This window comes from Fringilla coelebs (genome assembly GCF_963513975.1).
Source record: "Fringilla coelebs genome assembly, chromosome: 11".
Lineage (NCBI taxonomy): Eukaryota > Metazoa > Chordata > Aves > Passeriformes > Fringillidae > Fringilla > Fringilla coelebs.
Window position 1 is genome coordinate 17,533,585 of NC_140037.1, and position 71,251 is coordinate 17,604,835.

The 71,251-nt window shown below is 42.5% G+C and overlaps 2 protein-coding genes across 3 annotated transcripts; both read left to right on the plus strand.

Annotated features, from left to right (window-relative positions):
- The first annotated feature begins 1,041 nt into the window (after positions 1–1,041).
- Positions 1,042–27,006, plus strand: PHF6 (PHD finger protein 6). Of its 2 annotated transcripts, none has more exons than XM_084213058.1 (11): positions 1,042–1,393; positions 6,186–6,365; positions 6,545–6,646; positions 9,673–9,806; positions 10,112–10,155; positions 19,146–19,312; positions 19,490–19,633; positions 20,856–20,960; positions 21,814–21,947; positions 22,579–22,708; positions 22,995–27,006. In XM_084213058.1, exons 2-10 carry the CDS (start codon positions 6,228–6,230, stop codon positions 22,706–22,708), a joined length of 1,098 nt encoding a protein of 365 aa, XP_084069184.1. In that variant the 5' UTR covers positions 1,042–1,393; positions 6,186–6,227; the 3' UTR covers positions 22,995–27,006. The 2 variants fall into 2 exon arrangements, with proteins under 2 accessions (XP_084069184.1, XP_084069185.1); XM_084213059.1 differs by having other exon boundaries at positions 19,149–19,312.
- Positions 27,007–38,214: 11,208 nt separating this feature from the next.
- HPRT1 (hypoxanthine phosphoribosyltransferase 1) lies at positions 38,215–55,219 on the plus strand. Its single transcript, XM_084212772.1, has 9 exons — positions 38,215–38,375; positions 40,327–40,433; positions 41,663–41,846; positions 45,744–45,809; positions 46,450–46,467; positions 48,661–48,743; positions 51,183–51,229; positions 53,041–53,117; positions 53,733–55,219. The coding sequence occupies exons 1-9, from the start codon at positions 38,349–38,351 to the stop codon at positions 53,778–53,780; spliced, it is 657 nt and encodes a 218-aa protein (XP_084068898.1). The 5' UTR covers positions 38,215–38,348; the 3' UTR covers positions 53,781–55,219.
- The last annotated feature ends 16,032 nt before the right edge of the window (positions 55,220–71,251 follow it).

Genomic DNA, 71,251 nt, shown 5'->3' on the forward strand with positions numbered 1-71,251 from the left:
AAGGGCAGCAGGGCTCCTGCAAGGACTGGGGAACCTCCTGCAAGGACTGGGGAACTGGGAGAGACCAAAACTGGGGAACTGGGAAAGACTGGGAGTCTGATGAGCAGCGACTGAGGGAGCCGGGGGGCTCCAGGAGGCTCAGGGGGGTTCTGATCACCCCTGACGGGAGCGTGCAGTGAGCTGGGGCCGGGCTCGTCTGCCGGGTCTGTAAGGAGAGGAAACGGCCTTAAATGGCGACAGCAGATTCAGATTTGGTATTAGAAAAGAAAAATTCAGTATTAGGGTGGTCAGGTATTGAAATAGGCTGCACCAGGAGGCGGTGGAGTCACCATCCCTGGAGGTGTTTCAGGGGTGTCTGGATCTGGCACTGAGTGATGTGGTTTAGGATCACAGAACCGTCAAGGCTGGAAGAGACCTTCAAGATCATGAAATCCAGCCATGCACTCAGCGCTGGCACCGCAACCCCAGAACTACTAAACCACATCACCCAGCGCTGCCACTGCACCTCCTGAACCAAAGGTGTGTTTGAGAGGCGCCTAGATCTGGTGCTGAGTGATGCGGTTTAGGGGTTGTGGCGGCAGTGGTGGATGGGCGGCCTAACTTGATCTCGAAGGTCTTCTGCCAACCTTGCTCATTCCGTTCCATTCCGTTCCGTTCCGTTCCACCGGGCCCAGCGCGCCGTGAGAACGGTCGGAGCTAAGGTGGCGGAATGGGGAAAATGGACGGGGGGGGGGGGGGGGGGGGGGCACCGTGAGGGAGGGCGCGCGGCGCCGCTCCCCGCTCCCCACGGGGCGCGCGCGCAGTGCCGCAGCGCCGCCCGCCCCTAGCCGCCAGCTCTGCGCACGCGCGCGGCACTGCGGCTGCGCGGCCGCAGCAGCGCGAGTCCCGTGCGCACCCCCCACAACGGCTGCGGGTGAGCGCTGCGCATGCGCACCGCTCCCTGTGTGTCCGTGCCTTCCGCCAGCCCCGCTCGCTCGCGCCGGGACCTCGCGGGGAAGTGGCGGCGGCGGGTGCGCATGCGCAGAGCCGCCGTTCCCCACACAGCCCTATCTTCCGTTTCCCGGCGTCGCGGAGAAGCGCCGCGGGGACAGCAGGAACCGGGAGCGGGAAAGGCGCGCGCGTCGTCGCGCGTGCGCAAAGGAGACCGCGAGCGGCTCCCGCCGGGCTCCCGCCAATCGGGCACCGCCCCGCAGCGCCGCCGCGGCCCAGGCGCGCCGTGCGTGCGTGCGTGCGTACGTCCGCTCGTGCGTGCGTGCGCTCGGCGGCGGCGGCGGCGCGTCCCGAGCCCCGAATGAACGCGCCGGTCCCGGCGGGCGAGCGGCCCTGAGCGACCCGCGAGCGGGGACGGGCCGTGCCGAGCGGCTCCTCCGCCCGCACCCCGCCCGCCGCACGGGTGAGTGACCGACCACCGACCCGCCGAGCGCCCGCTGCCCGCCCCGCCGCCGCTGCGCCGCGCTCCAGGGGCAGGCGCGGCGCCCCCGGCCCGCCCGCAGCCCCCGGCCCGGGGCCCGCCCGCCCGCAGCCGCCGCTGGTCCCGGGGCTTCAGCCGGCCCCCGCAGCCCCGCGAGGGTCGCGGCTCCCCGCAGTATCCCCTCAGGGGTGCCCCGGGTGCCGGTACCGCCCCCCTGCCCCCTCCCCGGGCCGGCGGTGCCGCTCGCTCCGCCCGCCCCGGCCCGCGCCCTCCTTGCAGCGAGGATCCGCCCCCCCCTTGTCTCCCGGTCCCGTTTCCCCCAAAATTCCATGGAATCGGGAGGGGGTCGCCCTTCCCGCGTCCCCCCGCGCTCCCCCCGGAGCCCCTCGGCCGGGGAGGGGTCGGGCCCGGCGGTGCCGGCCGGGCCCCGCGGGGAGGTCGGGCCGTTCCTGCCCGGCAGATGCCGTCCGGCCCCGTCGATCTCCCGGCGAGGCGGCGGCAGAGGTGCCGCTATCGGCCCATCTCCCGCTCCCCGTGGGAGGATGTAAACTTTCCTGGAGATCCCTCAGCGCCGTCTGCCAGATCTCCCTGACCGCGGGCTCTCTCTGTGTCATTTGTAGTCACCTGCTCTGCTCTCATTGTTTAGGCGTTCGAGGGTTTGCCCTTCTCCCCTAGCATCTGCCCCCTCTTCGGTCACTTTTTGGATTTTTTTAAGGAAATTTCCATCCTACTATTTAGAGTGGGTGTAGGATGTTGTGTGAATGTAACTCTTGGATAAAAATTTCTATGGGACCTGTGAATTGGGTTCTCAGCCACAGAACCCTACAGGATCCTTTCCCTCTCTCGTTCTTCACTCCCCCCTTCTCCAAAATAAACCTCCCAACAATGGGTGTCCGACCCGGCAAACTGCAAAGCACTTGTAAGCTTGTGACTCTGGTCTCCAGTGAGCATCTTGGAAAAACCAGCACAAATGTTTTCTGTAGCTTTTCCTGAGAGACCAAACCACTTCAGCATCTGCAGTGGCATTTTCTGAAGCTTGTTTACTTCTCACAGGTTCTCCCTAGGTGTCTGAAATTTTCTTTACAAATATAAATTCTAATTTTTTGAAATTCACTTTGGGAATCATACAGGTCACACAGCAGAACAAACTTTACACGTGCAGCTTGTAGATGACTGTGCTTTGTAGGAAATACAGGTGAGGTTTTAACTCCTCTAATCAGGCTCCTGGAATATGTCTGGGCAATAAATAGAAATTAGAGTCCAGGTTACTTTCCAGTCTTTAGTGCTTAACAATGTCTCATGCACTGAGGGCATCCCGTGCCTGAGAGTTATTGAACTTGCACTTTTATATTAGGAAATCTGTTGCCTAGAGCTCAGTAAAGCAGTTCAGAAGCTACAGGAGGGTGTAAAGCCTGCTGCTTTAAAGATAAAATAAAGATGCTGGAAGGGAAAGCACCACATTTAATACTTTGGTGCACATAAGAAATGCAAATGCAAATGAACCCAAATTTTTGGTGGAGAATGGTTGAGTGAATTTCTGCTTGTGTGATTCTGGGGTACATATAACTTCTCATTTCTTAGATCAAGTCCATGGAAAATTGATCTGTATGGAATAATCTTTGTGTCTGTAGTATGTGTTCCATGTTGGTGGAGACAGTGAAAATCTCTCAGCCAGTGATTCCACAGTACATCACTCCTTGTGATCCGGTCTGTGAGACTTTGACAAAGCTGACAAACAAGATTCTATCAACAGGAGATGTAATGACTGTTTTTTTGTAATTCTTACTCATTTGTTAGCCTTTTAAAACCAAAATGCTGAGCTGTTTTTAAGTTGCATTTTTTCTCATTCCAGTGAAATGTAGCTTGAGACTTGGCAAACTAGATTAGTTGTTCTGGGTGATTTAACTTGTGAGAAGAAAACAGAATTTTGAATGCTTGGATCCAGAGTTGTGGGGCTGTAGCTGCATTACTTGGTTCATCTTTTTCAGAAAATGTGGTTTGTTACTTTTTTTAATGGACGGGATAAGTCATTTTGACACAAAGAGAAGTGATCTGAGAGCAGTGTCTTCTCACATTTATGAGAAAGCAGATATAATTTATGGAGAGGTCTATAGATGTTTCTTGTGCTAAAGTTTTTTTCAACACTCCTTAAAAATGTATAAATAGGGTAAATACCCAGTGAAACAAACAAGAAAAAAATACCCCACAACAAATATGGGGTTGGAAAGAAAACTTTTAGATACCCTTGTAAAATGCTTTCAGAGTAATTTAATCTGATGGTGAAAAACGTGAATTTCCTTTTTGGCCTGTTTGAGTTCTGAATAATTTTTCAAGTGTTAAATTATTTGTAATTGTGAAGTATTTCAAAACATATATTTGTTTGTTTTTTTTAAACATTAGCATCTGTGTATCAAGTAGAGATTGACAATATATTTAACTTCACTGGGAGCCTTAAAAAACCTACTTATGCAGAAGTACTTGAGGAAGTCAGGCTGTGTCAGGTTCTGGTGCTGCTGCAGTGACATGCCTGTAGTGCACTGGGAGGTGGAAAGCAGCGAGCTGTGAGAAGGTTCTTTATAATCTTGTGTCATGGAAAGTGGTTTTTCCTAGAAATTAAATATGATGAGAGCCACTTAAAAATTTTTATATGTGCTGTATGTTACTTTTGTTGTCTAAAATACAAACTTGCTGCTTAAATTGAAGGGTAGCTCTGTTTTATTAGTAATTCTTGTTGATGAGAGTCAGTAGGACCTGTGCACATGTACAAGGAAATTCCTGATCTTCCTCTTAGTAACTGATATTGTTGGTGTCAATATTTTAATAATATAATCTGAATATAAAATGAAACAGGTGGTCCCAAGTGATTGTATGTGTGTAGACCACACTGTTTATACAAAACCAGAACTTTAGCATTTTACATTACTTTGTTAGTATATTTCTAAACATCCCTGTGTGAATTAATCTATTGATTGTGAGATGTAAACAAGTAATCTTTGTGATATTACTTCCTACTTGTCTTTTGTTGGTATTTTTCTGCTCCCAAATAATTATTTAAGTTTAAAAATTACCCAGATTTTTATTTTTAATATGCATACATATCTGTCTGTCTCTTCAGGAACCATTCTTTCTGCTCAGAAGGGATTACAGAATAGTCTTGTTTTATTTTTTCTTTAGAAGAATACAGTATAATAATTCTTTTGTGTTTTAACACTTTAGGACTCCCTATTGCCACTGCAAAAGGGTGTGACTAGTTTATCCAGATTGGCACATTTTTTGTGCAAATCAGCAAGATCCAAAATCTTTGCATTCTTGTTCTGAGTGTGCGTCAGCGGCGTTGCTCGCAGTTAGAACAGAAAGCAAATGGAGCTGTTGGGAGGGCACAGGCCAGGGGGACAGGACAGGCACCTTTAGAGCTGGAGTTTTGCAGTAAACGGTGCAGGGCCAGCAGTTACAAGGTCTGTGAAAATCTGTTGAAGCAGGAGGGTCTGACAGGAGGAGCCGATGGAAACCTGAGGACGCTCCTTTGCTTTTGGTTAGAGAAGGAGTGAGTGATACCAGCATTATGAGCTTCTGACAGCACCGGGTCTGCCTATGCAAATTCCAGAGACCAGCCATGTATTTTCATGCAGATCTGTGCCATTGTAGCCCAGTCCAGATGTTTTGCAACTCTGCTCTCTTATTTATGGCTGGATTTTACACTTTTTTCCAACATGAATATCAAACCCTACGGTGGCTTTTCGGTGGCTTTTCTTACTTAGCTGAGTCAAATGAAGAGAAAGGCTGAGGAGGGTTTTATTGCAGTTGTGGCAAATTCTGATAGTAAGGCTCAAATCTCCAAAGTAAAAAGCTCTAAGAAAGTCTGTTTGAAGAAGATGAGTTTTTTATTTCTTGGTAGATGTAGAAGCAAATCAACACAAATTTCTTAATACTGGGCCAAGATATTCATACACTCATTGAGTATTCTCACTTTTGCAGGAGCTGTGTCAGCTTGAGTTGAGCACTGTGACCTCAGTGTTACATTTTAAAAAGTGTTGCTGGTAGCACTTGATAAGTTTGTGATTCATACTGAGTTTAATTTTAAGTTACTTTTCTGAGCTGAGAACAGCAGTTCTCGTGCACTTACTGAAGCCTGGTGTGGTACTGCCAAACTAACTGTTGGTCACAGAGATGTTTCCACTGCAACGCCTCAGAGAGGTGTCTAAAATTTTGTTCCTAAAGCTGTTTGAGTAGCCACAAGATTCCTCTGATACCAAAAGTGGCAGCATTTTATCATCTTACCTCTACTCTTTACTCATCTGCCTTGAGACTTTGTGAGCCTTTACCGCCAAAACCCGTGCAGGAGGTTGTGCTGGGCTCTGTTTTTCTTTGCTTCTGTTTTTGAAGAAGTTCAGTAGCATGAATTTCATTGCATGTACATATATATATATTTTCTACAAATTTCTTTCCTGTAATAAATTACTATAAAAATGAGTTGCGGTAACTTTTTTTCCCCAATGATTCTCTTGTTCTATTTCCTACTTATTTCTTTTCCGTTTTCTGCTTTTGTATTAGCATCCAAAGTTTTATTTTCATTCTCAAACTTATTTTCATAAAGAAACTGCTTTTTCTTGCTGAAAAAAAATCATTAAAATTTGGCCAAATACTTGGCTATATTGAAGTAGCATAAAGAAAAGGGACAAATCACTTCCAAGCATCCAATACTGTAGTTATGAAGCTATGTTAACTTGCCTTTTCTTGATGTTAACATGCTGATTGCAGTTCTTTTTCCCTGTAGCATTGAGAGGATTGGAGTGGCATTCTAAGGTCATTTAAAATCATGACAAGCTCAGTCGGACAGAAGAAGGTCTCCTCCAGACAAAGGAAGTGTGGGTTCTGTCGGTCGAATAAAGATAACGAATGTGGGCAGTTGCTGATGTCGGAGAACCAGAAGGTGGCGGCACATCACAAGTGTATGGTGAGTGACCGGGAGCGGGATGGAGCCGGGAAAACGCTGCAAACACGTGGAAAAGCCACCCAGACTGGAATTGGCACACGTGATTAACCACTGCAATTTGGTGGGTTTCATATCTATACATTTCTCTATCACTTATACCCTTAAAAATTAAAATACAGATTTTGTCTCTGCAATTTTAGCTGTTCTCATCTGCACTGGTTTCTTCACACACTGATAATGAGAGTCTTGGTGGATTCTCTATTGAAGATATTCAGAAAGAAATAAAGAGAGGCACAAAACTGGTAAGTCCCTATTTTGGTTCTTGAAAATGGAAGACGGTATTTTCATACCCTCCATAAAGTTTGCAAGGAAGTTGTTCAGTGTATTTAATCTATTTAATATTTTCTGTTAGACTTCTGAAAGAAAGCCACATTCTAGGCTCCTGGGAAGGGTGTTATTGTGCCTTTACCAGTACATGGGTTTACTGCCAAAATCTAGTTTTAACTACCAAATACACTATTTGCTCCTTTTATACTGATTTAAAAAATAATGCTGTGAATGTAGAGGGCTTATGAGGTATATGGGTACAGTAGTCTTTGCAGCTCCACCAAATTAATGAGATTGAGCAGTAATGACTTTTTTTTTAATTCCTGGAATTAAAAAATTCATCAGGATTTTTTTACTATTATTTATTTAGAACTAGTTGTTTTCCAATTTGGGGAAATGAGTGAGGATCTTCTTAAAATAATTTTACCAGATGATCAGTTCACTCCTCACATTAAGACCTTTCAGTTTGGTTATTCAAAGCACTCTATGTATTTACCAGTTCTTGGACACTAAAGGAAGTCCAAAGTATTATTGTAGAACTGTTGTTTTATAATACTAGTCCACTATTTCATCCACTGTTCATTTGAATCTTTTCCCATCTAAGGAACTTCATTTGCTCTAATTAGCTGAAAGAAATAACTATTCACGAGTCAGTCATGTTGTGATCAGGACTTTCCAAAGACCATGATAGTAAATTAAACTAATGATCATAAAGACATTTCTTGATTCTTGTGTGTCTTAAAGGTTTTAAAAGTTTTTTCTTTTTGTTGGTGGTTTCTCTTTCTGCTTCTGAATCTCTTTATGTTCCTTCTGTTGCAATGGCTCCATTCTTGGAGCTCACCAGCTGTGTGTACCAGGCAGTTTGTTCAGGTTTTTGTAGAAAACCCGTACCTGGTCAATCTAATGGATTCATAGCCCTGAGTTGGTTCCTCTTTGGAGAAAGCATACAAGATAATTTTAGATCTTAACTTAGGTGCCTGTCTCTGTAGCTGGCAGAGAGCTGCAGCTCTGAATCACTCTCTGGAGAACTTGTCTTTCTCCACTGGCGTGTGGGAAGTTTAAAGGTAACGGTTTATCATTAGCCCAATCCCTTCTCTCAGGTCTGCTTGCCTGGTCCATTCTGGGGGAGCACATTCAGCAAAAAACCCCAGAGCACTGGGTTAGGTGAATATCTTGATGGCTTGGGCTCAGTTTGTCCTCTCTCAGGAGGTGCTGCTGGCCAGGTGGGCTCTGACAGTGGGGACCTCATTGCCAGAGGGACAGTGACAGAATGTAGAGACTTTCTGATGGTAACAGATCTGTCTGAGAAAAGGTGGTAGGTTCAAACATTGGTAGGCCAGACACAAAAGGTTACAAAGTCTAAATAATTGGAAGTACAAGTCACTGATATGTTAATTATTCTAATTATCTGTATTATTTCTAGTATCTGAATGGACAGGTTTTGGTTTTTTTGAAGAACATACCTAATATGCAACTTATCATATATATATATGTAACTTGGGTGAGTGACCATTTGGACAGCAGACATGGAATAAGACCAATGGAATAAGTATTTTATTACTTACTAGAAACATGGATGAAATGTGTGTGCTCTGTTTTACAGACTCATCATGGTGTTCATAAAAACAAAGTTTTCTTTCAGTCATTTCTGGCTTTCAAAAAAACTGAGGTTCTGGCTAAACTTGATTGGCTGGATATATAAGCCTAGACTCTTATAAAGGACTTTGATCAGCAATTATTATATATAAAACCATAATGTATAACAGATTTATAAGGTAAAATACCCATAGAAATTAGATAACAACTAGGCAACAGTGTATAACTGTACCATTTCAGAGCTTGCAGAGGAGTAAATGGAGATGATCCAAGGCTTTGACATTTTTACTGTTCAGTTGACTCTGTTAAAATTGAAAAACAGGCTGGTGGTATATTTGGTAACTTTGGTGGTATATTTTTTTGGCATATTTGAGAGTAGCAAGGAGAACTTGACTTAATGAGTGCAGGGGAGAAAAAAATGTATCCACAGAGCCAGAGAGATATATAGATATATATATGTTGGGAATATCCTACATTGCATACTTGGATTTGGAATTGATTGCAACCTTTTGGGAGTGCTGGCAATATGCAGGATACGAAGAAAAAGCTCCAGTTGTCTTGGGAGGTCAGTTTAGTGGTAAATCCTGAGATTTTGGGGAATATTAAGTCAGTAGAGAACAATAAAGAAAAAAAATTTTGTGATACTGTCAATTACTTCCCTTCCTTCCACAGTATAAGAAGGACCATGAGCAATTTAGAAGGCTAGTTTAGATCGCTGCTGTTATCTATGTGTGTGATACAAGAAGAATTAATTAATGGGAAAGAAAAGTAAAGCAACAGCCTCCTTTTAATCTTTCTTGCAATATAAGTACAAAGAGCAAAATTTAGTTTAGTTGAAATAAATTAATTATGCTTACCAGCCATCTCACTAAATTCAGTGTTTTGGGAAGGACTTTAGGACATAACTGTAGAAAAAAATTAAAGTTAGCTCCTGATGCTGAGGTAAATTTTCAGGTTTTCAGTATTTCTGGCTGCAAGATTCATTCTCAAATGGGTGTAATTTTTTCCCCTCTTGCCTTTATAATATAATTCAGAATTAAACAGGTACAATTATGATTTTAACTTTTCCTAAATGGTCAGTATAAACAGATGTCCTTGTGAGGGGATATACAGGTGAATAGCTGTGTCACTTTCATCAGATACATTCCACAGAAATAAATTGCTTATTTTCTTCATTGAGTTGATAGTGGTGGTTGAGTTGATAATGCATCTGATGGTTTTCACACAATTGTAACAAATTTCTTAATTTTAAAATAAATTATGCAAAATACCTGAAATAAGGAAGAGTAATACCAAGTGCATAAATCCTTTTTTTTTTTTCACCAGGAGAGGTAAATATATTATTTTTGAACTCAGAAATACTAAACAAAAAGCAACATGAATTGTGCTTTCTTTTCCTTTCCAGATGTGCTCTTTGTGCCACTGTCCCGGAGCGACCATTGGCTGTGATGTGAAAACATGTCACAAGACATATCACTACTACTGTGCTTTGCATGATAAAGCTCAGATAAGAGAGAAACCCTCACAAGGCATTTACATGTAACTATTATTTATTTGTTATGTTTATTTTTAATTTGTATTTTACATTATTTGTTTAAAAACAAACAACAAAGCAAAACAAAACCCCACTTTGGAATCTAAACAAAACTGTTGCAAAAAATTCTGATTATGATTGTGGCATTCAAAATAGTGATGTGCTAAAAAAGCATATTTTCACTGCAAGATTTGTGTATCAGTGAGTCTTATAAGTGGGAGAAAAATGTACTGGCATTTAAATTTAAAAGATGAGTAAATAATCTGTGATTCGTGACTGACTTGACAGTTTTCAACTACTTTGTTTATAGGATTTTATGTCGAAAACACAAGAAAACTACGCATAACTCTGAAGGTAAAATTATTCAATATAAATTTTTCCCATTGTAGAAAGATACTTGGTTAAATTTAATTTTTCTGGAGAATATAAATGTTTTCAGTAAAAATTAGAACTACATATTTTTGAGAAACAATGAGTTTGGAAGTCCATCTGATTTCTGTATTTTCTCTAAAAATTATTGATTGAGGTGGGAAGAAACCCCAACCATAAATTTTAGGATGTTCAAAAAATATGATGCTTCATAAAACCAAAGTTTGGGTAGAAGTTATACATTCCCTTCTTGGAAGAAGCTGGCTTATATTTGTAGTTAAATATTCACAGTATTAACATCTGAAATATTTTGTCAGGTAACAGCTGATTTTTGCTAATGTTCCTAAATATTCATTATTTTTTTGTACCAGTAAATAGAGTTTAACTCTTGAAAAAAGAAACACCCAATAGTAAATGAAAAAGGTTGTGATGAGTTCATTCACAGATAAGTTTCTGAATCATATTGATTTAAAAAAAAAAAACAACTTATATAGATCCATTCATTAAACCTGTGTAGCTTTGCAGAAGAGAATAGTGAAATGCCACAAATGTAGATATATTGTGTGGTCTGTTAAAATTCCAAACTACTTGTACCGTTGTGGTTTTTTAAGTATTTTTCTTTTTTTCTACTGTATCTGAATTTGGGTAAGCAAACAGTTGGTAGTTTACTTCTTGCACTGTTTTCAACTGAAATGTCCTCACATTTAATTAATGAGGAGTATGCAGCTGTTTAAGAAAAATCAAACTTCATAAATTACTTCAGTCTCTATGCCAAATGTATTTTTAAGATAATGTATTGCTTTTTATGCTACAGGTAGTAGATTTATTAATAGTAAAGGTTTGGATGTTATTTCAATGTTCAGAAAGATTCTGAAGGCAGCAGAAAATACCAAAGAAAAAAATAATATCTATGTTATAATTAGTTCTCCAAAGAGAAGAGGCCACGTTATCTTGTGTCTGTTTTGGGGTCGCTTTGTGTGTTAGCAGACACAGAATATTAAACACATTCTGAGTCCAGAGAAATTAATCTCTTACACTGATATTTAAAAATAATCTTTTATCCTTCCTCACAAATGTCTCAGTGTTTGATGTGTGCTTAAAAATGCCTCCAATTCTGCATGGAGCTCAAAACCAATGAATTACTTTTTCTGCTTGGGATTTCTTGCAGGATCTGAACTTTTGCTTTTCTTTAAGAGTTTTCAGAAACCATTCTCTCCAATTTTACAGCATCATTTTCTAGCACCAAAAGCTTTTAAATTTTATATATAAATTTTAAATTTATATATAAATTTTATATTGGGAAAAATTTGTGAGTTTTTTTTTATTAAATGTTGATGACAGTAGTTTATTAAAACATTAATCTAGGCTCATAGTAAGAGTCTCTTACATTGTGTATTTCTTCTCTCCTACTCTCAATGTCACTCAGAACAGCTGAGGCCAAAGAACCTGATAGTATATTATTTAGCACTTTGCACACATATTTTTGTTTGAAATATTTACTTTTGTCATGCTTTACACCTCTAGAAATACCTTTGTGCTTCTAGAACTATATGTAGCTATACTTCACATTCCTGTTTTCAGTTCTTTATTTAATATTTCACTGAAATTCCACCCAGTGCTCTTTCCCAAAGAGTATGTTTTCTTTTTAGTCCATACAGTTTTGGAAACTTTACCCATAAAATAATTATTATTTATTGTTGTGGGTTTAATAACGCTGGGAGCTGGGGCTCTTTTGTGATAGACCTCCTTTAAATCAATGAAAGTAGAAATATATATTGCATATGCCTGATACAATGCTGTAAGTAATTTCCATAGCAATGGCATTTTGCTACATTGAACACTTATTACCTTTAGCAGACAGAAATTACAGGGTGATTTTCAGAGTTTCAGAATGGACTTGGGAGGTTTTTTTCCTTAATACCTAAATGCTGAAGTTTGCTAAGTGAAATGACAACTGGAAGGTGTTGGATGGTGAGATTAAGCTTTATATTTGTATTTTGTTTGTTTCTTGATGAAAATGTGAATGTCAAGGAGGCATTTAAATGTGAAAGAATGGTGTCTGAAACCAGATAACGGACTTGGCACGGGAGAGTGACTAGACTAGGCAGGGAAGCTAGATGTTGACACAGTGGCTTTTTTTTTTTTTTTTTAATCTTGTTTTAGTTTCATTTTCTTTAATCTTTGCATAGCAGTGTTTTCCTAACAGAACAGTTAAAGCTTATCTGTGGTTCTTTCCCCCAGTGTGGGTGCAGGGAGGTGCTGGGACCATCAGTGCTTTTTAATGGACACTTAACTGCTCCTTCTCTGGGTTGCTTTTTGGTTGGGGATTTTTTATTATTATTAATTTGTTGGGTTTTTTTTCTTGGTCAGTTTAGAACATCTGTGGGTTCTTATGTTTGGTTCTTTGTATCCAGATTTAATTGTTCCCGTCCAAGTATTTTTATTCTGTCACTTATGTTAGTAGATGTTCAAAGAGTTTTTAGGAGTGTTTGGTTTGTCCAGAACAGTTTATTTTCTGTTGGCAGCACTGCTGCATAACAGTGAGATTTTTCCTTCCCTTCCCTAGAAAATGGATGCTTCTGGGGGCATACTTGCCCAAGTCTGAGATCTGACTCATGCACTTTAGTTACAGGTTCTAGTTTAAAAAGATTGTCTGTTGAACACTTAATAACTGTTAAAGAAAATTTCTTGAGGCTGCATGTTGAAGGACCTATGTTGGGATTAAGTTACCTGCTAAGACTTAATAAAAAGGACCTCATAGATGTTTTTTATTGCTGTTATGAAATTCAGGTGGTGTGAGGATTCATCAGACTTGGTATCTACTCATCAAGACAAAATTAATGAGTGATGGGAATTAATTTTTCTTCACATGACAGGACTTGAACTACCTTCTGTATTCTTTGAATATGAAAATGTGAAACATGGCAGCAGGGTACTATGCTCTTAATTAAATTCATCATCTATTTCAACACATCATTGGGTTTATCTAATTTATCTATATGGCCTGGGTTTTAGGTGACATAGAATAGGAAAATTGTATTTCTCCTGTATTTCCTTTGTGTAATTCAGAGTGATTTTTCTGTGCTTTGTTCCCATTAACTGTAAAAAGGACATTAGGTTTTTGGCTTGCTGTTTACAAATTTAACAAAATAGCTGAACTTCAGGTAACAGCTTCATTCATAATTTTAGGCAAGATGTCTAAGTTTTCAGTACCTAATAGGTTACAGGAATTGGTGCCAGTGCTTTCAAATGATCACAGCTAACCATTAGTTGAATTAGTGTTCAGTTTGATACAATTGCATTTATTCTTTTTGAAGAATGAAGTATTGTTGAACTAATGTTTTGGAGCTGTTTGTTGGAATTTATTCCAATGTACTGGAAATAATTGTTGAAAAATGAAAAAACTGACCTCTCTCAGTTCCCTGCAGGTGAGGCTGCCCTGGCTGATGTGTTGAATTTAAAACAAACTCAGCTGATGGGGAATAGTTTAATATAAACTAAGATAAGACTGTAATTTCATCTGTTACATAGTGGTAAGACAAAGAGCAACAAAGAGCTGTGTGATTTCTCTTGTTAATGTTTAAAGCAGATGCTTGAGAACTATGGGGTCAGAAAATAAAATGTCTGTAATTTCTGTTGTAGCTGTGCTCAAAGCCTCAGGGAATTATGTTTCCACAGTGCAAATAAGGACATTCCCTGTCTTAGCATCCTTTTCATGTCATTCTGGAGATCAGACATGGAATGTGTGCTTCTCACACTGCTCAGTAAGTTGAGTTAGGATGATATTTCTCTGAGACCTGTTTAGAGACAATCTGTAGTGCACTGAGTACTTTCCCAAAGTGCTGTGAAAGCCAGGCAGGAAAAACATCTGCAACTTTTTGGCATTCTAGTTAGGTAACATTCTGATTCATCTTTGGATTCTTCAAGCAGTGTTTGTTCCCTGTTGCATTTTCTGTGGCGCTGGTCCTAGCACAGGTTTGCCTCAGGTCGTTTGCAGTAACAGTCAGGTGTAAATGTTTCTGTAATGTTGCACTTTGGGAGTTGTTTGGATTTTGATGGTGAAAAAGTCTTCCCGGGCTCTGGTAACTCAGCCTGGCTGGTGTCTGTCTCTTGGAGAATGCTCTGGGTGTGGCATCAAATGTGTACCTGGTGTTCCCACAGAAGCAGTTGGTCCAGGCAGGAATTAGCAGCGTCTCATTATAGACTAATGAGGGTTTGCGCAGAAACGTCACACCAGTGTTTTCTTATGGAAAACCACATGGCTAATGGAAAAGGAAAAATGTAGAAGTCATGTGTGAATGGTTTGTCCTGTCTGAGGAGCTGTCCTGTGGTGTTCTGATTCTCCCTCCCATCTAGGAAAGGTGTTACACAGAGAGGCTGGAGATTCTCAACAAATTCATCAGACACGGGGTCATAAGCTTTGTGACTGTGCAAGTAAGCCAAGTGCATCATCTGTCTTCAGTCTTTACCAGTGTTTCTTTGATTGAAAATGTGTTTGAATTGTGTGGTTAGTAAGGACTATTTTATTATTTTTCTATGTTAAATATACTTAAATAAATAATCTCAAATACCTCATAACAAATAACTTCTGAACGAGAGTCATCAGCTCCTTCAAGTGTCTGGGGCTCTTGGAAAACATATTAGTGGCAAGACCTAAGGGATAACTTAATTTTTTCCTCTCATTTCTTACTTTAATTTAAATGTGCTTAATGTAACTTATTCTTTTTCCATTGGAAAAGATAACACAAAAAATATATTCAGCATTTTGGTCATTAATTTCACATCATCTGCTGATAAAAACTACTATTATTTCATGATTAGTTTACCTGATTTTGTAATTGATTGCAAGAGGGTTTATGCAAATCCCTGTTTCTTATTATTGCTTATAGATGCATCCACATTTTTAGTATTAACTACGGGGCCAATAAGGCTCTTTTGGGGTTTTTTTTTGATGTTTCTTTCCAATTTAAAACAATGATGTTGGCTCATATGCTTTATTTGGTTTCAGACATAGTTTAATGAGATTTTACTCTAGCATGCTGAAGTACTCTTTTCTTTCTCTGTTATATTCCATTTCTCGTCTAAAAATCTAGTAAGATTGATTTTGTTCCTTGAATTTTTAGTTTCTCTTTTATCTCAAATGCACTGTAAAACTTTACCTGCATATGTGTTATTTCAGATTTATATAGCAGTATATCTCAGCCCCTTCAACATTCTGTGCTTTGGCTTCTTTTCATGTCCAGTTCTATTTGCAAATATATTTTGCCAGTAGTTTTAGTTTTTATCCTCCTCATACAGAATCAGCCTGCTTTGTTTCTCGTTCTCTTATTCTGTTGGTTAAGGTACTGTAGGATGTAAATAGAGCCATATTTATTGTACACATCCTCTTTTTACATGTTCTTTCACAACCTTTAAATCACTTAATTCTTAATTATTTTGCTTTAACCTGGCTTTTGGAAAGGGGTTCCATGTGTATTTCAAGCTGATGCAGTATGGATCAGTGATTTCTCAGCCTCTTCTCTGCCAACCCTTATTTTAAACAGCAAAACATCTTGATCCTTTTTCCTTCTAGTCATGATCAAAGGAGAATTTTTAGATTTCTTTCTGAAGCTAAATCTCCCTGTTAACAGTTGATGTAATACAGCATTTTGCCAGGGTTCCTTCTGTGGTACTTTGTACTGCTCATGGATTTCTAAAATGCAAATTATTGGCTTGTTGCTACTCAGCTGAATTTACAATATCCTATTCCTAGGTGCTTTTTAAAATGTAGATTGTTTCTTCTTGATTTCTACCCTTATCCCCCCTTTCTCAGGCCATGTTGTGTATTGGGTTCTTTCAGATCTAGCATTTAGGGACTTCTGAGGGGAGCTCATAGAAACCTCCTTAGAACTTCAGATAAAGTTGTATTGAGAAAATTGTCATGATTTTAAAAAGCAATGCAGTAATGGGATATGGGATGGGGGATAGTTGAAGAGGGGATTCTAGGGACTCTCAGGGGATTCAGAGGATGGGTGATATCCATGAAAACATCACCTGGCCAGGGAGAAGTTGAACAACTTTTTGTGTTTTCCTTAGTTCAAGCTGACATGAGAAGTTGGAAACACCCAACCATCAGATGCCAGGGACACAGGGTAAGCTGGCAGTGGGCTTGAGGGGAGGGATAGGGCACCCACCAAGCTGTAAATTAAACATGAAGACTACGCAGGGCAGATGTGTTTGACAGCTGGTTCCAGTCTCCCTGTTCTGTTCTGCGAGCTCAGGGTGCTGTAAGAACAAGAGGATCTTTAGTATTTGAGGTATCAGGCTTGGAGGACAGATGTGGTAGAGCAGATCCTCCCATCTTGGTGTTGTTACTCTGTAGGTCCACATCACTTGAAGTAGGAGATGTAAATCTTCAAGGAATTGTATTTTAGTGAAGGGGCATCATGTAGCATCTGGATTTTCATGTCTGACTTTCTCTGGAAGTTGTAGTTTTGAGCACAGAGGAGGGGTGCTCCTTTAAGGAAAGCTGTGCATTCTTCATGTTTTTTTATCTTACACTGAAACTTTTAAAAATACAGCGTTTTTACTTTTCAAATCTTAAATATGCTACTAATTATAGTTCTTAAAAATAGCACTTAAGAACTTATTCTATTACAAGATTGACACGTCTAAGAAATTTGTTTTCATAAGGTGTACTTGGTTTTTAGCTATTATAACTCACTTCTGTTTTTTTAAGTGGAACTGTAAAAAGTTCAGAACATGCTTTAATGTTTTTGTAGAAAATAGGGGTGGACTGAGATGGAAAGCATTTTGGCTGACAAAATTGACAAGGAGCTTTGGAAAAGATAAAGAATGGCAGTGGATGGACTATGTTTTGTTTCATGAAATAGTAGGGAAGTCCACTGAGTTATTTTGGAAGGAATACTTTTAATTTCTTACTGATGTCATTTAGAGGGTCATGGATTCAATAGTCACATTTTTGTAAGACTGTTTATCTAGAATAACCATCTGATTTCTGTAAATGTAAAAATAGCGACAAATATTCATAAATTTCTTTGAATAATCAGTGGAGAGTTCATGTGATGAACAAGATAAAAAGAATTCTTCTTGAAGTTTTCAGATTGCAATAAAATTTGCTGGATGCAGTCTAAGAGGCCAATATCTAAATTGCATAATCTTACTTGGGGGATTTAGCAAGTGGTGACAAATGAAAAATAATGTTAGATAGGAAATACCGAGAAGAAAATGTAAAATGTATTGTTTCATTACATAATTATACAATTACATTACATAATCTGTGTCATCATGTATTTAGTTTTTTTCAGAGTAAAATACATGGTGCTTTTGACATGTAATTAGAAAAGAGTAGTTTATATATGAAAGTATAGGGATGTTGTAGATAGACTGATGTGTCTTGGGCAAATGTGTATATAGCTGAATAATCTGTAAGTTCAAACCAAAATAATTTGCAGATCTGTGTAAATTTCAGTATAACCTGTTGTGGTGCATTTGGATGAGTTTTCTGTCTCTCCTTAATAACTGAGCAGAAACTGTAACTTTCTTGGGGATTAGTGAGAGAGACAATAGATGGAGCTGAACAGAATGTCCTTGTGTGCCAGGCTGGGCCAGGCTTCAGTAGTCTTCTGCTCCCAGTTGGTGGCTGTGGAATATGTTCAGCACTTTGACTTCATGTTTTGTTTACTTGAGTCTCTGTTATCACAAGACAGAAATGTGATCTGAGTTTTATGTGATCATAGGTAAGAAAGATGAGTGCTGGCAAGGCAGCATTTAGTCTCCAGCTAAGATGTCCTATCTGGACACTAAAATAATATGGTAATATCCATCAAGTGAATGTTCCAGGTCTTCTCATTACCATTTCCTTCTGTTTGGGGGCTCATACTGATGTTTGTGGTTTGGGTTTTGAGAAGAAAAGTCCTTCAGCAGGGTTTGTGTGTGTTCTTTAAACAAGTCTGAAATATGTTTGTGGTTTGAGCAGGGGTGGGTGCTACAGATTAAAGTTAAAAAAAGGAGGCTGCTTCTGTGAGTAGGAAAGTTGTTAGTGACTGAATAGAGCTTGTTGTTAGATGTAATTATCAGATACAATTTAACTAGATCTTATAGGAAGCCATCTCAATCTTGTAGAATTGATCTGTATCTTCTGTAGAGCTGTGAGTTGTGCAAAGGCCAGTGTGCCCAAAGCTGGGCTCAGCTCTGTGCAGCATTCACAGCTCAGCTGACACTTAGGAAGGAACTTCGAAGGCCTCTTTGGCATGTCTGTATTTAAAAATGTGTTCTTACATTCCTAATAGTCTGTAAATACTTGATATGGGATGTCACTGGGGATGATTTCCTCTGAACTGGAGGCTGGTTTTACTTGCAGATCTAAAAATATTCTGTAATGACATAAAATTGTAGATTTGTTTCACTGAAGGCAAAATACTTTTCAGTTTTAAAGCTTGATGTTATAACCCAATGGATGAATTTTTTTCTTAAGTCAACAGGCATCAATTAATAAAGCAAGGAGAGAGGTATTATTTGGGTACACTGGCATACTGTCAAGGGCAATTTACATTGGAGTTATGCATCTTAAAATAATAAATTATTAGCATATTTCATGGGTGAAAACACTTTCCAGTTTCAGTGTAGATTAAATGAATGTTATTTTCAGTGAAAGTGAAGATGTGTTTCTGAAGACACATTTTAGGTCTGAAAGTAGAAGTTGTAAGAAACACTAAACCTTCTTATGTTATTAAGATGCAAAGCTGTGTGACGTATAAGAAGTAATGTTTTCAGGATCTGCAGTTGCATGTTTGTAATAAATGGGGAAAAGGTGCTATTTTTATTTCTGACCAAAATTTGGAAAATACAAGTTGTGTTTTTTCTTGTCTGGTGTTGGTGGGTTTTGGGTTGGTTTTGGTTTGGGGTTTTTTCTTAGGTTGTTTTTTATAAAATTGTGGAGAATCTTATTTAATGATGTTTTCTGACTTCTAAAGCAGATTTAGAAGAAAATATCAATGAACACGAATTGGAGCCTTCACCTCCCAAAGGAAAAAGGAGGGGTCGTAAGGGAAAGCCAAGAAAAACAAATTTAAAAGGGCAGTCAGAAGACACTAGATCTACGTCCTCACATGGCACAGATGAAATAGAAAGCAGTTCCTATGTAAGCAGTAAATATGCTAAACTTCTTAGAAGACAGAATTGCATATTTCTTCTCTGAAATATAAGTTTTGTTAAAATTTGCATTTGTCTGAGCCTCCAGCTGGTGGCCACAGGCTTTTAAAATTGCAACCTTATTTGTATCCCAGCAGTATATTTTAGTAAAATGTTTTTCTTTCAGAGAGACAGGTCTCCCCACAGAAGCAGCCCCAGTGATACAAAACCTAAATGTGGATTCTGTCATGCAGGTGAAGAAGAAAATGAAGCTAGAGGAAAGCTTCATATATTTAATGCCAAAAAGGCTGCAGCACACTATAAGTGCATGGTGAGTAACAGTATTGTTGTTAGCCAGTATGTTCTGTGAATTTTGTCTGAATTGCTATTTTGGATTTTAATACAGTACCCTCACATGTAATTATGCTGAGTATTGTCTGTATGCTGATGATCTTAAGCACTGAAGTGTTGCAAAGTGAGCAGTTCATTTATTTTCACTGCAGGCAGAATGAATAAAAGTTGGCTTCATGCTAAGAGATGGAATTAGCTCAGGGAGATGCTTTAGCTTATTAAAAATGCTCCCTTAGTGTCTAAATGCATATGAAGTATTTAAAAAGGAAAACAGAAAACAGTTATAACTAAAAGAATCCTTTCCAAGAATAAAACGACAGGCATTCAGGGACAATCTGAGAAGAATCCATAAACTTTGTTAATTTTTTGACCTGTGGATTTGGGCTGTGTGACTTAAGTAGAGTGTGGGACATGGAAGCTCCAGGAAGCTCTTGCCTTTAGATGATCACGTTTGTAGAACTGTCAGCCTGAATGGGATCTAATTGCAAAGAACATGAGCACATAGTGCCATGAGTGAGGTGGGGCTTTGGGCAGCAGAATTCACTGGTTCATGTTGTACCTCAAAATGAATAAATAGTCCAGGCAATCTGTGGAGTACTCATTGACTTTCTGTATCCAGCCTCACTGAGCAGAGAGCCAGTGTGTGCCAGCAGCTTGAGTCTTACTCTGGCTAAGCTCTTTGTTACTTTGTCTGCCTGAACTTCAGTTTTAAGGCAGTTAAAGCTCAATATACCAGGATGATGATGGAAGGGATGGTATTCTGTTCTCCATTTTCAGCCCTCAGGACTTCACAGCTGTATTGACATCAGGGTTGAACCTGACTTACATATATGTCACAGGGAAGGAAATGGAATATTCCTAAAATGTTAAGTAGTTCAATTGATAATATTTTCCATTTGCTACTTTATATTTTCATTCTATCATTACTTCTTGTCTACTCCTCTGTCTTTTAAAAGAAATTTCTCCAAGGCAACAACAACTCTAATTAAAGCAGTCAGGTGGGGATCAGAAGGAATGCTTTAATTGCTCAGCATAGGGTTTTTCCTGGTTTGTTGGTAAAGCACATTCTGTCTGAGATCACAAAACAGGATGTTCAGTGCTGTAAAAAAAAATTTCCAAACATCTTGGTTTCTTCATCTTGAAGAAAGATGTTCGTCCAACATCTTTGGACCTGACATTACTTTGACTTGCTTGTTTTACAGTTGTTCTCTTCTGGCACTGTCCAGCTAACAACAACTTCAAGGGCAGAATTTGGTGATTTTGATATCAAAACTGTACTTCAAGAAATCAAGAGAGGAAAAAGAATGGTATGTACCCACAGAATGTGGTGAATGTGTTAGTGATTCTGCCTCCTTCCTTTTATGGAGCAATCTTTTCCATCTCTTTCTAAACACAAAATTAAAATATATTGTTATTTGTGGGCAGGGCAGCCAGATATTAGTGGTGTTTGGGCTTGTGGTATTTGGGATTCTTTATGACAATGTACATAACTGTTATGATCACAGAATCATATGATTCATATTAGCCATGCTGTAACTATAAGAGAGTAACAGCTTTGGACCTGTGTTACTAAAAACACACTATGTGGAGCTGCACATAAAATTAGAGAATATGCAGTTCTTGCAGTGAATATATTCTCTAAAATTGGAAACAAACCAGTGTTTCCAACTGTTTTGGTGTTTTAGTAGGAAAACATTTTAAGAGCTTAGAGATGGGGATGCTGGTAAAACATCACACTGTATTTTATTAAAGCACAGGATGTTTTTAAAGTACTCAGAAATTTATAGGGGATCAGAGAGATTATAAAAAACTAGCAATATTGTTCCTTGAAAAAAATAATGTAAGATTCTCTATATATTAGCATACTAACTTCAGCAGCAGTACAATGGCCTTGGACATGCAATAACATGTTTTGCAATCATGTAGCAATTTTCTGTGCAACAGACAGGTAAATCCTAGTGTTCATATTTTTGTGGGTTGCTATCTTACAGTTTCTGGTTTACCATGTCTTTGATTAACTTTTCATTGGAAGGATGATTTGCCAGAGGAATTACTCTGTTCCAAAATGTTAGCCACAAATATGAGGAACACTAAACTGAGTAGTAAGAGACAAAAGACTGAGATGCTGAATGTTGCTGTTCTCTTCTTTCCCCTGGACAGAAATGCACACTCTGCAGCCAGCCTGGTGCTACTATTGGGTGTGAAATCAAAGCCTGCATAAAAACATACCATTACCACTGTGGAGTAGAAGACAAAGCTAAATACATTGAGAACATGTCACGAGGAATTTATAAGTAAGGACCTATGTAATTGTTGAATCTGCTACAAAAGTAAAGATATTTCATTACACTTTTTCTGCCTAACTTGGCTAGTCAATATGTTCTTAAAAAAAGAGGGTATTATTTGGCTTTAAACGGTATCTTTAAGTAATTGTTGACTTTACAAAACATTTCAGTTACTCTAGTAACTTAAAATTTCTGTAGTGTTGTAAATAGGAGAAACGAGAAAATTATTTGACTTGTATTATATTTTCCTTCTCCAGTAACCTGTAATTTAGATCAAGAAAACTGCTGTCATGATTCCTCCATATTGATGTGTTTGTAGCTTCCTTCAGGGGCTTTTTGGACCCCACAATTTTCCATCTTTCCTGAAGAGCTGTAGCTTGGCTGCAGCTGAGCTGCCGTGCTGTGCCCACAAGAGGGCATTCGCTGAGCAGCGAGAGGCAGTTCTGCAGAACTGGGATTGGTCACAGTTTTGTTGGCTGCCCTTGTTTTCCTCCTTCTTAACTGATGCTTGATTAGAAGCTGTGAATGATTTAAGAGGTTGCAACTGACTTGTAGCACATCTCGAAACTAATTGAGAGATAAGTCAGGTTTTGATGGATATTTTCAGTGTAAATCCTCACTGTTCCTTTTATTGTGCCAGACTCTATTGTAAAAACCATAGTGGAAATGATGAAAGAGATGAAGAGGATGAAGAAAGAGAAAGCAAAAGCCGTGGCAAATCAGGCACTGACCATAATGACATTCCTCAGCAGCAGCTCAATGGAAACTAGGTATGGAAGTTACTCCTGACAGATCTGTTACCAAGACTGAAACGCAATATACAATTAATGTAGTTTACTGCAGTGAAGTATTTAAATCTAGTGTATGCAGAGTACTTTTTGGCATACTGTAGAAGAATGGGGAGGATTTGTTGTTTTTTAAATACGGCTGACTTTGTAACAGTGTAAGAAGGGAGGCCCTCATTTCTATTGCTAAATGTAGATGTAATGTCAGAGCTGTGAAATGCTTTTCTGTATGATTTTAAATTTACTATTGTTTTCATCATTTTTTAAACAGGTTCAAGGGACAGAGTTATAGAACTGGGAATGGCTAAGACACCATAACTACTAATTCTTTTAAATTGTTTTCTAAAAATCAGAAAAGGGTTAGTAACTTTTTACTACCCAACTCTGTTAGAAATTTCATTGAACTGCCTGAAACGTTCATGTGTGTGAGCCTTCAGTAAGTGGCAGAGTTTTACATGTCAATATTATGTAGTTTGTAGTCTGCAGTGTCTGGAAAAAAATGAAACACTATATAAATGATATGTAATATGTACAGTGTCAAAAGTTAAGGCAGACATTGAAATGAAGTAAGATCTATATTTCTGGACTGAATAAAAACTTTAAGATTTGGAATGTGTAAGTTGTTTAGTGGATTCACACAATGAGGGAAGGTCTTAGCTAGTTTAATTAACAACATGGACAAGTCCGTGATGGCAACGAGCTGGTACTTTGTGAATTTTGCATTTTCTTCCTGCACGAGTTCCGGAGGCCGTACCTGGCAGAGCCGCGCTGGTTTGGCTTGGGCAGCAGCAGTAGGAAAGGACTCGGTGTACACGAAGCACGCTTGAACATTTCAGGTTGTTCCTGTTGTGATTGCTCATTCCGCCCGGCATTGTTTGCGGGAGATTTACTTGAGCAGCTGTTGGTTCTGAGCTGTGAGCTTTAGAACTCATGCCAAAGGGCTGTAGTTCATTCTTTCCCCAAAAACCCACCTCTTTCTGTGTCCTGATTTACAAAGAACACTTCACCAAGTGTGATTAAAGCCCTACTATACAAATGTTTGGACTTTGCAGCCCAATCTCTTTTACTTCAGAGAGTTACAACTCTTAACTCACTATGGAATTTAGCCACCATATCTGACGTCCATACCTCAGGTGTTCTCTGTTGTGTGGAACACTTCATGTTTTGTCAAGAATGTGCATAAAGGTCCCATATTCTGTATGAAGAATGAGGAAGCAACTTTTTTTGCTAGATTGGTATTTATTTTTTAATCATATGACCACTATATGGGAAAGTTCATGTATCATCCTTATTGTTTTAGTGATTTATTTTTTTTTTCTCCTTTCTCTGTCAAGTCAACAATCACATCATGGAATTCTACTTGCTAGAATTTGATGTTCCTTGAGGGAACGCTCAGATCTAGGCTATACCAAACCTAAAGAACAGTCCTCTGACTGCTTTCAAAACACCTTGTCATTTCTAATGGCTACTGGCTTCTTCAATTGGTCTGTTAAAGCACATCCTCAGACTTACTTAAATAAAACCAAAAAGCTGAATCTAGTCCACATGTTTGTCTGTTGCTATTGCATCACCTTATTGTTTGTTTAGGGTTTTGACTTGTTTCACTCTGAACTCCCAACAAAACTTCTGGATTTGAAGGAAGGAAACAAGCAAAAGACACTGATTTGACTATAAACTGCTACAGTTCTTCTGTGATTGGTATTGCAAAAACGGTTCATATGTAACATGAGTTTCTGTAGCATTTTTTACTTGTATTTTTAAAAGATTTAACGTGTGTCATTTGTCTTCTTATGCATTCCCTTAATGTCTTGAGGGACTCAATTACTGTATATTGGAGTTTCTAACATTTTACCTGTTAGAATTCAATCAATTCTGTTTGCTTTCCTGGAGAATAATCCCGTTTGGAAAGAAATATTGCCGTGTACAGAAAATATTCAGTTACTGCTCTAAACATGATGCCATTGCTCATTTTTATTTTGTATTTGTAACTTTCAAAATTAAAAGCGTGACTTGAATTGCAATGACAGATCGATTATTGAAATTGTCTATCAAGGTGTTTTGTTTCTCCTAGAACATGAACATTTTTCAGCCACTCAGAACAGTTTTAGAATGCAAAATAGCATCCTTCAATATTTAAATTACTTCAGTTTGTGCCTCAGACATGGCCCTCCCATGGAAAAAAGGCACTTTGTTTGCAGCTACTGTATTTAACTAAGTTTGCATGGGGTAGATCTGCCAGCATACTGACTGTACGTGAGACTGAGCTCTAATTCATTGTGTCAGTGGCTTAGTATAATATTCAGTCCAATAACTCACCTGTTATGGATAAATTAACCCATTCCTTGCCTTGAAGAACCAGAACAGCACTTTACCTTCGGGTAGCAGAAAAGCTAGTGGCTGATTTCCCTGTTGCCCCTGAGTGCTGAAATGGCCTGCTGAAACTGTCATCAATTCAGAATTCATGGAAGCAAAGTCAAAAGCAAAAACTTTTTCTTACAAGCCTCAAACTTGTCATAACTGACTTCAACTCATGTATGCTGGGTAAAAGTGCCTTACAATGTAAAAATTGTATTTATATGTTCCCAAGTAGCATCACCTGCTGGGGAGTAATTCTGTCGTGGTGTTAATATTTAGAAGAAATGTACCTCAGCAGTGTATTTACTGTACATCTCTTACATCCTTAATTGTAGTTTTAAAAAGCATGACAATGTATCATAGTATACAACATTTACATCATTTTTTTAAAAGACAAAATACTGCCATTACTGTCTTTTTATGTGTATTTTAGCTTGGAATTTCAGACAGTCTCTCTGAATTTTTGGGGGTTTGTTTTGGTTTGCAGGGTTTTTTTTGGTAAAGCAATGTAATCTTTGCAAGCATATATTGAAGATTATTCTGGAGCATCTACTGCCTTCCCAGAAATGTTAGAAGTAATGAAAGTGCTCTATAGGTGAACTAGGTATGTTTAAATTAGCTAGTTAAATTAATACAGTCAATTTGTTACTGAGATTTTTTTTTACTAGGCACCTTCTGCTTTCATCTCACAATCAGAGAATTCAACATCATGAATTCAACAAAACTTGTCTTAAAAAACTGGTTTCACTTTATTTTTTTAAATTTTATTTTATTATTGTTACTTTTTGCCTTTGGGCATTTCTTTTGCTCACAAGAGGATTGTGTGCTGTTTAAGATGCCTGGAACCCTCTGAGAAGGGAGGTTTCTCCCCAGCTCCTTGCACCTCTCCATTAAGAGATCTCCCCAACTCACTGTGGTCTCACAGATCTGTGGTTCTGCTATTCCCAGAAGGACTGTGCCAAGGAAGGACAGGCATCACAAGGATCCTGTTCAGATATCTTGAGGATACAGCTGGTGCAATGCCAGAGTTCCAAGGTCAAACCCCCCATAGCAGTGGCTGTGCCGTCCAGGGCAGGGAGAAAGGGCTGGTTCAGTGTCAGTGCAGCTCCTGAGCATGGGCTGAGCAGAAATCTGCTCCTTCAGCACAGGTTGCTCCACAGCAGGTTCTGTGATAAGGCTCTAGTAGGAGCCACACATACACTCCACAAAGTCTCAGCTTCAGATACAAAGAGCTGTGCTGATCTACAGTGGTTTGAGTCTGCCAAATCTGGCCATAAAATGTAGTGTAACAGAAGAGTTTCCCTCTTACTCCTGCCTATAGGAAAAAGAACATCATGCTAAAACAGAGTGAAAAATGAAGAGGTGATAATCTATTTGAAATATCAGACTTATCTGACAGGTGATAATCAGTGCATTCCAAAAATATTAATACGCTGAATCAGATTGACAAGAAAATTAATCCTCATTAGATTAAATTAATCTGAAGAGAACTAAAAGTGCATGATAGCAATTAGTAACTCTTCTTCCATGTCACCAGAGTCAGATTCCACTATATTAGTGATGGAGGTGAAAAAACAGAACACAGCCCTTGATTTATATACTTGGTGAAGCAGTTCCTATACATGCATATGTATGCACAGCCATTAGTCTGCAGTGACATCTCAGCCCTTAACAAATCCTGGAGAGCTGTTGCTTGTCAAAGCACTCAGGTTAGGCCAACGTTTGCAGCTTTTGCTCTAGCATATATTTACATTAGGTGTAAAGACAAGGAATGTATGGAAGAGGGTAAATGCATTCCTATCTACAATGTTATGTATATTTTGTTCCTGTTATATTGGCTTTACTTCCAAAGTTGTAGTTTGCAGTATTAGTTTCTTTTTATTGGTATCCTTGCATATATATATTCAATAAATGAGTTATGAATTTCATGCTTGCATATCTGTCCTTTTTCCAAAAGTATAACTTCTGAAACTGTCATTTTAATGCATAAATGCAGTATTTCCTGTTGAGGTTACAGGCCCTGGGAAACATTTGCAGGAGAGAGGTGAGAAGGCTCACAGTGTGGCACTTGGTGGTAACTCTGCGTGTCTCTGTTCATAACTGCCCTGGGTAAGCTGCTTTGGATTTACCACTGCTTAATGCAAAGTGACTGACTTGCTGGAGGTTCCCTTTCTCACCTTTCAAGAACTTTTTTTTCCCCCAAGAGTAATTTAGACTAGGAGACCAAGGGAATGCCAAGTATGTCTTGGTTTCAGCTGGGAGAGGGTTCATTTTCTTCTAGTAGCTGGCACAGTGCTGTGTTTTGGATTTGGTGTAAGAATACACTTGATAACACACTGATGGTTTAGTAGTTGCTAAGTAGTGTTTATACTAAATCAAGGACTTTTCAGCGTCTCGTCTCGTGGCTAAAGGACACAAGAAGCTGGGAAGGCAGAGAGCCAGGAGAGCTGACCCAAAGGGATATTCCCTACCATATGGTGTCATAAACTGGGGGAAAGCTGGCTGGGGCTGCTGCTCGGAAACTGGCCAAGCATCTGTCAGCACGTGCTGAGAGTTGGATTGTGCATCACCTGATACATAGAATCTAATTTTTTATCATTATCATCATCATCACCATTATTACTTTCATCTTTTTCTGCCCCATTAAACTGTCCTTATCTCAGCCCATGTGTTTTCTCCCTTTAACTCTTGCGGTTCTCTCCCCCATCCCACTGGGAAGAGCAGTGAGTGAGCGGCTGTGTGGGGCTGAGTTACCAGCTGGGGTTCCATGACAGTGCAAGTTAAGCACACTGCGTACATGCAGCTGCATCCAGGATGCACTTTGTGACCACAGAAATGTAGCATAAGAGATCAACAAAGCAAAGGAGTGCTTGGAAACCACTGGATTTGTCCAAATGTGTAACTGCCTAGAGCAAAACAGTGATACCTGTCAGTGATTTTAAAGTATCAACAAATGTGCTGGGAAAACTCTAGAGGAGAAAGGGCACTATTGCCCTATTGATGAAGACTTTATTATTTTGTCAAATTATTAAACAAGGAGTTGATTTAATGAGCATAGTAGTAATTACTGGGGCCTGAGAACAATCATATCTTGTCCGCACAGACTTAGGTGTCAGGAAAAAATTGTTGAGCATCGTGTTCAATTAAGAGCTGCCAAATGATTGGGTCTTATTGATGAAGTCATAGAGTCATAGAATATCCTGGGTTGGACAGGACCTACAAGGATCATTGAGTCCAGCTCCTGGCCCTGCACAGGGCTACCCCAGAGTGTAATTATTGATGCTGCGATCCACAGCCATCTTTGCAAAGGTTTCTTGAAAAGGCTGTTCAAGACTTCTGTTACCAAAGTTGATGTCTGGAATAGTTTCATCACATGGCTTCTGATGCCATGGAAATTATTATTATTATTATATGCATATTTACTTTATTTGCTGGATTTTTTTTTTTTTTTTTTTTTGTGGTTTAATCCAATCACCTGAGGCAAGTGTAGGATATTGTGGAATAACCTTCTCTGTTTCGTGGATGTGATTTCTCACTGGTCTGGCTGGACACTTCTAGCAGTGGAAGTGCATAGGCATAGGAGGAAAAGACTTTAATTGTCCCTGTGTTGTGTCATGTCAGAGCAGGGCAGTGAATGCTTTGAGGGCTGTCAGGTCCTCACTTAGACAAGCTCTGCTTACTTTGCCCTGTGTAAGGGATCGCAGCACAAGCACAACAAGCGTGGGTGTCCTTGTGCCTAAGTCAGACACCCCATATGGTAAATTACTTCCCAGCATTAGAGACAAAGGGGTTGCTGTAAACTCTGAAGGCTCAGCTTGTCTCTGCTTCCTTCTGCATGCTCAGAGCTCAGGGTCAATAGTTTAAACTGGAAAATTAATGGAAAAGGGAAACTTATCAGTGAGTGTCTAAAAGAAAGATCAAATTTTGTTAATCTGCACCAAGTTAACAAGCTCCTTGGGCAGAGGAGAAGCAGTGAGCACAGCTTTACTTTAAGTGACTCTAATGACTATGTAAGATAGCAGGGAAATGTGGTCTGACACCAATTTAAAAGTGAGGTGATAAAAACTGTTTGGAAAACCTTATCAGAGCAATTATTAAAAATTCACACTGCAGGGATGTATTGAGGGGGATTCTCTGCAGTTCTTCTCTGATTTGAGATTACTTGGTATTTTCATTAACAACTTGGATGGCATATGCTGATTAAATTGTAGTGAGCACCAGACTTGAGCTAACTACTGACTGAGCAGAAGACAAGTACAACTAAAAGGGAACTTGACAAATTCAAAAGAGTGAGCATGTGATGCAGTAAGTCCTGCAATGGATTTGACAAATGTGTGTTTGTAGACTTCAGCAGAAGCCGCGATCAGCTGAACAAATACAGGATGGGACAGGACAGGCTGCTACGGTAGCAGTTGTGCAGAAGAGTTCTTCTGGGGTTACAGCCAGTCACCAGCATCCTGTTCCTGAAAAAAAAATAACCCAGTGTTATGGAATGTATGAACAGGAATGTAATCTGTAAGATGCATCATGTGGTCCCACATGTGGTAGCAGAAAGCCTTCCTCAGAACATGGTATCAAGTTGTGGGCACTGCACTTCCTGGAAAATGGGGATCAGCTGGAGGTGACTGGAGAAAAGCAATGAGAGGGATGACAGGATGGATGACTGGGCTGGTTTCAAGATGATGGGAGAGATGTTTTCAAATCATTGTTAGAGGTAGGTGCAAAGAAGGAAATAAATGCTATTTCCCACTGCTGTGGGTAGGACAAGGAAAAGAGATTCTATTACAGCAGGAGATACTGGATATCCAAATGGGCCTTGACAGCAGGAACAGCAAAGCTCTGGAATACCTTTCCTGGGTAGGCTGTGGAATCTCTGGAATTTTAGATTTTGAAGGAGGAGTCTGTGGGCATGGTACAGGGCTGGCACAGATGGGGGTTGGAGGTGCAGAGGATAAGGGCAGCGTAGAGCTCCCAGTTTGTGCACTGCCCTGTGATTTGTACCCAGGCCTGTGAGGGAGTCAGAGTTGCTCTGGAGCAAACACTGCACTGGCAAAGCTTTGGAGCACAGCCATGGCTCACAGCCATGTGTTTCCTTTTTCATCCCTTCTTTAAAAAAGCATTTGTGGTAATAACATCTGTGGGCACACCGGCAGTGTAGCCCATGTCTGCAGAGTTAGTACAAACTTCCTGACACTGCCCAGTGCCAGGCACTCTCCATGCTTCCATTTCAAATTTTTGGGAGTACTTCAGCTTTCACAGTGAATGCATCCCACACCTTAAATGTACATTTTTGTTGTGCAAGAATAAGCAAAGTGACAGCAGTACTTCCTATTAATGTAGGATTAGTGCACACAAACCACTTCTTAATTGTGTGTGTATGTGCACTGGGATGATAGAGAGTTTGGAGTGGCTGCTCTCTTACCCAATTACTGTGGCAGGAATCTTAAACTTTTATCTGTATTTTTGCCAGAGATAGTATCTTACTTTGTTTAAACTGGGTTCTCTGCTTTTATTTTTCCTAAAACAACATTCCAGCTGAGAAGAAAGCAACCAGGGCTGGTGCTGCCCAGCTTTTCATACCCTGGGTAGACATGCAGGGCACACATGCAAGACCCAGTTTTACTCTGCTAGCCAAAAGAAATTCTATATTCCTGTGCAAAAACTCCCATCAGGCTCTGCCTGCCAGTGAAGAGCATTTCAGAGGCTTGGGACAGGGGGAGGAAGAAACTCCCTCCCAAACCATACACTAAAAATAGGTTGATGCTGTGCAAACAGCTTTGCTGTGAACTTCCTTCTGGCAGGCAGCCATGCAGCTGCCTGAGAGTTTTAAGCCCAAATACCTCTCCAAAACAGAAAGTCACTGAAGTTAAGCACAGTTAGCAATGCTTTTAATCTTACTGTTCCCTGCTGTGTTGTCTCAATTTCAGCTTCTTCCACTGTGCAGGTAGCTTATTCAGGATCTAAGGTCAGGAGTTTTTTTAACCTGAACCATGGTTGAGACTGCTGCTGTCAATCCCTGGAGTCTGCAAAGTTCAAAGCAGGGAGGAGGCCTCTGATCTAAAACTGAAATGCTCAGGTGATGTGTCCAAAAAGTGCTTTCCTGCAGAGGGAGAAGTGCAGTAGCTGTAGTAGAAGGTTTTGAAATTCTCCAAAATTGCTGTTAACTAAACATCCTTAAATCCCACTGTGGTGATATGAAATTGGAAAGTTGGTTCCTTAAATAAGACTACTTTAAAAAGAATAAACACAAGACTCTGGGCAATTGGATTGAATAACAGCAGTGATTCATTTAGGCATTGAGGTCTATGAGCTATTTGAGTTTGCCATATTTTCCAGTGTTTTTACTGCTTATTAGTGCCAACATTTTGCCCTAAAATAAATCACGTCACATTCTTCTGTACATTTGGCTATGAAGACTGATGTTTCAGTTTCAGTATCAATCTTCCTTCATTTCAATAGTTGCTGATTGTTTAGACATGACAAGATTCACATTTTCCTTTATCATGATTTTATAGGAAGAATATTTTCGAAGACTAATTAAATCTCTGGGTCATTTTCAGCTATGAAAATGATCAAGAGTCACTGATAACACAGTCATTTTGCATAGCTGGTTTTTTCCCTCTCAACTTTGTATTATCAAATACTCCGTTTTTATTTTAATCCTCTGTATCAAATTATCTGGTTTGTGTGGCAATTAAACAGAAGATCAGTGTCATTGTGTTTTACATTCTCTTTAAAGTCTCATCAAGAGCAGGACCACACCAGTCAAAGTTTGTAATTCAAGATGCATTTGGCTGGAGTTCAAAGAGACAGGAGCTCCAGTCTGTCTCACTTCCCCTTGGAAAGCCTTTCTGATGCTGCCAAACAATATTTACACCAGCAGGAAACTGAGTTTTGGAAAACTTTTCCAGGCTCTAAAGAAACCAAGCAACCTGAGACTTTGATAAGCCTTAGTAAATTTAAAAACTCTTGATGCTATCACAATGTAAAACTTATATTAGCCCATCAGATATCACAGATTTACAATTTGAGGAATGGATTTCAGTTAAGAGATAAGAACAGAGGTTAGGCAAAAAAAGTGATATGTGGAGCAAAATTCTCCTATTGTCATCTCTGTTGAGCACGTTATGGTATCTTACATTTCTGCAGCCACAGGTACACGTGCTCTGTTCTGCAGACATGTTCACTAAGTCGGGTCAGCATCTGCAGCCAGACAGCTTTAAAAAGCATCAAGCCTATTTCTTTTTCTGGGACCTTCAGCTTTCTAGCTGTCTGGAGGGAGGGTTCAGGTGAGGTCCCTGTTTTCTCTGTCCCAGAAAAAAGGTTGTTTTCTCTCAGTGCTATGGGGTCTGGCAGTCCTTTGAGAGCAGTTCTCCCCATTCCCACTCCTGTTTCATGGGACTTTTTGATAATAGATTTCTGAAGGTGTTTTCTACTGGTTCAAGCAGGTTCTGGATGGGTAACAGCAAGAATTCTAGCTCCTTCTACCTAGTCGTTTAGCTCGGGACTCTAAAAATTCATTTATTTTCCCTTTTAAATATAAAGTGAGTTCTAAAAGCATTCTTCAACTGAACTATTTGACTCTGTCCTTACCAGACACCTCATCCAGTCTTGCACCCTTAACACAAATCCAGACTCAGAGCAGGTTTTGCTCCTAGAACAGCACTTCATATTTGAGGATCTGAATTACAATCTTGCCAGCTCGTACCACACAACTCAAGATTGCAAAGGCGAGGGGAGTCCTGAAGTGCAGCTCCCTCCTGGCCTGGTGTTTGTGTCTCATCTTCCCTTGTAATCTGCCCAGAGAAGATTTCTGAGATACTTGAATGGCTGCCAGGGGCATGGGAGGCAGGGGCCTTGGCATGTGAGCCCTGACACCTGATGCTCGGTGTGCATTGAGGCAGAGCCAGCTGGACCCGCCAGCCCTGGCGTGTGCAGCCCTTGTGTCAGCGAGTTACCTGATCAGGCTGCTGGCTGTGCTCTGTCTGCTCTTCCTCTCCTCCCCTGGTACTCAAACAGCCTTGCCACTGCCTCCTGCCTGCTCTGAGTTTCTCTCCTCACGCCTGTTGGCCCCTTTGTCACTGCTGGTGTCAACAGGCTCTGGGTTTGGGGGTTTTTTTAAGCAATCCTTGCACCTGGCTCAGCTGTATGTGGCTGTACAGACACCTCTTCTCAGACACACGACACTGCAAGTGTTTTACAGCTTTTTAGAAATGCTCCTGCAGTTTGCAGGCAGCTCCTGTTCTCAGGTGCCTGGTGGAAGGCAGCAGATCAACCTGTTCACTCCTCTGGAACAACTGAGGGGTTGTTCACAGAGCAACCACAGCTCTCCTCCCTCAATTGCCCTTCCCTAGTGGGAGGACCTGCCAGCACCAACCTCCTGCATTTGGAGGAGTCCAGCCTTCCCTCAGGATCCAGTGGAAGGTGTGTGCAAATGAGCTTCCAGTGCAGGTATCCCAGGCTGAAATCCTGCTGCGGGGTTCCCTTGGTTTCTTGCTTCACGCCACCACTGAGGCTGTGTTAACTAAGTTGTTGGCTAAAATAAGCTGCCAGACTACGAGCAAGAGCACTTCCCATGCACAGTCCATCTCCCAGAAGTCTTTAACTCCTGTGTAGCCCTGGGAGTTTGCTGCACATGCATGTTGCAATGTGGATATCATAACATGTGTTCCCAGAGACCATTTAGTTTTGAGAGAACCAGCAGGGTCACGTGGCTGCCATCAGTCATATTAATTTTGGTAGAGTTTACACTGAAATGTCCCACATAGGGTCTTTTGGGTCACCCAGGTATCTTGTTGATGTATGTGCTGCTGAATGAGAGGAACAGAAAAGGTTCCCTTGGAGAAAATGTACCTCTCACTATTCCTTGCTGTAGAGCAAAGAAAGGAATCTGATTGTTGTAATTTCCATGGCCTTGCTCTTTCTTCTATTTTGCTGCTCAAAGGAATTGCTGGGGACCTCAGGTGACTCCTTGAGGGTGGGGAGGGCTGTGCTGCAGTCAGTGGAGGTGTGGGAGGAGTGGAAGGAGGTCAGCCTGGGCTTTACCGTGTCCATGTGACAGTGGCTGATAAACACTGCTGTCGCCCTTGTGTGGCAGCAGGCATGGTGCTCATACAGCAAAGGGCTGGTGCTGCAGCTCTCAAAGTGGCTCTGCAGCTGGTGTTGAACTGTGGTTGCATTTAAGAACTTTCTTATTTTCTTACTCAGCAACTCCATCAGAACACACCATACAGTGAGTCAAGCTGAGCTTGGAAAACAGCCATTTCCAACAAGAAAAAAGAAAAATACCTTAATGGTAGTTTAATTGCTCAGGCTTCAACCCTTGTGTTAGGACAGGTTCAAACAAACACAATGTCCTTTGGGCAGGCCTCTGGATTTCAGGTGTGCCTTCCTCTCCATCCCAGCCACGTCTCACAGCTCTCCTGTGCCAGGGAACAAGGTCTCTGGAGAGCAGGGAGAGGAGCAAGCCCAGACCCCAGAGCTGCTGGGGGAAGGTTCACCACACACGCGCTCAGTCACAGCCATGGGGCTTGGGCTGCCAAAGTCCCGGGTGCCTCTATGGGCGCAGGCAGCGCTGAGCCCATGCCCTGCCTCAGTGCCCGGATCCGCCTTTGCTCGTTCGGTGCCATTTGCGACGATCCCCGCTGCAGTTTCGGCTGGCGCGGCTCCCCGCCGGCGGGCGGGGCTGCGCTGGGCGCTGAGCGCGGTGCCAAGCACCGGCCTCGGCGCTGTTGTGACAGAGCCGCCGCGTCTGCCCTGCCGAGCCGGGGCTGCGGGGACAATTCCGAGCGGCTGTGTGCAAATGAAAGCTGATAAATGCCACAAATACCAGCCCGAAGAGCGGCGCGGTCTGCAGCCGTCCAGGCGGCGTTTCTCGGGATGGTTCACGTTTTGATCAGCCGCTGCTGAGTGCTTTGTGTAATTTTTGTGCCACTGACCAGTCCTTGCGCTACTGAATAAAGACCTAATGTCTGTAATTCCCCCAACCTCCATTCTGGACTATGAAAACATTTTTTAGTGAAAAAGGGAAGTTATCTACAGCTCCAGAGGAGTACATAAATTCAGATGTTTTGCTTATCTTAGTTTTGCTCATTAAATTGCCACTTATTATCTGGGCAGACAGAAAATTTGATAAACTCTCACCATCCAGGATATACCCGTCTTGAAACCAATAAGTAGAAAGGCACCACTTTCCAAAATCCATGGAGACCACCGCCACTGAGAATCACTGTGATGACAAATTTTTGCAGGAATCAACAAGACAGAGAACAAGAACATGATTTTAAAAGGTATTTTGCAACGAGCAACATCTATTCCATATTTCTTAGGAAAGGTGTGTCTCTTTATAAATGATGTTTTGGTACATCTGGCTTCCTCTCCCATTTGAAACATTTGGCTAGAAAAATAATATGCTATTTAAATTGCTAGTCAGAGTGGAAAGATTTCTTTGCAGCCATGAAGAAGATGGGATGCTTGTGCACTAAATTCACATTCTAGTGAATGCTCTCTATCTCCATATCATTTAATCAGATATTTCTTTTTTGTTTTCCTTGTGATTAAAAATAGTGGTGCTCCTCTCAGGACTGGGTTAATATCCCTGGAATTCTTCATTTTCCCCCATTCTGTCTGCACAGACAAATTTCTGGTCACAAGGGAGTCCTGCTGGTCTGGTTAATCTGTTGAAAACTGGTTGTACTCTTTGCCTTTTTTAGGAGACTTGTTTTGTGAAACAAAACCAGCATATAAATTCTGCTGATTCCCTGTGAGTCACCCAGCAGCAATGTCAAAGCTGGGAGGGAAGAATGGGGAGAAGAGCAGGGGGTTGGTGAATGGGCACTGACCTGAAGATCTGACCCAGCGCACACCATTTCAGGTGCTTCCAAAAGATGAATACTCAGTTGCTGCCTCCAGGTACCCCACCAGTGGGGACATGTGGTTAGCAAGAAAGGTTTTCAAAAGTGTATTAACAAAATTATTTACAACTGGTGCTCACACAGGCCATGGTTCACTGGGCCTGAGCATTGAGATATGCCTGACTGGCAACAGAGAACAAAATAATTATGAAATTAAGAGTCTACTCAGAGACAAAACACTCTGCACTTTTATTACCTTATTTTGCCTTGTAAAAAGCTGTTAATACCAGAAAAATTAAAACTTTAGCATCATCTAGACAGAAAATGTGCAGCTGCCAAGTACCTCTGAACCCCCTCCCTCACCCTGCCCTGCAAACCTCAGTGGCCTCTTAACCAGCAAGAGCAAAATTGGTCATCTTCTAAATCTGGTGCTGATCTCAGCTGACCAACTTCCTGTAATATCAGCAAATACTTTTGCTTTTGTAAATCTGTTTTTCCCTCCATAATGGGGTGCCAGTGGGACCAGAAATGCTTTGGATCCAGGAATGCACTGTTTGGCAGGAGGAACAAAGAAATTGCTCATCCAGAAGGGCAAAACAGGACTCGTGGTTTTGTTTGCTGGGGAGAGACAACATGCAAGTCAAGCCAAGAACTCCTGCATGCCATCAGAAAGGTGCTGTTGGATGCTACTTTAATAACAGACATTGATATTAGTCATTAATGAGAAACCACTTCAGTAACTATAAAACAATCACATCCTGCAATTCTTCTGAGGTTGCAGAGTTTCTCCATAGGTACTGCACACTGATGTCAGGCTCGCCCTGAAGTTGACAGGGCAGCTGCTCTTCCTGGCCTTCTGGAAACAGCCCAGCTATGACACATTCCTGATATCCCTTAGCTGCAGGGCATATTTCATTCTGCTGCTCCAGGCAAATCGATAAAGGCTCCTTCCAACCACTCCAGTTAACCCACCCAGACTGTAACAATACAGCACTCACGAGGGATCAGGATCGTGCCCATTTGCTTAGTTAAAATTTGCTTAAATTGGTTGTTTCATGCAAAGGAACACTTAATTTGATTTCACTCTGTTTTCTGAGCTAACAATAATAATGCTAGATGCATATCAGAGGGTGATTGCTACAGTTCTTTATGAGTAAAGTTATTTTTAAGAATCATTATCCTTTTCTGGTCCTTTATGCACCATAAAATAAAACCTGGTTTCACCCCTTAGAGAAAGAAGGGGGAAGTCTTCAGCTGCTACATAATATATGAAATCATGAATTTCCATTTGCACTGTTGTGTTGTCCTTAATTTTCCTTATTGTCCACACCTACAGGAAAAGCTGACACTTTTTTTTTTCTTTCTCTCATTTGAGACCACTGCAACTATCCATGCTTTCTTATTATTTTACCTCTGCCTGTGGAGCCCCCCTCCATGGATGTGAATATGTGATGGATGTGCATCCATCCCTGTACTTGATTCTGGAATAACAGCAGTTACCCACCCCGTTCCCCCGGACATCAGGAGTCACAGAAGCACAGAATCAATAAGCTTGGAAAAAACTCTCAGATCATGGAGTGGCCCAACGCCACTTTGTCAGCCAGACCATGGCATCGAGTGCCACGTTCTGTCTTTCCTTAAACACCTCCAGGAACGCTGACTCCACCACCTCCCCGGGCTGCCCGTTCCAATGTCTAATCACCCTTTCTGTGAAGAAATTCTCTCTAATGTCCAACCTAAACCTCCCCTGGCACAGCTAAGATCTCATCCCCTTGTCCTGTCGTGGTTCCCCGGGAGAAGAGCCCGACCCCCGCCTGGCTGCAGCCGCTGTCGGGGCGCTGTACGGAGCACTCAGGTCCTCGCTGAGCGTCCTTTGCTCCGGGCCAAGCACCCCCAGCTCCCTCGGGGGCTCTCATCACACTCGTGCTCCAGGGGCTTCACCCAGTCTTGGTGCCCTTCTCTGGACCCGGTCCGGCACCTCAGTGTCCTTCCTGAGCTGAGGGGCCCAGAACGGGACACAGCACCGTCACATTCCCATGTCATCCTGAGGGGATGGCGAACGCACAGCGGGCTGCGGGAGGGGAGGCTCAACTCTCAAGACAAGGAGTGGGGGCGTGGGACAGCGGGGAGACACCTGCACCCTGCTGGGATGGGGACAGCCCCACCGAGGGAACAGCTCCGGTCATGTGTCCCCTCCGCCCCGTCCCTCCGAGTGTTCCCCGAGCCGCAGCACGGCGCGCCGAGAGCGGCCATGTTGAGGGCGGGGAGCGCGGAGGGCGCGGAGGCGGCGCCGGGGCCGCAGCGGGCGCGGCGCCTCCTGCTCCCACCGCCCGCCGCCGCCGCCGCTCCTGTCGCTGCCAGCGCCCGCTCCCGCCGCTCCGAGCCGCCCGCAGCCGCCGCCGGCCGGGCCGCGCTCCATGGCGACCCCCAGCCCCTGCATCGTGGTGAGTGCGGGGGCTGCCGCCCGCGGGACGGGGGATGCAGGGCGCCGGGGCCGCTGTCCCCCGCCTGCCCCCCGGAATACGGTGATCTGTGAGGGAACGCGAGGGGTGGCGTGGCGTGGCGTATCGTATTGTATCGTGTCGTGTGTCATGTCGTGTCGCGTCCCTCGGCGCCGGGAGCCGCCGCCCCGCGGAGTCACCTTGAGGGCAGCCCCGGCCTCCCGGCGCCGGGCCCGTGGTGTCCGTCCCGGCCCTCCGTGCCCCCAGCCCGGCGCGTCCCTTCCCGGAGCGGCCGCGGGTGCCTCGGGGTGGGATCCGGGGGGATCCCAAGCCCGAGGACGACGGGCAGAGCCGGCGTTGGCGCCTCCTGAGCGAAGGTGGAAGAACTTCCCCCAGCGCCGCACAACTTCCTATTCCTGTTGCTGTTCGCGGCGTGCGGGAAGCTCCGGTCGGAAGAACCCCACGTGTGTGAGCTGGGTCTGGTTCTGCAGGAGCAGCATCCTTGGTATTTTTGTGTAATTGCCGCATCTGCTAAGGCTCTTAATGCTCATTTTGATTTATCGTTTTAAAGCAAGTGTCAGTGCTGGTAAAGTGCGTGCGGTGTCTGATGGCCGAGAGCTGTGACGGCCGCGCGGTTGCGACAGTAAATCCCTGCAGTCCGTAAAAAACCTGATACAACCTGTAGGAAGGGCCCATTCCCTGCCAGATACAGAACGGAAGGTTTAGTAGACACACTGGATATAACGCTGGGTCTGAGCAAAGAAAAACCCCATGAGTTTTGGGTAGGACCTGCCGTATTTCTTAAAATAAGTCCCTGTGGACTGCAGGGACCATGAGCTTGAGCTGTGTGTGCAGCTCACACAGGATCAGTTTTGGAGGGGAGGGTGAAATAATAAATTCCCCAGATTAATTAAACTCATTAAAGATTAATTAACAAAAACCCCATGTAAACAGTTGTCGAACCACTGGCCAGGTAAGTGTTTCCACAGGCACTGAAATAAGATTTGAGTCCTGCAAGCGCACTAGTAGCCAAAATGGATACTTAAAATGCCTGCTCTGGTGAACTGTCAGCACTAACCTCCTGTTTTCCCTCTAAAATTCTTTTTCACATGGTAGTGTTCAGCTACATAACCAGAGAGGGAAGTAATTAAAAAAACCACGTCATTTTCAAGCTGCAGCAGGGTTAGGGTTCAAGGAAGGCTCTGTTTGATGTAACAGTGTGCCCTGAACCTCAGCAGTGTTCGGTATCATTATGTATGTTTGCTAATCTCTTGTCCTAATTAATATGCACTTGCCAGTGTTGCAGGCTGTTTCATACAGGGAGTTTGCCCGTGTGGAACAGGATGCTGAAAGCTTTAAATTCAGATTCTGAATAATCTTGAACATCTCCATTTTGGAAACGGTGGTCAGAGCAGAGTTGCTTCACAGCAGCATAACTTGTCATGCTCACGTAGCTCTCTTGCCTTATCCTGCAAACTGGCTCTTGTGTTTTGTTGTGATCAAGTGTTGTGGAGATTTGGAAGGTGTCCATGCCAGAACCTCTGCTTGCTTAATTGCAGATGCAGGTTTTGCATTACACTAGGAAAATTAAAGGGGTTAAAAAGCTTGATTATTTTTGTAACGGAATATAGAGTTTCACTGAGGTGTAGTAACTTCAGTTTCCTGCTCTCAACTGGAGGAGAACATTGTAAGACTTTCACACATTGCATTGCATAACAACTCACAATATTTCAAGTAACTCTTGTGAACTCTTAGATTACACTTTACTCTGTGTTCAGTGTGACTGATGTTTTTAGAGAGGGGGAAAGTAAGGTGGTTCTGATGAGCATTGTGGGTTTGATAGATTTTACTCATGGGTTTGATAGTTTTTAGTGAATAAATTAAAGGACTTGAAGTTTCTCAGCACAGACTTTCTCTAAGGCTTTGTAGAAATCTCACCTTGTTTCCTTTTCAGATTGGTGATGATGAACAAGGTTACGACCTGGATTTGTTCTGCATACCTAAACATTATGCAGATGATTTGGAAAAAGTCTATATTCCTCATGGACTCATCATGGACAGGTTTGTTTGACTTCAGACAGTATACTGATTGCATGAAACTGGAATAAACATCTTCCAGTGATAATTTTGCTGCTTGGAGATTGTCTAAATAGATTACATTTAGTTAGAGACTCGAATGGACAATAAAAGTAAACTATTAATCACATCATTTTAGACTCTCTCATGTTGATGTGGTAGATAAATAACATCCAACTTTCTCCTGCCTTCCAAGAAAGATATTATCCTCTGCAAATATCAATCTGTCACTTCTGTAGTTGCTGAAATCTGTCATGTGCTATGCAAGTTTTATCTTGTGTGATCAGAAATGTGTTCACAAGCCTACAAGACATTTTTGTTTTACTTTTTGTTGAAAGTTGCTAATTTTCTTTGTGAGAATGAACAACAAATTCAGTGAATGTTAGCCTTATGTGAGTGGTGCTGGATGGGTCTTCAGGGGATCTCGTGACTAGGAATGTGTTTAGATTTTGCATGGTTCTGTTTGACTAGATACAATGAACATTCCTATAAAAAATTTCTTTTTAAATATTAAAACTTTACATTGGAAGTCCATATAGAGGAAAAAATTGGACAAAGTACACATCATTAAGGAATTGACGTAACGTTTATAATAGTTGGCTTTCTCTGAGGAACCTGCTGTCAGCTGGCACACAATAAATGCAGACCATGCTTTCTAAAATAAATGGCAAAATAAATTTAGAAACAATTATTGCAGAAAAATGGTGCAGCATTCTCTTGCTCTGCCTTGCTGGTATTGTATTCTGCTTTCAGGACAAATTTCTGGCATTCTGGTTTGGCAAATTAACATCAACTCTTCAGTTTACAATTTGAGAGTTTTCTTGCTTGTCAGCTGGTGAGGGCTGCTGCCTTTGGGGTTGTGTTAGCTTACATTGCTCTTTGCATGGAAGCTGAACCTGTGTTTGGATGGAGAAAACACCTTCATGTCTCTTTTCTGCCAGTGAAACAGTTTCAGGGTGTTAAGGTTTGCTTTGGCTGCCTGTGTTAGGAAAACAAGTGCATTTGGCAGCGCTACTGTTGGATTAACCTTGAAAAGCAAAACTTTGTTGACCGGTAAGGTGTAAAAGTGACCCAAATGATGGGCAAATATTTCCAAGCAAAACGTGTTTCCAGGTTTGCTCTGTGTGTTTGCTGCTGCTTGGAGTATCAAACGCTGCTGCTGTGATGGACAAGTGAAATGTTATGACAGCTCACTCTTCCTTGGTTTTGTTTAGGACGGAGAGACTGGCACGAGAAATTATGAAAGGCATGGGAGGACACCACATTGTGGCACTCTGTGTTCTCAAGGGTGGCTATAAATTTTTTGCTGATTTATTAGACTACATCAAAGCCCTGAACAGAAACAGTGACAAATCAATCCCCATGACAGTCGACTTCATTAGGTTGAAGAGTTACTGTGTAAGTATCTATGCAGTACTGTGCAATTTTTAGCTAAGTTGACTACAAATTATTAACAGAGGTGGTTTAATATTGTTACTGCCCTAATATGCTGATATTAAACAAATAATTAAGGGAATTAAGAGTCACAGGCCAATTTACACATTCTCTACCTTATTATATAATGTGTTTTCTTTTAGACCTTGATACCTCCTCACCCCAGTAAAATCATTAGCTGAGGAGAGAGACCCTTTTGCATGTCCTTTACTTGTTCAGCAATTTCCTCTCTGCCCTCTACCCCATCTCTAAAGCTGTGGCTCTAGACTTCTGCAAATGTTATTACAAAAATTTAGTTCTGAGAGTTTTTATATGGCCCAGACATCATTCCTGAACAGGATGACTTGAAAGCTGCAGAAATGGTTCCCTGTCTCGTTTTTGCTTTCATGAACCAAACAATGAACAAAATTAGTTGTATTTGATCTTGAGGAAACACTAGATACATAAACCTAGAATTTGTGGTTAATGGCCACTGAATATGGCATTACATTTTCAAGACAAGGCATAGGTTACATTAGGTCTAGATTTTTAGGGAAAGAATTTCTTTTGATTCTGAACACAAGTATTCAACTTTATAGGGAAACAGAACACGAGGTAACTTTTAGCTTTTACAGAAGGAAGCATAGGGTTATGTTGTGCGGGTCAGGGGAAGAAGCAGATGTTTGTCAGCACAGTATGATTTCTAGCTTACTGACAGCCAAGTCTCATGTTTTTGGGATTTCAGAAATTTATTATTTTTTCCCTAAGACCATCTATAAGATGGAAATAATGACTTTTTTTTTTCCAGTTTAGAGTGTTTGAATACATTGTTTAACAATGTTATGCTGTTTGTTCTGTATCAGCAGCTTTGCATTGAAGTCAGGGTTACTTGTCATAGCTGTAGACCACTCCCTATTCCAGCAGAAAAATACAGATACCTGAATTGCAAAAATCACTCTCATCTTTGTTTCATTGAACTGTGAAACCTGAAATGGAATCATTTACAGACTTAGTCTGGACTGTTGCAGAACTTGATAAATCCATGATTCCTATCAAGCTCTCCATTCAAGTGTCATGGCAAAGCCAAGAGCTGCATGAGGCTTTGGTGCAGTCCTTCTGCAGGACAGGCAGCCCTGGCTGCCCGAGGCACACACTGCTGCCTGTCCAGGGGTTACCTGGAGACCGCACTCAGGTTTGCAGAGCACGAGGCACTAATTCAGTTATGTGCTTTAATGAGAGTGCAGGGCTGGGCAGAAGGGCTCCTGCCAGCCTCCAGCTGTATCTCACAAGGCACTTTGTGCTTGTGCACTGTGTTAAAATCATTGAAGGAGAGCAGTCTGAGCCTCTTTTCTGTTGTGCCTCCCAAAAGGGGAGGCTCCTGCCTCAAGTCCACTTCACCCCAAATCCCCCACATGCCCATATAGTCTGCCTGTAAAAGCTGCAGAAAACTGAATGTCTCTATTACAGAATAGTAGGTTAAAGAATAGGAAATTATGACTTCCACCTGTTTTTTTCTCTGAGTGGAAATTGTGTATCTTCTGCTTTCTCCACTTAGGAACATTTCCAATAACTAACTTACCTTGTTTAAAGAATCAGTACAAAGACTACACCCTTCATGCTCTCTGCTTTCTAACTCAGAAAAAAATACTGGAGAAATAGTTTGAAACACCTGAAAAAAGTCTCTGCTAAAAAGTAAGGCTGACTTTTAACTGGTGTCATAGGTGTATTTTGGTTCATTTCTTTCCTACAGCTGTTTTTGTTTATTCCCTCTCAGAACTACAGTGCCTTGATATTAATAGGGGAGTGAGCAGTAAAGTAAGTTTTATGGAGATTACAATCCTGTTTTTACTATAGAAACAAGTGGATGAGGAGAAAAGCACAGAAATGTAGACAGAAAGCTGTTGAAGCCAGACATTTTCCTTGAGGTGTTGGCTTGAGGGTTTTTGATTTTTTCAGCTAGTTCTATAAAAGAATGTTTTCCTGTTCTGGATGAGTGAGGAGCTGCTATGTGATGCCTCCACTACACTACTCATGAGCATTTCTTTTCTGTAGACTCTCCTAGGTGGTTATTAATGTCCAAATTTAGGCCCTTTAGATTGCATAATTTGATAGAGTGGATAAGATTATCCTGTCATGGACATGTATGTAACAGCTTGACTGGGTCTTCCATCAGTAATAGTGTCAGACTGCTAAATCTGCTCTGTAGTTTTGATCTGTGCTTTGCTACAGGAAGAGATCTGTGTTCAGTGGTGTGAAAATCATCACAAACTGTAATGGACAGTTGGAAATGGAGCTTTCAGCTCTCTGGATGTGATTACTGGATCGTGCTGCCTGCCTTTACAGACTGGATAAAAGATAAAAAATATCCTGGTCACATAAATGAAGCAGATGAACTTTTGTAATGGTTCTGTAATTGATGTTCTATTCTTGTTTCAAACTGATCATTTAATATTTACAAGCATATGGGGTTTTTTTTGTGTTGCAATGCAAAATTCATACTACTGCACCCAAAATAGTTGTTTAAGAAAACTGACATGATCAAGCCATGATTAAACTTTACTTGTAACTCCAGTTTTCCAAGTCCTTATGGATGAATTTTAAGGATCTGGCAAGCTGTTAAGAAATTGAAAGATTGAGTTTGTGATCAGATCCAGCTCTCACTGTTCTTGACAAGCAGTTTATGTTATATGAAGGATGGCTTTTCACCAGTCTCCTGCATTTAAGCATGGAAATGAGTAAATGTTGCTTGTATAGTCATGAAGGGCAGCCAAAAGACAGTGGATGCGTTGCACTGTCACTTGTGAAAATCTGGATTTTCAGTGGAGTATGCGGTAAACTGGTTAGGCTGGTCACAGGAGTATTCTGAAAGGTCTCTGCTAACCAAACCTTACAGCAGGATACTGTAAGGAACTTAAAAAGCCACTTTAAAAGGTGATCTTGGAGTCACTTGAGTCAGGAGTCACAGTCTTGTAAAACATTATTGTTTTCCAGCAGTGACAACAAGGAGGCAGTGGAAACAGATCTAAACAGTAAAACTCTTATGTGTTAAACCATGAAGCATTAAAGTCTTACCAGTACTGAACTCGGAAATAAGGCTCCTGAAGATAATTAAACATTGCTTAATGATTAAACAAAGTTCTTGCCAGTGGAAATCTGGTTATAGCCAATGTCAGAAATCTTTAACTGTTTTTTCACCCTTTCATTGCTCAGGAACTTGGCACCTGCATATGACATCTAATATGAGCTGTGAGACACTGTCAAGGTTTAAAGTCAGTTGAGTGCTTTTATCACAGTTTAGATTTACTGAAGCAATATGCAGTGTAGTGATGGTGTACCTGTGCTGCTGTTCAACTGTATGAGAACTAATTTGATTTGTTACCAATATTGGCTGTAAACTAAGCATAAGCTTTTCTGGCTATTTTTGTAGCTTATTGTTCTAAATAGCAATCAGTGCCTTGTTTGCTGGCTATTCTTGTTATGATTGCCTATTCTTATTCAGAGTAAGACTTTCTAAAGCAATAAAGTTTAAAATGTAAATTACCAGCTATACAGCATCCTGTAGCTTGGAAACCAGAAGTGTTTTTTGTCCTGTTTCTGTATCTGTAGAGAATGCATGGTAAGTCCTTGCTTTTTAGATACATATGTGTATATAATGGTCACAGATTATGTGTTGATGCAGATCTCTTGTCAAAGTCTTTAATCTGAAATACTATCTTTGAAGTTGATAATTTGTAATTTCTTTGTTCATAGAGATGCTGTTGTTGCTGTGCTTCTGAAAGCTTTAACATTTACTAGTTGTGTACTTCACAGTCTTGACATTTACTGCAAGAAGAAAATCAGTTTCATTCTTGTCATGCAAATGTTCACCCTCCTCTTTCTTAGAATGATCAGTCAACTGGAGATATCAAAGTCATTGGGGGAGATGACCTCTCAACCCTGACTGGAAAGGTTGGTACAGCTGTGTGTGTGTCTGTGTCTGTTCCACTGAAGGAGTGGTGGGAATTCATTCTGCTGAGATGTGTAAGGTGCAGCCCACATCAGGAACACAGGTCCTCATGATAGGCAGTGACAGGAGGAGGAAATAGGAAAATGTAAATTGGGAATCTGCTTTTCTCCAGTGATTCTGTGGAGATCATTGATCCAGATGTCAGGTGTTAAAGCACCACAGCTCCTGCTCAGAACACATCACTTTCCCCTTCTCCTCACACACAAGTCATTTTTAAGACGTGTGTGCCAATGTAATGGATGTAGGTATGACAGATTTGTACATGTCTCTGCAGTAAGACACTCTTCTCTAGAAGAATAGAAATTGTAGACTCTGTTTTGATCTCTTTTGCATATGTCTAGAATTTTCAAAGTCAGAATAATTCAAAGACTGTACTTAACATGAGCTGTTGAGAAGAATCTCAGTTCTTGTTATTAGAGCATCAGAAATGTTAAACTACAAAGCAGTTGCTGTTACACATGTAAACATACAGAAATGGTGGTGCAAATATTGAAGTGCACTGGAAATGAGTTATGAAGATTAATAAGAAATTGTATGTTGTCTAGATACTAATGGATTTATTTTTCTTTTTCTTCCTACCAGAATGTTTTGATCGTAGAAGTAAGTATTATGTTTCACTTGGAAGTTCTAATGTATGCCAGGTAAAAGAGTTCTAATAGAAGTTGTTCCTAAGCCACAAAACCTACAGTTTGTGGTTTCAAGGTTTCCAGCTTCTGATTTCAGGCCTGAATTTTGCAAGTGGTCTCTGAATTTGAATTAAGCTGTGTTTTGAATTCTCAAATTGCATTCAATTGCTATATTTAACCAGGAAAACATCCATCTAAAATGGTTTGTATTTTCTTTCGGTTTTCTGAGATTTTGTCAATTCTAAAATGTCTAATTTTTTCCTTTTTTTTTTTTAAGTAACCTGAAAAAAAAGTGATACTAAGCATGTTATTATTCTGGGTTCATCCCAGCAAGTTAGGAAACTAAACTGCAGAGGTAGAAAGAGATTCCTTGTGTGAGTATCCTAAAATACATGAAAAACAGATCTAAGCTCAGTGTTCCTGTGTGTAGTTTATTTAGAGAATAGTGACACAGAATGCTAATTCTTAATTGGCATTTTGCAATTGCTGAATTCCCATTCCTCTGTCTTGTCATGGTTCTTTGGGTAATACCAGGTTCAGTACAGCTCAATTTGATTGCCTGGTAGGTGCTGTTGCTTACTTCTTGCTTTCATACCTCTGTCTGATGAACACCATTGCTAATGTGCAGCCAATGTCACTTTCCTTGAGTACAATTGACAATTTCAGGGTAGGGAAGCAGTAGACAGGAAAAGAGGATGTGCAATCTAATAATGTGTTAAGGCTCCAAATATGGAAATGGCATGTTTGTGAGCAAAGAAACAACTATGGCAACTGATGCATCAGACAAAGGAAAGGATGTTTCCTCCCATAAAATGTGTTTCTATGTATTATTTTTCTAATTTGAGAAGGTTATATTATTCCACAGGAAGCACATGCAGTTCCAAAACTCCTACCAAAATAGTATGTACACAGCAGTCATTGTGTGATCAGTGGTGTCCTTTGAAGTATATTTTGCTTCAGATAGACAGATGTGTTTAATTATGTATCTGCTCCATTTCAGATGAATTTAATCCCCAGATTAAGTTAGTTTCTTAATTGTTTAGTGAATCATCTGTCCATTGACTCATCTTACAGAGTCAGATATGAGCATTTACTGATCACCATTTTAACTGTCAAATGGTAAAATGCACATCTGTTTTAAATTTAATGTCTTGAGTTCTAGGCTTTACTGAATCCCTTTAATGTCCAAAAAAATTCTGTACAAAATGGAAATTCATCTCCAAGAAACAGCTCATCATACAACAGAAAATCAGTAATAGGTTCTGGTTTTCTCTTAGAGCATGGAAGTAGCTGTTTATTTACCAACTTTGATTTTTATCTATATACCAGTACATCTTCAACTTCTCTGGAGTTTAATGATTAAAAGCATTACCAGTGTTAATGGTAATGCTGACAGGTGCTCTGTTTAGTTTGTTCCTGAAACCAGGATATTGCTGCTTCTTTGCTGTCTGCTTCCTTCACTTCAAATAGATTTGATTTTAGGCCAGGGCAAGGACTGTCCCTCTTAAAGATGGTGTGATATTTTAGTCCAAATGTGGAGGCCATTTCTGATGCTTCAGTTTCAAGCCATATATTCTCTTTTTATTTTCTGTTTATATGTGCAGTGAATGGGATTAAAATACTGTGTCAAAATTTATTTTAGTGTGTTTTAGACTTCAGAACTGCATTCAGATTTCCCTGTGCAATTTCTTCAGGTATTTCTTGGCTCTGTAAAGTAAATTGTACTCCTTTTCCTTTAACTGCAGTAATGAGTTGTTCTGCCTGTTTTCCCTTCTTGCTTTTCTTCCTGTGGAATACTCTGTAACTGAGCTCAACAGCAAGACTAACATTACTCTAATCATACTCAAATTAAACATTATCTCATTGCTGCAAGGAGCACAATATCCAAAAGGAGCCAAGCAGGTCATTGCAGTAACTGCTTCCAAAGCCATGGTTATCCACAACAATTAAGCACTCGAGTTAATGTGTGTGATCACTTTACCCAGTGTGGTTGTGTAAGCTCATCTCTGTGTTTTGTGCCACATGGATTTGGTTGTGAGCATTTTTACAGGCTGTGGTTTGCCATATTTTCATGCTGCTGTGGGTGAGCAATTTCGGTGGTAGGAACTTGAAAGTGCTGCTCTGACATGGTTAATATTCTGTCTTACATGAGTGTTTTTATTTTCAGGATATAATTGATACTGGTAAAACAATGAAAACGTTGCTGTCTCTACTTAAACAGTATAATCCAAAGATGGTGAAAGTAGCCAGGTAAATGTTTGATGATTATTTGTGCTGGTTTTCACCTTAAGAAGGTTAAAAAAAACCCCAAACTAACAAGTAAAAACAAACATAGAACGCATTTCCATGGAAGAGAAACAGGAGGGAACATTTCTGCAGGAGTCATATGTGATGTGATTTGTTGAAGTCACTACTTGTTTAAACTCCTAAAACACTTTTGCATACTGTAAGCACATACCTATGTTAAGGATGTTGGAAGCTGTTCTTTCCAGTCTTATTGATGGAAGAATTCCTGTACTTCAGAAGGGCATAACTTGTGCATGCCTGGAACACCTCTTGCCTGTCATATTATGTTAAGGTTTGTGGGCTTTTGCCCCTGAAGTCCAAGTTTAGGAGTATCTAGAAGAATTGAAATCTTTTGGTCTTAAAAGAAATACCCTCTCACATTAATAGAGGTATTTCCAGCACAAATTTAGTTCATAAATGCAGACTTTAATTAGAAGGGGAAATAAGAAAAATTAGTAGTTGTCACTTACCTGCATGTAGTGTCTCTCCAAAGATGTTTATTTCTGCTGGCACTGTCTGCAACTTCACTATACTGTAGTGGTGTACCTGTGCAATGGAGATTTTCTATTTTTCCTTCTTTAACTGTGGACTTTAATTAGTTTGCACACTAACATGAGTGAGTGTGTAGTGTGCATAGTGCAGCTGAGCTTTAGAGGTCATTCTGTGAGAGTCACCCAGCCATATGCTCTTCCAGGCTTTTCTGCTTAGTTACACCTTCAATTAATTCATTTCAAAACATTTCATAATTAAATAACTTGCAACCAACAAGAAATATTGAGGATGATATTATATTATTAACCAATATCAACATTCCTCCTACTTCTTTTAAAATTGCATCGGTTGCACTGCTAGGCTGTGGTTGTGTATATTTTAATAAAAGCATAATGATTGCTGGGGATTAGAGATAAAGCAGAGCTGGGTGTAATATCTAATCACTTGTGTTGCCATAACAATGTCAAAGCAGTTGTTAGACTTTCCAGAACAGCTCTTCTTGCTGATAATCTGGAGGTGACCTGCTGAAGGTGAGGCCATTGTGGATCTCTCCCTGGCCAGTTTTTAAATATGTGTCACTGAAAAGTGTTATAACACTACAGTGTAAAAAAGAATAGAATAGAATAATATACAATAATATATGTTATATATAATTACATTACATTACATTACATTACATTACATTACATTACATTACATTACATTACATTAATGTGCAAAGACCAATTTCCTGTATTTTAAACCTGTTGCAGTAATTTGGGTCTGCCCAGGGAAAGACCTGACTAGGGAAACATGATCATTCTAGGTAGTCTTACGTTCTTAGTGGCTTGACTTCTCTCTCTTATATATCTTTTCTTCTTTGTTAATTTTTTGGTTGTTGTTGTTTTGTTGTTGCAGTTCTTGATTGGGGTTTTTGAGTTTTTTTGTTTCGTTTGGTTTGGGGCGTTTTTTAGGTTTCTATTTATTTTCCTTCAGACAATTAAGTAGTTGTAGTAGGGAGATGTGAACTAATGCTAGCACTATTTTGGGGTTTCTTTGGTCAAATTCTACACCAATTCTCAAAAATTAGGTCTCCCAATTAGAAGTTCAAGAAACTAAAAGCAAAACTGTGACTGTGCGAAATGAAGCCACATCTTCAGGGCTGATCCAGGAGGAAAGGGGTCTGTGCTTAGTGTACAGAGTTATGTTGGTCCTGTTTGCCTTCAGCCATCAACCATCTTTTCCTCAGACAGACAAATGTCAGGTCTGTGGGATTGTCTTATAAGAGGTAGAAGTGCTCTGCTGAATAATGAGCCAATCAAACTAAGCTAGCAGGGCGTTTCTCCCTACCACAGTACCCCCAGCTCTGTATCTCCATGCTTTTTACCCTTCTGACCATTAATCCTCATCATCAGAATCAATTACATTTTCTTTATGGGGGTAATTAGTACTTCCAGTGAAAAGCAGTTAAGGACAAGTTGTGCAACTGCAATTGAGGTCACATTCAAGCAGCTAAACTTTTCCTTCATAAAACTTAGGCTTTTGTTGGGCTTTTTTTCTTGGGCCACTTCCCAGATTGTTGCCTCTTTACCTACAAGGTAAATTGCACCTGAAGTTCCCAACATACAGAAAATCCCACTAAGGGACTTTTCACAGTGAAAATCCATCCAGATCAGTGTCTCCCAGCCTTTTCCTTGCAGACCTGTTAGTCAGCCTTTAGGCTGTGAACCATTCATTATTCTAGGAAGTTTTGATTTTGTCATTATGATCTTTTGTACCTGCAAGTAAAGTAATGGTTTGAAATATGTATAATTAGGCTGTCAGTTATGCACACTTAGGCTTAACTCAGCTTCTCTGTCATCAAAACAAGTGTCATATATTTGTACATGGTGCTTTTCCATGTTTCAGTTGTACATTAATTTTATTTGACAGTTTGCTGGTGAAAAGAACTCCTCGAAGTGTGGGATACCGGCCGGACTGTAAGTGACTTTTGACAACCACTTTTCATTATTAAAAGTATGTCTGTGTATTGTGTACCTTTTTCTTAAAGTCCAAGGATGTTCCAAATAGTTTTTCACTAATTATTCTTGATAAAGTTTGCTCTTATTTAGATAATTAAATATTTGGAATGTTCATTGAGACAGTTAATCAGGATTTGTAACATTTGCAACATTTTATTATATTGAAAACCAAACTTTGATATTTTGGTCTAGGTTACACATTTGTCATGTGCAAATTTTCTCAACTTGCATGTAGTCAAATGCTTCAGTCAGTGGAATCTGGATTCACCTTTTGACACTTTTGGGAGTGATTTGTGTGCCTTAGCCTAGCTACCTCCTGCCATTTAGCTGTCCCCAAGAATGTGGGGGGACTACATGGGGTAGCAGGTCTGATAAAAGTTTACAGTGTTAAAATATCTAAATTGGCACTGGTTATGTCGTCTCCTGTCTGTCCCAAGACTGTTAGTGAAGGAACAGCATCCATAGCAGACAGTGGTGGGAGTGACAGCTCCTCCTGCCTTGTGCAGGGCTGTGTGTTTTAACCATGTTCCAGAGGCTAAGTTCCTCTTCCATTCATTATGGAAGGGAACAGAATTGAGCAGCAGAATCACATCCTCTTCCTCCTCCTTTGCAAGGTTGTACAATGCTCTGTAAGTGAAGCTTTTCCATGCCTCAAGGCTTCATTGAGGTGTTCCCCTCATTCAAGGACACCCCTCATTCCTGGGATCTCATTAGAGGCTTAGCTGGGCTAATTGTGCCTTTGGAGCATCTTGCAGCAGATGACTTGTTTTGCCATCTGTCCCCAGAGACAACCTGTCAGAGCAGGACAAGTGAGTTCCAAAGGAGACAACAAGGCAGAAGTGGCTGGGCTTCCATTTTAGCCCTGTTTTGTGAGGCCCAGTAAGTGTTAATCATCACCTTAGTTTTTCTAAAAGTACCCACAGCCTTTTATTTGAATTGCACAGTTTATCTCCCTGCATTCCTGATTGTAGCCAGGGAGAGAAAAAAGACACAGCTTTCCTGCTCAGGAGTCTTTCATTTTAGCATGAGGGGGGAAAAGCCCTTCGGAAATTTTATATTTTTGATAATTTAATTTTTTTTTTTTTTTTTTGGTAATTTTATAGTGTGTGTAGACAGCAGGGACTAATCCTGCCTGACAAAGTGTCCTGCTAGAGCTGTTCAGACAATCTGGAATGGCTGATATCCTCTTTTTAGGCAGACTTTTTGGGAGATAAAAATCACAGCCAAACACAAAAACTAGCAACAAACCAAACCAAAAGCAAACCCAAAGCAGCCAACCCACACCTGATTCTGAAACCTGCAAATCACCCTTCCTGTGGGGAGCACAGCTCCAGTGCTGTGAGGGGCACTTGTTTTGTGCTCACAAATCCACTGCTGCTGCACTGGCACGTCAGGCATCTAGGAAGTGCCAGGAAGGACTGGCACTTCTGCACATATTTGCAAAGTCAGAGGACATTTTCAAGAAATTTTACATTCTCATAATAATATCCTGTCAGGAAATTTAAGAACTTCCATTCATTTCTTGCAGATTAGCACCAGGCAGCTGTGTGGGAACCAATAAATACATCTATTTAATTTCCTTTAGTTGATAAATCAACAAAGTTAAAATTGTAAAATGGCTGAAATATTAATCTGAGGGTACTAGAGTGGAAAAAATAAAATTACTTACAATCTATATCTATAAAATTTCATATTGTCTCTGTAAAAAGATGTGGTGAACTCTAGGAGGTTCTTTTTCTAACACTCTGGTGACTTATGGTCTTTTTCAGTTGTTGGATTTGAAGTGCCAGACAAATTTGTTGTGGGATACGCCCTAGATTACAATGAATACTTCAGAGATTTAAACGTAAGTAATTTTTCCCGTATGTTTTTCTCCATTGAAAACTGGGGAGGAGGAAGGAAGAGAAATCTCCTTACATCATTCTCCCTGCTCTTTAAATCATGCCTCATGTTCCAGTGATGAGAACAAGCGTGAGAGCAGCAGGGCAGCGTTTGGAGCTCTGATAAAACAAAAAAAATTATTTTGCTGCATGCGGAGTGGAGGCTGCACAACTGTCAGCTTTGAAATAATGTGAAGTTTGTGTGAAGTTTCTTGTCTCACCAGATGTCTGCAACAAATAAATGCATTTGCTCAGTTATGTCAGAGTTAAAGAAGAGAGACCTGAGAAGAAGTTGAGAAGGGCTCACATTTTATTATTTTTATCATTAACTCTTCGTCTGGGTCTCACCAGACCCAGCAGACACTGGGTGGGACAATTAGGAGAGGAGAAAAGAAGGCAATGTGGAGATTTTTGGACTAAAAAAAGGCCTAAGTTTTTCTGAATAAACAGTGCCAGAAGATTCTTCCTCCTGAAGTGTGTACAGCACACTTGTGTTGCTTTCAGAAGCTTGTTATTGATGTCAAACCTTGGTCTCTTAGATCACTTTCCTAACAGGAGCTTTTTATTTTATTTTGTTTCAGCATATCTGTGTGATCAGCGAGACGGGGAAGCAGAAGTACAAAGCATGAAAGCAGAGTTCAAGTGACAACAGAGCTTTGAAATGTTTTGTTTACTGAGTCCTATCTTTCACAGGCTTCAGCTCTGGTACACCAGCTACACTTGTAGAATGCCCCAGCCCCATTGCCATATGCTTACTGTAATTTATTGCATGTACAATATAAGAGCTCGTCTTGTTCATTTATATTTTGGAATTGTAAACAATTAGTGCAGTTCTGCACTCCTTATTTTGATTTGCACTATGACACTACCGACTATCGCTGCCCCTGGTTGGGTTGTGCTGTTTGTGAGCTCCAGAGTCTAACTCTTGCAGTGGTAAATTGCTTAAACCTCATCAACCCAGAACTGAAATAGTTCAAGTACTGTAAATGTAAAGCATTTTATGATAGGGAAGTCTATTAGTAATATTTTTAAAATCTGTAATTTAAGTTTTATATTTTAATGCACAGATGTGATTGTGATTAATGGATAGTTGCACCTTTGGGTGGTAATAAAGCATGAGGAGCAGCCAGTTACAGTATCTGTAATCTCCAAGGGGCTCATCCAAATCTCCTGGAGTTGCCTTATTGCTGTAAAGGAAGTCTGGGTGAAAAGTGCGTTTTTCCTTTTTTCTTTTTTTTTAAAGATGGAATGACAAAACAGAATGTTTAAAATCTAGTTTTAGTTGAGCTGCCTATTTCTGTTAGATTTTTTTTCTTTAAAAATATCCATCAGTCTGTGGAATTGCCTTTTAAATTTAAACAATTTTAATATATTTGTGGGAAAAAAAAAGAAGTATTGTAATGTTTACTTTATAAGATCTACAAAGCAAAGTACTTTAAATAAAGGCTGTCTCTTTAAAATAAGCCCCACACATCTATCCCAGTCATTCTGTATATTTAAGTGCTCTTGAAATTTTCTTCTCAATATTTTCATAAGTACTTGTGACAGTGAAGGCAGACTCTACATTTGTTACCTTTGTAGAGCTTTTGGTTAATGTAATCCTGTCTAAGGGAGAGGTGATAAAAGTGCTGTGGGAAGATATTGAAACAATTCTCCAACCAAACCAGATTCCAGAGAGAGCAGTTGAAGCAACAGTGCTTTGTTCTGTCTTGGCAAAAATGAAGAGTGGAGGTTCTGTGTCCATTAAACATATCCATGTGGGAAAAAAACCCACAAAACCCCACAACCATTTTGTAAGTAATCCTTTTGGTTTGTTTCATTAGCACTTCTGTTCATGTGGAGTCCAGTTCTGAACACGGCAGCCCAGCTCTCACCTGTGTTTGTGTTGTGCTTTTTGGTTCTTGTTCTTCTGCATGTGGATTCTCCCACCACATCCTTGGATTTGATGCTGCTCAGTGCCTAATACACAATGGAGTTTTTGAAATGTTCTGTTTTGAAAGATTTTTCTCTGGTTTTGAAGTTTGAGCCTGTACTTTTCCAAGAACTGCACACTACTGCCCATCCATGGCCTGCTCAGTTACAGCTGACCTAATATTAATAATTAATAGCAGACCTAAAATATGAATTCACACAATGTAACTCACATCAAATGACCACATTTCTGGGAGAGCTATTTGTAAATCAGAATTCTCTTTAACAAATATCAGAACACTGATCAAAATTATACTGTAAGTTATTCTTTCAAAGAGCTTTTGTTCCAATGCACTACAAAGCCTGATTGCATTTCTGGATTTGTCCTAAATCACCTTTGTGTATCTGCCTGTTCAAGAACCTGTGACTTGTTGCAAAAATATGCAGAGCATCTCCAGGAAGAGGAAATAATGAGTCTCCTGAAAGGTTTTCCAGTCTTGGTTAAGACAATTACTCACACAATGTGATTTGGGAAAGAGAGGAGGGGTTGAGTTAGTCATAACAAGGGGTTTATCTTTCCAACTGTAGCTGGAGCAGGGAATTCCTGCTGGGTCTGCTGGGGACAGGGGTTGGGATTGCACGGACTGTGTGGGCACAGCAGAGGTTTGGGAAGATGCTGTTGAGCCACACTGGCCCCAGGAGTGGTGCTGCAGCAGCACAGGATTGCCTTCTACCACACCACCTGTGTCTGATGGAAAAGGTTTATACTTAAAATCCCACTGAATGTTCCCACATTTCAGGTGCTGTGGAACAGACAGAGGTTTTTTTCACTTCACATAGGTGCTTTTCAGGTCAAGTTCATCACCACAGAGAGATTCCTTATTCAAAAGCTTTTGTTGGTCTGAAAATTGTTCAGATGAAAGGTTACCCCCTCCCTCACCCTTGCTGGAATAGTTCTATATACTGCAGCCTTTCACAGCTGCTGTGTGTGCACAACAGGAAGAGAAATCCTCACTTGAAAAATGTTGAAACTGCAATTGTGACTTTTTGTTTGGTAATTTTGGTTAAAAGACTGGGGGTTTAGTCACATCTTTACAAGTTAAACACCAGCTTTATACGACCCAGACATATTAAAGCATTATGAAAGCACAGAGGAGTGTCTTGTATTTGAACATTTCTGTGCCATTTGAAATTCATTATAGTTCCATATTTTATGAATCACAAATGTATGCTGGAAAAATAATTTCGAATATTTATAGGCTTTGCTACCCTGTCTCTCCCTGTGACATCTGGCATTTCTGTACATTTTGGTAGCTGAGACACAAAATGTGATGAAAAGTCTCTCTGTGAACTGAGCTGGCACTTCACTTGGGGCTTTTTTTTTTGGCAGTCCTGGTTTTGAAAATTGAGTTAAATAAGGATCTTTGAGCTGCCTTGTAATTGTATATCCTGACTGATTAAATGTTGGTGTTTCTTTGTGTATTATGCTGCAACAATCCTGTCAAGCACACACTAATCCAGCAGTGAGGAGCAGACAGTGCTTTCGGGGAGCTGGTCATTAAAGGACTGCCTGCCCTGCCCAAGTACCTTTAATTCCTGTGCAGGTTGCACCTTGCAAGATCAGATCTCCACTCTTGGCAAGCACCTTTATAAGCTGAGACAACACTGTGGCTGGCTTTTCTTTTTCTTTTTTTAGTTGTTATAGTATTTAATTACCCAAGCAGATGTAGTTTGTTGAATACTCAGATGGGGAAAACACTTCCCAGCTCTGTAAAGGTGCCAGTACCCAGTAGGCTCATGGTACTGCAGGCACCAAGGTGAAGAGAGTAGGGCTAGAAAAGCACAAAGCACACTGTAAGAACTGGCTGTGAGGATTTTCATCCCTAGGGAAGCTGAGAGAGGGATCCTGCTGGTAGGTGATGAAAGGCTGGTGCAGGGTGTGTGCTGGGGACACATGTGAGTAGCTGCAAATGCCCTTCTGTGTGTGGGCTCTGCTCCAGGAAACACCAAGTGATGATTTGAAACTTCATCTTGGAAGGTGGAAATCCTTGTGGAATGAGGTAGGAGACAGGCCAGGGATGGTGAATAAATCGAGGTGCAGGAAGAGTAACCTGTTCCAGGTGTTTATCTAACAATCATTATTAATGGCATCTTTATTTTGTCCCCACTGTGACCAGAAAGGGAACCAGCCCTCGTGTGTCTCCTGCATATCTCCAGGTGAGCTGTAGCAAATCGTAGTTCCTGTAAGATCCAGCTTTGGGCATTAAGGGTGTGCGAGGGGTTCCCAGAGTCTGTGCCCTCTCTCAAGTTGTGATTCCCCACCCCAGCCTTTCACAGTCAGGAGAATACCCCACTAGGTACTGTCTGTCTGTCTGTGTAAATAAGGAATCAGCTATTTCCAGCCCCAGCTCTCTTAAGCGGCCTCTTGGTGCCCGATTTACAACCCTGAAATCTCAGCAGCACCAGCAGGAATGCTACAGGATGGTTTTTTGAAGATACTTAGGCAAAACGTATTTCTCCCACGATATTCTGCTATTCGTGGTAGCGAAATAACCCTGTTTAGCTCTCCTGTTCCAGCCCTGCCACGGAAAGCCCCGTTCTCCCCATGGATTCTGGCCGAGGGGAAGGGGTGAGGATGGCGGGGTGGGGCTGGGTTTGCCCTGGAGCCTCCGGATCCGCCGGGAATTCCGCTGGGAGCTCGGCCAGTGGGGACTGCGGGGCAGGGCTGGCTTGGCACAGGGGTTGGCTCGGCTGTCCCGCAGGTTGGAGCGGGATAAAACCCTTCTCCCCGGGAAGGGAACACACTGCCCGGGATAAAACCCTTCTCCCTGGGAAGGGAACACACTGCCTGGGATAAAACCCTTCTCCCCGGGAAGGGAACACACTGCCTGGGATAAAACCCTTCTCCCCGGGAAGGGAACACACTGCCTGGTATGGACGGAACGCGCTGCCTCTCCTGCGCATCCGGGAAGTGCCAGAGCAGCGATGCTGATGCTTCGCTTGCCTGTTTCCCATCTGAGGAACTGGGACGTGACTAAGCCAACCCTAAGGCAGGGAGGAGCAGGGAAATGGGTTGTGTGTGTGTGTGTGTGAGAGAGAGAGAGAGAGCTTCTAAATGTTTGTTATGTGCCTTTATCAGATTTTTTCCTCCCCTGTTTCTCTTCATGAAAAATTTTTCTCCTCCATTCACAAAATGGAAAATACCCCGTAGCAATCAGAGAATACAAAATACGAGGTAGAAATACCCTCTGTGGTGTAAAGTCCTTAACTTGAAATTAGAAAACCACCCTGTGCTTTCTAGTACAGCATAATCACAACTCCCTTTTTGCTGAGCTGCATCTTCCACACCTCCAGTCCCCTCCCCGCCATCAGACCTTAACAGGCAGTCCTGCACACTCAAATAATTTCTTTTCAGTATGAGGGGGAAGCTATTTTCTCACACAGACTATATGATATGGGAACTCACCCTAGACAGTTTATAAATGAATATACGCTCTGCTTGAATCACAGTTTGAGTAACCTTCGGTATCCTGAACAGCCACAAGGATGGGTGAGAAATTGCAGAGAGCAACGTCTTACACTTTGCTTCAGAAAATAAAATACTTCGTGTTTTTCTTCCATTTGGTGAGTTTGTTGCCAGGAACCACTGTGTCATCAGGGTGTCAGAGCCATCGTTTGCACTGGTCATCATTGTCACTTTAGCAAGCCCTCACAGGAGAGGTGAGCTGGCTTCTGTTTCTCCATGTGGCTGATACCTGCCACATCTAATTTAACCCAAGATTTTTTTCTTTGTGCAGCTTTATGCTGGGGGCAGCGGCACAGCTGGGTCCCCAGCCAGGGTCCCCTACCCTGCAGAGAGAGAGCGAGACACGTGGAAGGTTTCTGTGGGGCAAAGAGCAAGACCTGAAGTCATTCACAGCAGGCACTGGGAGTTGCTGTTGTGCAAGACACTGCACAAACACCTGCCAAAGGCAGTCCTGGCTCTGAACACGCTGGATGTGAGCTGAGGAAAAGCAAATGAGGTGGGTGGGCAAGAAGTGCAAGAAAAGCAAGACAGTGCTGGATACCACAATGAGCTGCCAGCCTTTGCCAAGAATTCCTTCTGCATCAAAGGAGGTGAACAGGAAAAGGCTGTAGATAAGGTGGCTTTTTGGGTTGCTTTTCCAGTGTTTACAGGAATCTGTAACACCTTGTTTGACTCCCACACCACCTCTAATGGAGGTACCTGGTACTGTGAGCAGAGCAACATAACCTCTGCCTTAGTAGGTGGGAGAGTTTTGGTCTGGAGGAATTACAAAAAATGAAGATTGGTGTAGAAACGTGTGAGTTAGAGACTTGTTCAATGACTATCTTCTAAGCCCAGCAGCCATGCAGTGGTGTGATGATGTGCTGCACGTATTTACCTACCACAGGGAACTGCTGCCTTCCAGCTTGTTTATAAAATCACAGCAAAAACTACTGAGGGAACTCAAAGACTTTTCCTCTACAGTGGTCACATGCATACCTGATGCAGCAAATTTCATATATAAACAAAAAAACCCACATCTTGCCTTATCCTACACAAACAAAGACGTTTACCCAGGCTGCTTTGCCTGTGCTGCTGCCCCTCTGCAGATGCCTCAGAGAGTTGCAGTGTGGGTCCATGGGGGACTGGTGAGCCCAGGGATGCCCTGCAAAGGCATTTTAGTGCTTTTTTTCCAAGTGGTTTGTGCTCAAATGCAGTAGAGAAGCCAGCCTGCACACAACTTGCACACAAGCCAATTCGCCTTGCATCAAAGGAAATTTCAACACCTCAGGAAAAAAAACCAACAAGAGCTTCCCTAGCTTCTCAGAAAGAAAAGCACAGTTGGATGTCTGTCCCCTGGACCTTCTGTGTTAATTACTGGCAATATCCTGAAGTACCTGGAGCAGTGCAGGGACACACAAGGTCCCAGGAGCCAGGCAGGCAGAGCCCTGTCCCACACGCTCAGCCCTCGCTGCTGGTTATGGTACATCCATCACTGCCACAGCCTGGGCTGCTGACACCTGCACAGCCACTCCATGGGGACATGGCCCTGTCCCCTGGGATCCTACTGCCTTCATTTAGCCTCTACATTTTATTTGTGCCTGCTGCTCCACAAACTCTGTGCTTTTACTCTCCCATTTTGATCATGCAGGAGACCAATGCCTGAAAGCAGTTCTAGCAAGAGTCTTCAGTTTGTGAACACAGTGAAATTGTCTTTTTCTAGCTGAGTAAAACCAAACTGACCACAACAGAAATGGCCCAAAAAGAAGTAAAAGAAATTTTAAATCTTACACTCCACCTATAAATATCAGTAGAAACCTTTCTTTTAAAAAAAGTGATGCAAAATTAACATAAATGTACAGACAATTACCAACTTTATTGATCAATTTCCCTGTCAACCAAGTTAAGTCACTCATCAAGTTATTTTCCTGAGGGAAAACAGCATAGGACTTGGCAATTAATGGCTTAACTTGCTGAGAGTGGGAATGAACCATTATACAAGTAGAATGACAGTGTCTGGTTTAGAATGCAGTGGTTGTGTGCCCAAACACTGAGTTTGCCCCCTTTGAGGGCAGAGGCTTTTAAAAGCTGCTCTTCCCCATTCACAATCCCCTTGCATCTCCCCATGCCAGAGACATTTGTGTTCCTCCTGCACAGAGGAGGAACAGGGATTGAAGCTATAAATCAGCAACAGGATTTTCCCCTGCCCTACAACTATTGACTGTGATTTAGTAATTCCTGAAAAAACAAATGTTCTGGAATTCACAGCACCAGGAGGCTGCTGGATTGGGGCTGTTAATGATGCACCACCACTGCCAGGACTGGCAGTTCATTCACACCATAGCAGATGAATCCTGAGCAGGTAGGCACCACCCCAGCCCTTCCCAGGAGCATCCCTGACTCTGTGGTGGCCCTTGTGTCTATTGCAGCAGGGTTTGGAAGCCTCAAGTGGTGCAATGCTAAGGAAAAACTTTTCATCATGGGTCTAGGACAGCTCTGGAGAAATCGCCACTGCAGTGGTGGGGCTGCAGGCAAATCCTCAGGTGGTCCAAACTCCCTCCACCATGGCCCATGTGGTGCCAGATGCTGCTGCCTACTGGCAGCCCCCCTAGAGCAGCTCTGCCTGAGCTGGGGTATCCTGACAGAGGCTGGGACAGCTGCAGAAATTTGGGGAAAGATGATGCCTTGGGCAGCGGGGGTTCCCCATGAGCACCCCAGACACAATGAGCATCCCTCCCTCTCACCCACTTGAAGCTCTGGTCCCCACCAGCCCTTGCACCCCCCAATGTCCCCCACACCCCCTCCCCAGGTTCTGAGGCAGGGTGCACCCAGGGGCCAGCACTGCCCCTGTGCAGCCCCAGGTCCTCCCTGTCCCCAGAGCCCAGGGAAGGGCCCGTCACCATCTCCTGGGCAGCAGGCAGTGCTCCCTGCCCCCTCCCCTTCCCCATTGACGACACCAAGCCCTGGTTGTTGCTGCCTCCGCAGTGGTTTATTGGGGGGGGAGCCAGGAGCCCCCTGCAGTGTGGGAAGCACCGTGGGGGTGCCAGGGAGGGACCCCAAGAGCCAGAGCCCTGCAGCAGGGACCAATTTCCAGCCTCACTAAAGCAGCAATGCAATACTGGAGAGCAACAGGCAATCCCAAACTCCAGTATTTACGTGCTGCTAGAGCACTGCTGACAGCTCTCCACGGCCTCCAGTCCCCCCTCTGTGCCCCAAACACAGGGCAAGGCTCCCTTGGCTGATCCTTTGCCAGGGAAAGGCCCAAAGAGCAATAGCTGAGGGGTAGGCATAGCATAAGATGTGGTCATGCCCATGTTGGAGAACAAAAAGGAGCTACAAGTCCTTCCTGCCTGCAGGGCCAGACACAGGAGCTCCCAGGGGATGTGAAGGATGTGCACAGTACAAGCACCAAGAGAACGTGTCTACACATACCTGAGCTAATGACATACATGGGAATGTGTTAGCTTCCACATCTATGATAACCAGAAGCTCAATTTCTTGTCTTATCCTTGAGGTAATGAGGCAGCCCAGAATGGTCTGTATCTCCTTGTCCCTACAAACCATGATGTGCTGCTACATCTCCTCAAAGCCCACTGAATGTTGACATTCCAAATGGTATTTTGAATATATATATATATATAATTTTTAAAAACCATGATATAAAGAACTGAAGAACACTCTACAATGAAGACATTTAACATGCATGCATTACCACCACAGGACAGGGTTTTTTTTTCCTTCACAGGTGCTATCAGACAGTCTGTAACTGTAAGAGAACAAGCAGTTATACAGTGCAAACAAACCAATTTCAGAAACAAGGTCAAAAATTAATTGTTCCCCCAAACCACACTTAGTATTGGGTCCTAGCAAATAATACACTTTCAGATCCAGAAGATCTGTTGCTTTTGCTCCTGTGAAGAGCGTGCAGAACTTCCCAGCCCTTCCAGCTGGTCTGTGGGGAAATATTACCTTGTACTTTCCTCTTAGGTGATGCTGAACATCAACAATTTTCCAGAAGTCACAATGTTAACATTTCAGATAAATAAATCCATATTCCAACAGTTGAAACCTGTTAAATTTTCCTTAAAATACTTTCACTCAGTTCAATTTGACTTTTTGAGATATGTAAAAAAAAAAAAAAATCCTTATTTTTAAAAAGACTAAATTATGCTTATTTATTATGTGAATAGACAAGCCTTGTATGACCAGAAATTAAAGATGTCTGGAACTTCATCACATTCCCTGCCTGCACCAGAGCAGGGAAAGGAGGGGCTGCAGCCCTACAGAAAAGGCAGCTGCCAGTGGCACTGGCACACCAGCCTGCCTGGGCTGCTCAGGAGCTGTGCAGACAGACTGATATTTCTTGTATTTCCTTTCAACCTCCCCCCCCCCACCCCAGCAGTTATGGGACAACTTCCTTCAATTCATTTTCTTAAAAAGCAGCATCACAAAAAAACCTGAACAATGTCAGAAATGACGCCCTGGGCTCAAATTCTTGTGCCATCCCCTCGTGCCCAACGCGCCACCGAGTCCCTGCCTCTTTAGCAAACTTAAAAATAGGAATCTCAAAAGCTCTTGTGACCCATGCCAAGCGATTTCAAACCTGAAATCAAATATTTGCCAACAAAAAAGAAGTATATTTTCATCACTTCAGTGTCCTCAACACTGACAGCACCAGGGCCAACTCCCAAACGAGCAGCTGCTACTTGCTGCAAAGCAAACATGCACCCAGTGTTCAGCCTGTACGAGCTAAACCAAACACCCCCCATAATATTACCATTAATTACTTCTACAACGTTTTACTTGACTGTACCTGTGCAATCTTACTTCTTTCATCTCTTCAAATGAATCCAAAAGAAAAAAGCAACAGCAAACAGTCAGCTTTAGAATGCATTTTGATAGTGCTTGAGGTTCACGTTTTAATTAAAGTTTTTATATTTATATAAAATATTGATGTAAACCAGACTTTTAGTTCAACAACAAGGGCAAGAGCTCTCTTCAGTAAGGAGGACTTTTCAAGCAAGGGTTCACCTCCCCCAGCCTCTAGCACAGAGGGAAAAATCAACAGTCACACCAAGTATTGGGCAACTGGAAATTTGGGATAGGCAGTGAAATATGTATCTGAGAAAATATGCATGTTTATGACATGACAGCATCAATATTTTATGCAATAAAAAGTTCCATGTTTGAATTATCCCATCTCCCACTTCGGATTCTTTCAAACTTAGTTTGTGCTTTGGAAATTCAACTTTACATCAGAAATTGGCAGCCTAACAGGGTAATTTGAGTTCACCTGAACCTCTCCTAGGTATTACCTGCAGTACCCAAGAAAGGATGTGTGTGTCAGAGGGACCTGCATTTACCCAGAGGGATGCAGATGCTGCAGGTATTTTGGAGCAGGTGGGACATGAGCTTACCTTCCCAACTCACCTCTGAACACAGGCACATCAGCTCCTGCACGGCCTCTCTGGAGAACCAGATCACTGCTTCAGTGGGAGCTACAAAGCAACAACAGGAAGGGTTTGAGAAGCAATGGCAGAGAGGGGCAACTCCAGGAGGGGCAACCAGGGCTGCTGGGCAGGTCCCCTTCCAAGGGACACACAGACAAGTTCAAGTAGTTTTAAAATTAGGGAAGAAAAAAAAATAAATCAAGTTTTCAGCTCCAGATAGTGCAGACTATGCAGCAGACTAACTACATCCCTCCTCTCTCCATCCTCCCCGTGCCTGCAGCTGGGGCTACTGGCACCCTTGGCTCAATGTGACTCTGGGCAGCGGCACCCAAGGCACACCAAATCATAACCCAGGTGCTGTAGAGCAAGGAGAGACAGCCAGGAATACCAAGGGCAGCTCTGGGCAGGTGGGAAAGCCATTGAGCACAAGCATGGCCAGCACCTTCCTCCCTAAAGCAGCAGCAAGAACAACTCTACAGGTCCTGGAAGACCAAAAGCAAAGGAAACATCTTAATTACACTGGTTTAGGTGATAAAGCAGGCCGAGGGCAGGAGATGAGATGCAGAGAAGCTGTTTGGGGATTGATGCTATTGTGGTGACACCACAAGTGCCCTCTCTCACTGCCACGTAGAGGCAGCATCCCAGGAGCACCTTCAGCTTCCAAGCAGCGCCTCGCTACGGCCAGGAGGAGGGGTGTCCTGCTTACTGGTAACCCCAAACATGAGAAGAACTGCCCCAAAAGCTCTGCCTCAATGCAAAGCACTGCAACAGCCCTTCTGCTGCCAAGAGCTCCACGCCTGCAGTGCGTGCACCAGCTCCTTCTAGAAATAGAAACTTCTACCTGTCATCTACGTAATCCAGCCACCTACAGAGGTTTAATTAAATCCCCCAAATAAGTGGGGAATTTGAACATGCAGAAAACCATTAATGCAATTCATAAAACGATGCAACTTCTGCTTGCCAAAGTATATTGGGCAATTAAGTAAAAAACATCTCCCCCTCCAATCCCAAACACACACACAAAACTAAAACAAATTGCCTCTGAAATACTGGATTCACTTAAAATACAACCTCATCCCTCCTCACTGACATTAACCAGAAAAAAGAGAGAAGGGAAAAAATGTGAGGAGTGCCATGGGAAAGGAAAGGAAATAAATACAGGAGCCCATGACAGGACAGATTCGAGAGCCTTTACTGACCCACACACTTCAGGGCTAGGTGAGCTCAAAGACAAGTAAATATAAGTATTTCCTATATATAGAAAAAAAATAGGAACAAAAAACCCAGTTCTGCTAACCAACAGTTTTCTGGGAGACATGCACAAACAAATCCTGAAGTCATTGTTCTCATTTGAAGCAATTGAAAAAAAAGGCATTTATTATTTTACAAAAAGACTTAAGTAAATCATCTCATTATAGCTGAAGGTCCCAGGCACTCATCAGCGAGGCAAATTTACGGTGACAAAACGAAAATAAGGGTGTGAGTAACACCAGCAGAACACTTCATATCTGCCTGCCTCTGAAAAATCCCAACACTTTCGTTGCTGCCTCCTCTTGTACAATGAGGTTTAAACAAAAGTCACGTCCCAATATTTACAGATGTGGCCAATAGCTGGGATCAGAGCCGGTGCTTGATCGACAGCCACCACATGGCTCCAGCTCTGCCGTTCCCGTTCCCGGCAGGAACAGGGCTGCGGGAGGAGAAGGGGCTGTGCAGGAGCCCGAGCAGAGGGAACTGCACGCAGCCGAGTCACTTTCATTTGCGCGGCGCCCATAGCGCATCTCCCCATCACCCAAAATCGCCGCTCTGCCCAGCCACGACTCACTCCCGGGGCACAAAACCAACGCAGAAAATGTATTTCCTGCCTGTTCTTGTCGAAGCCATGTGAGAGCAGGTCATTCCTCACGCGCTTCGTCAAAATTAATTTTTTTTCCTCAGTAATTTGCCCATAAAAGGGCCAGGGAGGCAGCACGCAGCTGGGATAAAGCCCAGCACGCTTTCCCTGCAGCGCGGCGCACCTTCCCCGTGCTAAACCACACGCCATCGACACGCTCCTAGGTGGGGCCGAACACCCGAAACCAAACTGCAGCTACAAAGGGCAGATTGAAATAATGCAAAAAATGAATTCGTTAACTTCACTCGGGGTGAAACTCGAGCCCAACAATGTTACCAGCAGGATCAGCTGTGTTTACCGAGGCGGGGGTGTTAGTGGGACAGGGAGCTACTGGTGCTTAGAAAGGCCTGTGGGACAAGACTTCAACTTACAGCACTCCAGAAAACCAGTAAAATCCACAGTAAAATTCCAGGATCCACAGTTTTTTCTCAACACTGTTGAGGAGAAGAAAAGTATGATGCTTTTTGTTACTTCCAAGTTTTAGCATTGTCATCTCATCCAGTTCTAAACAACAAGGGTCAGATCTGGAAGCCCAATTTCTATAAAGTTTATTTGTTAAGAACAGGGAAAAAAACCAAACAAAAAACTTATTTCTTTTTTGGTCAGATGAACAATAATTCAAAACATAAGTAGCACAATGATTTTTTTTTTTCCTTTTTAGATTTAGGTTAAGTTTGCATGAATCATTACTTAAAGCTTCCTTCTTATATTTCATAAACGTTTACTGCATTAGCAGCTGAGTTTTACTGTATTTCCCACCAAAGTCGATTAACTAAATACAGACTTTCACAGTTGCCGGTGAGTTCTTTGGATTTCTTCAGAACAGAAGATGACGAAACTTGGCAGATGGTCCCTCACCTACACTTAACACGCATAAGACACACAAGCAGAATTTGTTTTTTGGGGGGAGCAATTAATGATTTAACCTTGGAAAACTCACTCTCCAAACGCAAAAAAATTATCTTCATATACCCGACGCGGATACGGGAAAAATATTGTACGTAGGATCAATTACAGAGGGAAAAGCCTCAGCGCTGGGCATGTTGCTCCATCACTGCAGCTCCCAGAGAGCTGCGAGGCTGCCCTGGGAAGCTGGCCCTTGCCAGGATATTCAAATTTCCTGTACAAAGCGAGTAACCAGCGAGGGGAAAAGAGAAAAAAAAGCAAAAGCTGGCTGCCGATAGGATTTTCTTTAATATTTTAAATTATTTCGGTGAATTATTCTTTGGTTACACTAGCATTATTTTTTTAATGTATAAAACTATTTTCTACGTGCGGGGGCGCGCAGACTCCGCGCCGTACCGGCGGCCCGCGGGTCCCCGCGTTCGCTTTAAAAAAAGAGGGAAACGGGGAAAAAAAAAAAGTTAGAAAAAAAAAAAAAAAAAGAAATAAAGAAAAAAAGAAATCAACCCCGAGCCCCACCTGCGGGGGGCGGGCGCGGCTCAAAAGAAAAAAAAAGATTTAAAAATTATTAACAGTGGCGGGGGGGGGATGGAAAAAAAAAAAAAGCCGTGAGGAAAAGTCACCCGGGGGGTGGTCGGGGCGCCCCGCACCCACGTGGGAACCGGCCCCGCGCGCCGCTCCCGCACCAACGGCCCGGGGGGGCCCCGCCCGCCGCCCCCCGGTCCCCCCCGCTGTCACCGCCCGCTGCGCCACGGCCCCGAGCCCCGGGGCCGCCTTTTGTGCCGCGCGGGGCGGCCCCCGGGGGGCTGCCGGTGCGCCGGCGCTCCCCACGCCCGCGCCCCGAAAAAAGTTTTTTTAACAGTTTTGGGGGGGTTGTTTAAGGGTTTTTTAAAGTTCTTTGCGCCTCCCTCGCAAAGTTTCGGCCGGGCCCGTGTCCGGCCGTGCCCCGCAGGGAGCGGCGCGACCCCGCCCACGGGGCAGCGGCGGGAGGGGGTCCCGCCGAGCCCCCCCCAGCGCGCCCCGTCCCGCGTGTCCCCCCCGCGGGGCCGGGCCGGGCCGAGCCGTGCCGCCCGCAGCGGCGACGGAGCACAGGGGGTGCCGGGCGCCCCCCGCCGCGCCCCGGCCCCGCCGCCCTACCCGCCCTCCCTCCTCACCTCCGAGTCCACTCGAAAATGGCGCCGAAACCGAAAAAACTTCGCAAATTTCATTGTAGGCGGCTGCAAAGGCTGCTGGGAGCGGGGGCGGCCGCAGCGCCGCCCGCCGGGGCGGGCCGGGCCGGGCTGGGCGCGGCGCGGGGCGGAGCGGAGCGGGGAGCGGAGTGCCGTGCGGCGGGACCGCCCGCGGCCGGTGCGCGGCCCCGGCACGGCCCGGCCCGGCTGTGGCTGCGGGGCCCGCCGGGCAGCGCCGGGGCGAGGTTCACCTGCCCCCGGTCCAGGGCTGTGAGCCGGGACCGCCGCGCCCCCGCAGCCGCCGAAAGCCGCGTGCAGAGAAAAAAATCCTCAATTAGGGAAAAAGTAAACAGATGTATGTAAAACACGAGAGCTGTGCGGGAGCGGTGGGAACGCTCAGCTTCGCCCTTCGTGCGAACCAGTTCGTTCCGCTGCCTCTTCCGTCGGGGGTTTATGGCCTCTTATAACCAGACAGTAAAGGAATGATGCTTTTCCAGCCCTGCTTGGGTAAAAGTTGATGTCTTATTATTCAGTGTGTGGCTCTGTCCATGCACTCACATGACATCAGAGCGAGACTTAAAATCGTTCCCTTTTTCCCCATTACTGTGATGCTAAGTTCTCCACAAACACTTATTCTCAGTTCGCATTTCTCCAACCTGCAGGCTTTCCCACGTCCTGCCCGGAGTCACACAGGAGCAGTGGGAACAGGGTTTTGGGAGCCCACAGTGCCAATCCTGGGTGTGCGATGCCACCACGACATGCTCACAGGGAGGATGGGCTCTTTGGAGAGGCAGTTCTCCAGAGACTTTTAAATGTGAAGAGTCAGAACTTGGGAGAATGGTGATTCGTGCTGGTGGGGAGCCTGGCAAGCTGAGGCCTGGGAAAAGTGATGCTGAGGCAAATGTTCCTTTCCAAAAGAACCCAGATCTGGTGGTCAGAAACTTGCAGATTTGTCACATTCATCATTGGAAGTGGTTAAAGCTGCCAAGTCTCTTGTTGGCCTGGTGGGTTTGAATTCTTCCTGCAGTTTTTATTTCTACCCCCACCCCAAACAGCAAAAAAACCCCCAAACCCTGTTGCTAAATAATTGCTCTGTTCTCACAGGTGAAGCAGCAAAGCTCAATTAATTCTTCTCTGTAAAGTGCTTCTGATCCTCTGATGGAAACGTGTAGGGGCAAAACACTTTTATTTTGCAACTTGCAAAGGCTGATAAGAGCAATGAAAACGGAAAAGCCTCACCACTGAGGGGGATTACAGCCCCACGCTTTTTCCACTCGAGATCTTAGAGATGAGCTGATGGCTGCTGCTTTTCATTTAGAAGGGTTTTTCCCCCTCTTTTGAAAGAAACGCAATCACTACCAAGTATTCTAGAGGGACTTCATCTTTAAACAAATAATGTTTTTCTTGTTGGGTGTGCACCATTATTTTCTTAATTATTCCTGGATTTTTGCCTGTTCCACCAAGAGTTTTCTCAGATGGCAGAAACAATTGGTCCTTTTTTATTACGCTAATAGCAAAAAGTATCCCTAATAAAAAGACTCTGTACATCCCATAAACTCAAATGGGACACATTTTGCCAACAATCACACCTCTTCATTGAGGCATCTTATATGCTGCTTTTTTTTTTTTTTTAACTTTTTTTCCACATTACTATTGTTTACTACTCGGCCTCACTGGCTGGCTAAGTCTTGGTGCCAAAACGAAACGAATCGAGTCATTTATTTAGCACCAGAGCCCTCCCACTCACCCTTAGCATGAATGTTGAGATCTCAGCAGATGTGGTAGGGAATGAATGGGCAAAGAGATTCACCTACACAGAATCACATCTACTTGTGGGTGGCCTCTAATTAATTTGGCTTCGAGGCTCCACTGCAAGGTAGATGGGTTAGGAAGTCTGGCCAGGAGTCATCTGGTTGAATCATACCTATTCTATGGAGAACTTCATTGTGTAGCTGTGTCTGACTCCCACCCTTGTGAGAACTAATTAAAAATTTAAAAAAAAAAAAAAAAAAAGCGCCCCACACTTATTGGAAGTCAAATATAAATGTCAGCGTTTCGGATGAAATGGTATCTTGGGAGGCTCCTGCACATTTAATCAGCTGGTTGCGCCATGTATATCACGGCCTCAAAAGCTGCAGCGAGAACCACGAAAGGCACTGGCTTAACATCAGCAAAAGTGTTTGCCAAGCTTGGATTATGTCACCGCTTTATGATCTTGCTTTGTAAAGGGAGAATACTCTTGGGGAGAAAGGACTCGGCATGCCGGATCTACAGCGAGAGCGAGGAATGAATGCTGCTCACAGAGACTGGGGGGAGGGCCAGGGGTTCTGTGTGCTGGGCTGGTTTTGCAGATGGAAAACCACCCCAGCGCACGGTACGGTTGCTGCCACCAAGCAGAGATGCACCCCACGGATCACTGGGGCTGAAAGCAAAAAGCCCAAAATACCCCAGTAGAGCTGTTTGCTGCTTGTCCTCCCACGGGCATACCTGTGGGGGCCCTGCCTGGGTCCTGTTTGTCACTGTCCCTTGCCTCTCGGGGCATCTCTGTCCCATTCCAGGGAATATGGAGATGCTCTGAGGCCCTCTGGTTTTCCCTTGCCTCAGGATACAGACACCCAGCCAGGCTGGGGCTTGTCAGACACTCAGAATGTGATGCCCTTGCGGAGGTGGCAGCCATGGAACTGGTTAAAAAAATAAACATCCCCCACCACACATCTGAAATGTGGCCTGCTGAGATGCTTCTGTTCCCTGTCACAGGGGTGAGCTGTGGCCACTCCTTCTGTGCTGCAGGCTGGTGGTAAAGGCAGGAAACTCTTTGAGGAGACCAATTCTGTTTGCCCAGCACAAGCCCAAATGCTGGGCTTGCATCTGCTTCTGTGAGTGCAAGGAGAATAAAGAAAAAAACTTGGAGGTTATGTGCCCTTTGAGGAGGGCTGTTGGTGGGACAAGTGACATTGGAGGGGACAAACAGCTGAAGAGAAACACCTCTTCAAAAGCAGCCCCTGGGGTCTGAGAGCTGTGCTGCCATGCTGCCCTTGCTTTCCTGTTGCAGCAAGAGCCTTGGGCAGCCCCGAGTCTTCGCCTGCCTCGCTGCTGGAACATCCTGCCCAGTCTGGAAACTTTCCACTGCTACTGGGCTAATAAACCGTGCTGCTTCTGGAGGAGTGTCTAGCAAGCCCCTGACTGCATTTTAACACTGGGCTTAGCATGGGCAAGGGGGTCCCTGTGTCTGCAGGGGCTGTGTAGGGCACAGGGAGTGCAGGTGGGC

Excerpts from the sequence above, each read along its gene's own strand:
- HPRT1 (XM_084212772.1), top strand. The coding sequence starts at position 38,349 with ATGGCGACCCCCAGCCCCTGCATCGTG. Across the intron at positions 40,434-41,662 it reads CATGGACTCATCATGGACAG|GACGGAGAGACTGGCACGAG; the intron begins GTTTGTTTGACT and ends GGTTTTGTTTAG. Across the intron at positions 51,230-53,040 it reads TGTGGGATACCGGCCGGACT|TTGTTGGATTTGAAGTGCCA; the intron begins GTAAGTGACTTT and ends GGTCTTTTTCAG.
- PHF6 (XM_084213058.1), top strand. The coding sequence starts at position 6,228 with ATGACAAGCTCAGTCGGACAGAAGAAGGTCTCCTCCAGACAAAGGAAG. Across the intron at positions 6,366-6,544 it reads CGGCACATCACAAGTGTATG|CTGTTCTCATCTGCACTGGT; the intron begins GTGAGTGACCGG and ends CTGCAATTTTAG. Across the intron at positions 6,647-9,672 it reads TAAAGAGAGGCACAAAACTG|ATGTGCTCTTTGTGCCACTG; the intron begins GTAAGTCCCTAT and ends TTTCCTTTCCAG.